The sequence below is a fragment of the Calliphora vicina genome, chromosome 2 (assembly GCF_958450345.1).
Source record: "Calliphora vicina chromosome 2, idCalVici1.1, whole genome shotgun sequence".
In the NCBI taxonomy this organism is placed as follows: domain Eukaryota; kingdom Metazoa; phylum Arthropoda; class Insecta; order Diptera; family Calliphoridae; genus Calliphora; species Calliphora vicina.
The window spans coordinates 2,256,927-2,329,015 of record NC_088781.1 but is presented as its reverse complement, the minus strand read 5'-3'; the positions used below and the strand labels follow the sequence as shown (position 1 = coordinate 2,329,015).

General features: G+C 29.4%; 1 protein-coding gene across 2 annotated transcripts; it reads left to right on the top strand.

Moving 5' to 3' along the window:
- The first annotated feature begins 16,277 nt into the window (after window positions 1-16,277).
- On the top strand, window positions 16,278-44,493 carry LOC135952019 (T-box protein H15-like). 2 transcript variants are annotated; one of them, XM_065501791.1, is made up of 6 exons: window positions 16,278-16,478; window positions 26,470-26,765; window positions 26,845-26,975; window positions 39,424-39,709; window positions 40,656-40,900; window positions 43,131-44,493. In XM_065501791.1, the coding sequence occupies exons 1-6, from the start codon at window positions 16,427-16,429 to the stop codon at window positions 43,645-43,647; spliced, it is 1,527 nt and encodes a 508-aa protein (XP_065357863.1). In that variant the 5' UTR covers window positions 16,278-16,426; the 3' UTR covers window positions 43,648-44,493. The 2 variants fall into 2 exon arrangements, with proteins under 2 accessions (XP_065357863.1, XP_065357862.1); XM_065501790.1 differs by having other exon boundaries at window positions 26,470-26,777.
- The last annotated feature ends 27,596 nt before the right edge of the window (window positions 44,494-72,089 follow it).

Here is a 72,089-nt window from a genome sequence, read left to right as displayed (position 1 = left end):
AATCATTAATAATTTGGTAAATAAGCGTACAATCGAGAAAAGGGGCTCGATCTCTCATCACTCATATTAGAGACAAAAAACTGATTCTTTTAAATTATCTAAACTCGCTTATAACTATTTAAATAAGCGTTTAATCAAGAAAAGGAGCTCGATCTGTAATCACTCATATTTCAGACCAAAAACCGATATTTTACATAAAAACTCAAAATATCTAAAATCACTTATAATTTGGTAAATAAGCGTCCAATCGAGAAAAGGTGTTCGATCTGTTATCACTCATATTGAGACCAAAACCTTATTTTTTTATATAAAAACTCAAAATATCTAAAATCGCTTATAACTTGGTAAATAAGCATTCAATCGGGAAAAGTGGCTTGATCTGTGATCACTCATATTTCAGACCAAAACCGTATATAACAACGGTATATAACAACTCAAAATATCTAAAATCACTTATAATTTGGTAAATAAGCGTTTAATCGAGAAAAGGGGCTCGATCTATGATCCCTCATATTTCGGAACAAAAACCTATTTTTTATATAGAAACTCAAAATATTTAAAATCGGTTATAACTTGGTAAATAAGCATTCAATCAAAAAAAGAAGTTCGATCTGTGATCACTCATATTTGAGACCAAAAACTGATTTTTTTATATAAAAACTCAAAATATCTAAATACGCTAATAACTTGGCCAATAAACGTTTAATCAAGAAAAGGAGCTCGATCTGTGATCACTCATATTTGAGACCAAAAACCGATTTTTTATATAAAAACTCAAAATATCTAAAATCGCTTATAACTTGGTAAATAAGACCATATTGAGACCAAAACCTTATTTTTTTTATATAAAAACTCAAAATATCTAAAATCGCTTATAACTTGGTAAATAAGCGTTCAATCCAGAAAAGGGGGCTCGATCTGTGATCACTCATATTTCGGACCAAAAACCGATTTTTTATATAAAAACTCAAAATATCTAAAATTGCTTATAACTTGGTAAATAAGCGTCCAATCGAGAAAAGGGGCTCGATCTGTGATCACTCATATTTCGGACCAAAAACCGATTTTTTATATAAAAACTCAAAATATCTAAAATCGCTTATAACTTGGTAAATAAGCGTCCAATCGAGAAAAGGAGTTCGATCTGTTATCGCTCATATTGAGACCAAAACCTTATTTTTTTTATATAAAAACTCAAAATATCTAAAATCGCTTATAACTTGGTAAATAAGCATTCAATCGGGAAAAGTGGCTTGATCTGTGATCACTCACAGACCAAAACCGTATATAACAACGGTATATAACAACTCAAAATATCTAAAATCGCTTATAACTTGGTAAATAAGCGTCCAATCGAGAAAAGAGGCTCGATCTGTGATCACTCATATTTTGGACCAAAAACCGATTTTTTTATATAAAAACTCAAAATATCTAAAATCGCTTATAACTTGGTAAATAAGCGTTCAATCCAGAAAAGGGGCTCGATCTGTGATCACTCATATTTCGGACCAAAAACCGATTTTTTATATAAAAACTCAAAATATCTAAAATCGCTTATAACTTGGTAAATAAGCGTTCAATCGAAAAAAGGAGTTCGATCTGTTATCGCTCATAATTATCGCTTATAATTTGGTAAAAACAAAACAAAAATCGATTTTTTTATAAAATCTCAAAAAATCTTAAATCGTTAATAACTTGGTAAATAAGCGTTTAATCGAGAAAAGGCCCTCGATCTGTGATCACACTATTGAGACCAAAAACTATTATTATTATAAAAATTCTGGTAGTTATTTAATTTGTTAAGGTTAAGGAAAAATAAATTAAATTATTTAAAAAAAAAACGTTTTATGTGTTTTTTGATTATCTTGCCTGGTGATTTAAAAACCAGTTCATTTTTTATATAAAAGCTATAGAAAGATCCTTTGTGATAAGTTCGGACATATTATTGAATATATTGTTAACTGGATAGACAATAAAGAAAAAAATGTATAAAAAATATGACGATATATAGTTTCTACAGACAATATATAGTTTTACATTCGTTATTGCTTATCCAAATATTTATGAATGTTTTCAAATTTAGTTGACTTTAGAAATGTTGTTGCGATTTGTGACCATTATCCATGAACTGCCTTAATATTTTATTAATTATACAATCGATCATTTTACAAGTAAATACACAAACACATAAATTCACTCATAGTGCATACAGAAAATCGAAAAATATAATTTCTAACAAGCTCTTGCTAACAACACATAATCAATTTGACATGCCAGTCAAGTCCAACAACGAATACAACAGAAAAATATTGAAACGTGTTTAATTTTCACAAAATATTCTAAAAAAAAAAACAGAACAACTCAAACGAAATTTTTATCTCAATACACAAATCGTGATCGTTAAAAGATTTTACAAGTGATCTTTTATTTCTCTAACCACAATAAAATCATAACAATACAAGACATTTTTATATTTATAAAACGAAATGTTTCGTATACATTTTCTTTTTTACAATTTTTCTCTTATTAATTCACATAAATTATGAAAGGGAATGAGAAAGAATTGAAAAAAAGATGAGAAAATTAAGAAAAAATATAATTAAAAGAAGTAAAGATCTTTATCCACACAAAATCATAAAGTCCCCAAAGTATTTAGAAAAAAATCACAGAAACACTAGGTGGCATTTTGTTGACCATAGATTTGTAACAGAAATATGAAATATTTATTAAAAAATATTTGGTAGACAAAAAGTAGTCATATTTAAATGAAAACTAATAATTCATATTTTTGTTTCTTAATATTTAAAACAGACCGCATGACGCCACCTCTTTGGTTTAAGAAGCAATACAGAACACATATAACTCATTAGTGATCATTAAAGAAAATTTAAGATAAAATTTGTGTTTTTTCGCTTTTTGTTTTTGCAAAATTCTATACAGGTGTAGGGAACGATTAAGATTCCTTAAAACAAAAACCTTCCTTTGGAGATTTGTTTCTGAATGTTTTTTGTTTTAAGCGTTCAATTAATTGTGAAAGTAGGCGTGCCACAGCGATCAGCATCTTCATCGCTCAGACCTCATCATTATCAAAGGTGTTGTTATCCCCAACATCTCGCAGTATTAAGCTCTTAAGATCAGTGTAAAACTAAAAAAAAACTAAGCAAAAATGCCGACATCACCTTATTTAAACACATAACGAAAGAAAACGGCTTGCAGAGTTTACAAAGAAGGAATTGGAAAATGGTGATTTTGAACTGAGACTGAACTAGATAGTCTTGTGTTTTTATCAATCCATATATGCACTTCACAATGAAGAGCTTTCCAATGTTTATATATGTATGTTCCTTTCACTCCTCGAGGGCCATATCAAGGTGATTCCAATAATCTCGATCGTCGGCTCGATGTTTGATTTCGTTCCACTTCATCCGCAATCCCAGATATGAGCTGGTCTCCCAAATCGTTTGCTTCCCTGCGGTTTCCAGTCTAAGCATATTGTTACAGGCCAGAAAATCCGTAAGATCTTGCGGAGGCATTTGTTGAGAAAAACTTGAAGACATTATGTATCATGTGATGCCATGTCCAGGTCACATATCCATACAACAGAGTAGATATGTTGGAGATAAATAGTTGGATCTTGGTTCGTTTCGATTTTACCAAAGGGTTAAATGAAATTACACCAATAATTGGCAGTTTTATAATAATAAAATAATTAGTACCAAAAAAAAAGGTTTTCTCCTCTGAAGAGTATAAAAACCGTATTCGCCTAGTAAAGATTTCTTTTACTGCAAATATGTTCCGAAATCCATCATAAAACCCTTTCGGTCGGCAATGCAAGAAATCTTTCGTAAGCAATGCCGGTTTTTGATACACCAGATGAGAAAACCATTGCACACGGCTAAAGGCCGGCAATGTAACCAAAGCCGCTTGACACATTCGAAAGGCGAAAACATTTGAGCCCTAAAACGGTGGTTTATTTCCTCTAAATAAATTGGATACTTTTGATTGCAAATAAAAGCCGTTTAGTAGTTAAAAAAAACAACTACATATTTATTAAAATTTACACAACAACATGGGGCATTTCATGTCAAGTGAACCAACTTTTGAAATCGATGTCTTCCGATCGCGACCAAGGTTTGTTCTATTGGATAGTACTCACACACAATTTTTCAACAAGATCTGTCGACAACTCTCTGAGTTAGAGGGGGTCAAAGTTTGACATTTTGGTCAAGCAGGTGTTTTTTCTTATCCATGTATCTTATTACCTATTGTTCTTAGCAAAATGTGTCCCAAATAGTTTAGATAGCTCTATCTTCAATCTTTCGAAAAAAATATTTAAAAAAAAAAAAAAGATGTTTAATATTTTTTTTTCCGAAATCAAAAACTTTTTTGACTTTTTTTTAAAATGGGTCCTTTTTTTTCTTAAAATAAAGCTTAGATATTTTCCTTGAATACCTATTTGGTCGGTTAGTGGGATGCGAGTGGGTTATCTATCAAAATAAATATTTTGTAACTCAAAACATAAAATTTTTGACTTTTTTTGCAAAATCAAAAACTTTGTTGACTTTTTTTTCAAAATGGACCCTTTGTTAATTTTTTTTATCTCAAACAGAAGCTTATATATTTTCCTTGAAGACCCTTTTGGTCGCTTAGTGGGATGCGAGTGGTATATCTATCAAAATAAATATTTTTTAACTCAAGACTTACAATTTTTGACTTTTTTTTGCAAATTCGGTTTTTTTTTTAAATGGGCCCTTTTTTAATTTTTTTTTTTTAAGTCAAAAAAAAGCTTAGGTCCATTCCTTTAAGATATTTTTAGTCCCTTGGTGGAATGCGAGTGGGATATCTATCAAAATAAATATTTTATAACTCAAGAAATAAAATTTTTGAATTTTTTTTGCAAAATCGAAATTTTTTCCAATATGGGCCCTTTTTTATTTTTTGCTCAAAAGAAAGCCTAGGTCCATTCCTTTAAGATATTTTTGGTCGCTTAGTGGGATGCGAGTGGGATATCTATCAGTTTAGTAACTAAACTGACTGCCGACTGCAACCTCTGCTACTATTTATTTATACATAGCGGCGCAATCTTCATTCCAGTAGATTCATGAATGATCTTAACGGTCAAAACTAGAATGTTCGAATTCGAGAGCTTTTTGCAGTTTCAATGCTAATGTTAGCAGTTTAAACATTTAGTGTTACAAACAATGCTACACTATTTGTAAAAGACCAAGAAAGCGATTGCTTTTATTGGCCAGGATATTCGAAATTTCTTAAAGAATTGAGTTTTTAAAATGTCTGAATAATAAGGAAGCTTTTCTACACTCTGTTTGTATGTGAAACGCCGACATTATGCCGACAAAAACAGTTTTCAACGCCGTTTCCACAAGTTTTTTTAACATTACTCCACATAAAAGCAAGAAAATATAAAAAGCAAGCATTTGTAAAGTCTGCTGGATCAGCAGCGAAGGCGTTTACAAGTTTTTTTTTTTAAATAAAAAGTGAAATATAGCAAACAGTTCGATTGCTTGTGCTTCACTTAATATTTATAGATCTCTTAAACAAAACACAAAAAAAAATACAAATCAAAGTGATCTTTACAATCTGGATTCGATTAATTTTCGCATTAAGGAAACTTTTTAACAAATGTTCTTTGAGATATGAATACAAGCCAGGAAAGAGGAAGAAGGAATAATAATCGCTATCACATACATAACTCCTCCTTTTGTGGCATTGTTAATGCTTGCGCTAGTTGTTGGGCTGACTGACGACGATGATCATCATCATTAAGATGATCATGGGGATGGATGGTGATGGTGCGGCTGATGTTTAATACCATGTACGACCATGCAAAACCAAAACTTCTTGAGGAAGGTATGAATATTTTTGTGGGCGCGGTAATGAAATCAAATTAAGCAAGTGCATGTTACAACCTACAAAAGTTTATTTTTCATTTCATCTTTTAATTTTTTTTATTTTTTTGGTTATTCATTTTAGCCGCTTGTAGATAATTTGTTGAATGTGGAACAGGATTAGAGATTGTGTAATCAGTGATCAATATTTAATATAAATTTCATAGAGATTAAGAGCAACAATTGTTTGAAAAACAAGAGGCTTTTTAAAGAAAACATGGGAAAATACTTATTTTATATTTAGTAGAAGATTATAATGGAAAGAGTATCCTTAATAATCATATATAATTAGATATTTGCAATTATATAGGAATTAGAAACCATTGAAATTATATATTGTTGCAAATATTGTTAGTTGTACATAACACAGAGGAGTTTTGCTCAAAAGAGTGGCAATAAATATAAAACGTCCTGCTCCATTATGTGTAAAACTTGAGTGGATAAAATTATTGATTTTAATTCATGTTATTATCATTAAACAAACATAAAACAAAAATCATAAATTTATTCATTAAATCAATTAAAAATTTGAGACTTGAAAATCAATATTTTGAGTAAAGAGGATTTATGAATGGTCTTATCTTAAGCCTGCCCTTATGCAAAAATTCAATATATAACTCATGTGCGCCATAATAGTTTTGTTTTTTACCAAAATTTCTCTGAAATAAAATATGTATATGCAAATATTTCATTTTTTTTCCAAAAAAAAAAAAATTAAAAAAAGGTGAAACTATACAAAATTAAATGTTTGTGTATACTCGAGTATTTACTTATATTTGTGTACCATCTGCAACAAATGGATATATGCCACATTGATGGCAACATTTTGTTGTAACAGCCAACAATAACAATGACACAATACGCATACATAAGTAATAAATATGTTAAAATCAACTGCAGAATTTTGGAAAAATATTTACGAAAAAATATAAACAAAAAATGTGGCATAGTTTTGTTATTTTTTTTTTTGGAGGAATAGAGTCAATTTAGTGTAAAAAATAGAACAAAACAAATAAATAAAATTAAATTGCACAAGGATTTTGAAAAACAAAAAAGCTCTTCTATTTAATCCTGTCAAACCGTGGCAGAAAATCTAACATAAACATATTGTACGCTGGAGTAGAAAAAAACAAATACATCATCAATGACGGCTGTCAAAGTTACAAATATATATAATAACAACAAAATAACAAATCCTTTCAACTAAATTGACAACATTTTAGGTTTTTCCGAATCCGATAAAAAACCAACATGCAAAAAAAAGAGAGGAATTTTAAATTGAATATTGAAAACTATATACATACATATTTAGATTATTCCAAATGAAGAGTAAAAAAACCAAATGTTAAATTCATTTTTACAACATATAAATAAATATTGGAGATCTGAAGAGTCCAACCAAAAATCGACCTAATATCAGTATCAAAATTTTGCTCTACTGCAAAAGCAATCAGAAACCCCGTTTTCTAATTTTAAATAAGATAAAAACTAATGATTAATCGAGTAAATAATGTAAAGTGTGTGCTGCAGGACACTTAAAAATTACCTGAAATGTGGTCTAAAATTATGATAATTAAATTACTTCGCCCTAATATTAGGCCTGGCAAATCGTTTTCGGTCGGATTCTAGAGATCTGGTGGTCTCTTTAGTTTTTGGGACTTTTTCAGTTACGTTTTATAAAACACCAGACATTTCATTATAAATTAATGTCATACTCATTTGCGGTATGCAGAATCTTCTGGAAATGGTCTAGCATCATTGCAAATGCAAAATTGTATAGGTTTTTGTTTGTATTTTGTTATTGGATTGGATGCTAGACCATTTCCACAAGATAGTGGTGAATACCGTTATTGCGTATTCATTAATGTCATACTATTTCAAAATGTTCCATTAAAATTCAAAACTTCATTACTATGTTACTTCATTACCAAAATCTTCATGAAAAATATTACACAATATTTTGCATGAATATTAACGTTGTTTAAAAAAAAGTATGACTTTAATAACAAATCTATAAACACATTGCCCATTATTTACATGCACATATTTACAAACGTCTATAAAATCCATTCCTTATGATATAATATTGCAATTATTTTAATGCCGTGTTAGTATCAGTTAATTAACTATTGAATCCATAGATGAAAATAATGTGAATAAATGTCAATATGAAAAAGGTTTGTATTTTAAAACTAATCAATCGTTTTATAATCTCAAATCACTTTTAAAAACAATAATTTTTTTTCAAATATTTTACTGGTTTTAATTTAGCATGACAAAATTTTTCACATAAATCAAAATTTAAATTCAGGAACTCACATTTTTTTTGTTAAATGTAAAAAAGAAACATAAAAAATGACATTTAAAAAATTGTCAATATGCAAATAAAGTTATAAAAATGAAAACAAACAAAAAACCAACCAAAAAAAAAATGGAGAAAAAATTGTATGATACGTTCTGAAACCTCATTTACATACAATCACATAAACTGTCAATGCGACATAACAAATTTATTACATGCCATCGTAAACTCCTCTCATATTAATTCAACCACAATCAATGCCAGCATAAAAATACAAACACATACATACACCGACACAGAGTAACTTAAAACCATATTGAATTGTGCCCTCTCCTTATGGACTCCCTCCCCACAATTACAACAATAAATAAAAATGTAAAAACCAACAACATGCAAAACCATCCATAAAAAAAAAACACAAAAATAAACATTATATGACAGCAACAAGAAGACAATTTAAACACTCACTCATACACACATACTTTCATAAATGCGACTACACATACATACACTGTAACAACAACATTATTTACATGTATCCTTTGCAAGTCGCTGCTGTTTCCTCTACTGACACACACACACATACATACAATCACACAGCTTTTAAACATAAACAATATTTTTCCAATTTTCTGATATTTTTCCAAATTCAATTAAAATAAACGATGAAAACAAACCAAAAACAACACAAATATAACTGTAAACCAACAACAAAATATGTGGAAAAACAACAACGCAAATAATAAAAAAGAAAAGTGTCTCAATTGACGAAAAACAAATACAATTACAACATAATGATTAAGGCGTGTGCACAACCACAAACATTAATATCACCACCACTACACCATCACCACACGCACATACATACATACAGACATTCACTCGGAAACATACACTTTCCATACAACACCACCACCATCCATCCAACTTTTTATTTCAAGAAGAGCAACTACATACATTGATGACGACGACGACGACAACAACATCGACTGCTGCAACAATACAATGACATTCAACCACTATCAAACACATAAAACCACCAACCATCCTTATTCGAGGTAATTTTTTTGTTATTGCTGCTGCTATTATTTGTCTCCGTATTCCAAATTCCAACACTGTGCAAAGTTTCACTAGGGGCACCAAGGAAAATATCCTTATTCCTTAAAAATATTCTTATCAAATTAAGACTCTTGTCAATAGTCTAAACCACTGAAAAATGTGATCGACCCGAACCTAACTGAGTTAGTTTTCTAGGCAATTAGATACTAATTAACCTTGCTGAATTATTTGGGTCTAAACCCATATACATATAAAGATGTGAACCTCGATAAAAGCCAAATCAAGGCGAATTTAAAATGTCTGAGAAACTTTACACTTTGTATGACCGATGCCTTGTCGAAATTTTTTGTTTACATTCTAGAACTAAATAATTATATTTATAAACATAACATGGTCACAAATGTAGCTACAATAGATTCTAAATCAACATATATGATTGAGCTGGAATCATAATATGATTGACCTCAACCTTAATATGATTGTGCTGTTGCAGCAATATGATCATATCATCATATCAGCTAGAATGTCTTTACATAACCCTATTATGGTTGAGGTGGAATCATAATATAATAACACGTGATTATGGTGATTAAATTATTTATGATTCTAAAAAACACTAATAATAGGTCATATACAAACCATAATATAATTTGACAGCTACCATAAAATTCAAGCTTAATATGACGCTATTCGAACCATATTTTAGGATATTGTGGTCATATGAGGAACGTTAGCAACATTGTGCGAAGTTATATTGCGTCACCCCCTTTTAGGATCAAGTCCTGACATACTCTGAAAAACCATATTTTCGGTTCCTAGCATGAAAATCATAATAGGTATGTAGCAGTTAAAATGTGTTTTAATTTGGTTCTACTTCGTGTTTATAAAAAACCGGTTTGTCGGTTAACCGAAAATTTGCCTTTTTTAAAAAACCGGTTTTTCGGTTAACCGACATCGAAAAAACCGGTTAAACCGATTAACCGTCATATATGTGTAGAAAACATAAAATGTCCAATAAAGTATATACAGTTCTAAAATTTGTAGTTTTTAGTAACTATAAATATACAAAAGTGCTAAGTCCATTTTATTTTGTAAAAATTTCAACATTATTATCTCAGTCAAATGGAATTGAGTATAAATATGTTAATAAATATATAATACTTGTTATAATTATTGGTTTATTTATTTATTAAATTTCAACCAAAAAATGTAAAAAGGACCTATAAGATGCAAACGCACTTCTTCTTAGCTGTGATTATTTGTCATTATAAATCATACCAAATAATTAATAAAACTCCATTATCAGAATTCAAAAATATTTCAAATCATGGATTTTAGAAAGTTTTTTGTCTCTCCTGTAATATTTCTGAAAAGCTAACGAAATGATTAATAAATTAAAATTTTAAGAACAAAACACACTAATGAAGTCAAATTTATTGAAAGAAGGTATGTACATCGAATTCAACTTAACGTTTGTTAAATTCATCACTAAGTTTTTAATGAGATTTAACCTAAGCTTATAGAATTATGCGGAATTTAATTTTTAATAGTTTCATTATATGCAATTTATTCTGAAAAATTGTTTAAGAAAACTCATTTTAATAGTTTCATTATATGCAATTTATTCTGAAAACAATTTTTAAGAAAACTCATCGTCCTCTACTATTTAGAATCATTGTAATTCTTAAAAATATTAATCTGAAGAGGTTTGTATTGTAAATCAGCAGTTTAGGTTTCAAATCAGACCAATAATGTGTATACAATGAATATTAAAAATGCTTAAAAACATGAGATTTATAAATTTTAGTCCCAAATATTAAAAACCGGTTAACCAAGTGATAAAAACCGGATAAATCGATTAACCGAAAATCTACATTTTAAATTAACAGGTTCGCAAAAAACCGAGATTTCGAAGAAAACCCGTTTTTTCGGTTAACCGAAACACTAGTTCTACTTCGGAAAGTGTGGATTTTTTGTACAAGCTCCTTTAAACAAACATTCCGCACTGTATTTAAATAAAAAAAAACTGTATGCAAATGTCTACAATAGAAGTAAGTTGTATTCAAAATATGTGTCTGAGCGAGTCTTTGTATATACTATATTTAAATTATTGTTGTATCACAGGAATACACAAACAAAAAAACAATAAATTGGTAAGGTAGTGAACGTTGTCACAATGGCGTGTGAAAGGAAACCAATTAAAAAAGGAAGTGAGTGAATTGCTGTGAAATATATTCAACCATGTTTGTTGAAAATAAACCAACAAAAGACAAAAAATTAAATAAAATGTAGAGAAAATCGAAAAATAAAGAACTCATACGGGTATTATATGATGGGGTCTGATGTCACTTCATCAGCTGTGTTTCGGTTGAAATGTCATTTCTGATTTTCCTTTAAATTATTTCTCTTAAATGTTGCATGATAGTTTTTATTTATATGTTTTTTTTAAGTATAAGTATATATAATTAAATGTATTTAATATACATAGAATTACTTTTTCCTATTTTCAAATTGAAGGACTTCTTCCTATTTGTTTTTGGCTTTCGTGTTATTTTCTATGAGAGTAAATTTTGTGCTTGAAAGATTTATTGCTTAATTTACATTTGATCTAGTGGTTTATATTTTTTTATTACATCTAATAAAAAATGCTGACAACGACATAAAAGTAAGAATTACAAATTTTTTTATATTTTTGGTACCTTATAACTTATATATTTTTAGACTTTTGCTGTGGCTCATATTCATAATAAATTTTTAAATTTATCAAAAGTTCATAAAACAAAATTTCCATCTAAAATTTGTATTATAAACCTTTTAAAAATTGGATATGAATATAAGGCCTATATTAACTTATCCTTCAAATAGTATTATGAAAATTAGGCACCAATGTTTTATACAAATATTTTCTTTCTCTCTCCACACGATCGTGTGACCAGTGACCTTTACTTTCTCATCTTATTATTACACCTTTCAAAAATGTCATCAAATAAACAATATTTGGAGAGTCCTTGTATTTTGCAGCATGTCTTGTTAAAGCAAAACAATGAGCGTAAATAATTTGACCAATGTCATAAGCACAAGGTTGATAGTGATCATTAATGACATTTCCTTTTGTTTTAGAAAAAAGGACACATTAAGTTATGAAAACAAAAGTAGCAGAGGGACATTCTGTGACACACTTACGACATGATGCTGAAGTAGAAAATAAAATGTTTTTATTAATAAAATCAAGGCTAAAAACAAGGTTTTTTGCGATATATGTACATATTTGTAAACACGTGTAAATAAATAAACAAAATGAGTAATAGATACCAAATAAAAGAAAAGTGGCAGGAGTTCTCTATTTATAAAATAATGTTGTAAGACATTCTACCGACAAAATCATTAAATTGTAAGACAAATATCAGTAAATTTTTACTCAATTCGTAGTAAATACAATATCGGCCATAACTAAGATGAATTTTTTTCATATAATTTTTTTTTTATAAAAACAATGTTTTATATTTTTGTTATGTGTTATTTCCATTTGTTAATATATTTATTATTAATAAAAAAATACTTTTAAAGTCAATCATTCTATAAGAGGTCAAAAATCAAAAAAATATGTAAAGCAAGAAAATAAAACGGACAAAACTAAAGACAAAACTTAATATTTTGTTGCAAATCCTTTGTTTTGGATGACACAAGCACATATTTTAGGAATAGAAGATATTAATTTAGTTATAGTGTCATACGATATTCCTTGAAATAGATCATCCTTATTTTAGCAATTTTCACGATTTATTTTCATATTAACAATCTCTCACAAGATCTCAATAGGATTGAGATCGGGAGCTTGAGCAGGTCGATGAATCTTATTGCTTTGACATATTTTATAAAAACGTATCGAATTATAATGTATTTATTAATAAATTTTGAAGAAAATTAAAAAAAAAATATATACCTATACCTCTGAAGCTAAAACTGTGTTCAAAATTAACAAAATTACTCTGATTAAAATGTTTGGAAAACGGACTTTAGACATTTTTATAGGTTTTTTAAATTAATAATTTAATTGAGTTGAGGTAAAAATATGTTTGTGGGTAATTTTGTTGTCAAGAGTAAAAAATTATTAATTTCCTATTCCATTTTCTAATCAAGTGCAAAGCTTTTCTGAAGATTCATCAATATCCTCAGTGACGCAGTACGATAGTTCGTTGTTCATAGTCGTTCAGCATATCATTAAATAGAGAAGATGTATGTATTTTTACAAATCCTTGAGAAATATTTCGTTTAAAAATTCTCTTTGAAAGGTTCGCATTTTAATTGTTGTACATTTTAACAACGAAATGGTTTCTTTCTTCTTCTCTATATGCTCTTTTTTTTGTGTAGTAAAAATAATTAAAAATCATCACACAATTCAACAGATCATTATTAAATTTATACAAATCCGAAAAAAATCTAACTGCGTTTCTCATTTCCACAAAAAATATCCTTTTAACACCCTAAAAAAAACCCTCAGCAACTCAAAGGAACGTGGTGAGTTAACAAACGAAAGCACAGGAACTCCATGAAATTGAAACAATCTTCGGTTTATTTGTTTTTACTGTAGGAAAATCAAACAAAGAAAATAACAAACACACAATAATAAAGTACTCAACTGTCAGCACAAAAACAAAATGACGAATTTATGAAACCTGCGAAGTTTTCACTGCCTTTGAACGAGAAAAAAAATCAAGCAGTAATAGAAAGAGACAACTACAGTTCAAATGAATAGAGCGAGTAGCTGTTGTTAAGACGACATTTTTAAATTTTCAAATTGGATTTTTGTGGCATAAGAGTAAAAACTCAATCAGTTGGAATGACTCAATAGAAAGAGAGAAATAGATAAAAAAGAAAACTATGCACCTCTCCTTTTATCTTATGGTAAAGGAGAGTAATTGTATTTATATGCTCTCTGTTTTTATTTCGAAAGAGTGAGTTTTAATTTGTTTGAGTTTGGAGTGTGTGAATATGACAGCAATATAGTTTTTTTTCTTTTTGGTTGTTTGCATAATGTTGTTGTTTTTAGTTTTTGTGGTTTACCTCTTAATATCAATGTTCTCATATTATTATTGTTGTATTGTTTGGCCATTGTATTGTATGGCTTGTTTTAAACCGTTTATCATTCGCTAACAACGCCACCACCTTACAGCGATTTCTGTAAAGCATCTTGAAGCTCCAAAAACAGCAACAACATATTCTTGTGTGTAATTTTTGTTTTAATTTATCATTGAAATTACTTTGATGTGTTTACACTGCAAGAGTCTGGTGTATGAAGTATTTTTGTTTATTGATGGATGTTTTCGTTTTTCTTTCTTTTTTTTGGTTTTTCTTTGATAAGCTCCCTCGCGCTCCTTTACTTTTGTGTTATTTTTTATTAATTTAGTGTTATAGTGCTTTTGCTCTCTCTCACTTTTGCTCACCTTACGTCACTTTAGCAATACATTTACTTTGCTGGGTGTATGTATATGTGTGTATACCTACTTGAGCTTGTTAAAAAAAAGTTGTTGTTTGTTGGCTAAACAGTGGGGCAGACAGAGCAGCAGCAAGAGCCAGCCGCAAGTGCTACACAACTTTCGCTATAGCCATCACATGGATGGATGGAACATGTTTTTATATTGTTTCATGCTTTTTTCCTACAGTCAGTTTTAAATGTGCTTGTTGCGGACGTGTTGTCGTTACAACAAATGAAAATCATTGAAACGGATGCCTCTAAATTTTAGCCGTAACTTGAACAAAAGTGCCTTAAACAAATAAAAAAAATTACTCGACAAAATCAAAAAAAACATATTTTTTTAAATAAATTTTTGAAAATATTTAACAAAAGCAGTGAAATTTTTGAGTAAAAAATCAAACAATAAAGTTTGCTTGCGGCGGCTGTTGCGGTTTTAACGCTAACGTCTCGTACATTACGTCGTCGCCCAAGTCGTGTAGTACTCCGCTCTTCGTGCGTGGAGCAGAGTGTACAAGTGTATGTGTTGCAGTGTGTGTACTGGTTTGTGTTGATGAAGTGTTGAAAAGACGGATTTCTTTTGTAAGCACAATGAGTGCGAATGTCGTGTAGGCAATTGTCGACTTACATACATTTTACAACAACAACAAAAACTCTCAAATCAGCTGGCTGACCACTACCACATTTACATGTTCCTCATCTCATTGTTGTCGAAGTTGTTGTTGTTGCTTTTGCATGCGTAGATGCACCTCTGCGCATTCCATTACTGATGATTTTCAAGAGTATTCAAACGCCAACTACCTCCCCCAGAGAAACAAACAAACAAAACCGACAAATGTTTGCAAAAACAAAGAAAACTTGTATATAAAACAAAACGGTAGAATCGTAATTTGGGGATCTGCTACATCAGACAAACAACAAACAAATCCAACATCATATGCTGGCTGGCTGACTGACTAAATGACGGACTGACTGTGTATTTTGAGCATGAGATGGTAGTTGGCAACTTTACGCGTTCAATGGGCGCCACCTGACATTTCGATAACTGCCGTCGCTTAGCATCTTCATTCAATGGTCAGCGCGACAATGGATCGGTTGTCCTCATAACGGAACAAATATATATTTACTCCATATAAATAAAAATCAAATCAAAATATAACGAAACAAACTAAACAAAAGTTTACGTCATTTATTTTTAGCAAAATCAATTTTTAAAAAATAAACAAATACCTATGAGAAAAAATTTAAAATAATTGAAAATAAAAATGTGTTCTTATTTTTAAACTGCTAAAAATCAAAAAAACATACAAATTTATATCCCTGAAAATCCTTTTTAAAAAATCTAAATAAATTTTTCTGCGTTATAAAATGCTTTTTAGTAATTTAACACAAAATCCGGATATAACTGCAATTAATAATAATAATAATATAACACCAACTACAATTCAAACCGTTAAGCAAGATAAAGTTAAACTGTGTAATAATAAAGTCAACAATAACTTACAACAACCATTAAATAATACTACAACTGCTGAAATTTTAGCTAAAATTCCCCTAAAAAACTGCTTAAATACAGCAACTAAATCAACAACAACAACAAAAGCAAAAATAATCAAAAATAATAGTAAAATTTATAAGACAAGTTCCTGTATCGGCGTCGCCACGGATTTCTCAATAGCAGCGATAATGGCAAGAGGCGGAAATGCCTCCAGCCGTGAACCATCGGAAAGGAGTTTGAGTGAGTAATGTGATGTGTACTTTATCGTTCTTCACACGTTATCAAAAATAAAAACACACCAAAAGTACCAAATACACACTTGTAAATACAAAACAAATTTATACAGTTAGAGGCACATATTTACACATAGATACATAAATACATACATACATATATAATAAAACACACGCACTCACTACCGCCCTCTTTTCGTGCTTAAAAACACTTAAACCTCTTTAAACAAGTTTAGGAATCAAAAGGAAGTTATTTAAGCTAAATCAAAGAACAGGAGGTTTTGAGCAAAGGCACACATTAGTTACGATATTTGTCCTTTGTGAAACCTAGATACTTGCTTCACATTAAAATTATAAGGCCAGTCAGTAGCTTACTTTGTCAAGCTGTGTGTCCAAGTTTGTGAGTAGGATATTGTAATAACAAAATATGTACTATAATTTATGATTTAATCAAATATATTTAGAAAACAGTAACTCTGTTTAATTCCTGTTAGAAAACTTATAATTATCTAACAATGCTGAGCGTAGGGTGACTCTTCAAATACATATGTTTCTAATCATTTGAATTGCACGTTACTTGAGAATGGTTCTATTTAAGTCTTTTACTTAAACTGCCTCATTTGCCAGCTAAGTTGTTGGTTAGGTCCTTTTCGATGCTATAAAGATTTTCCCCGTCATCTAAAACTAAATGATGAAAATTTTACCAAAATACGCTAACCCATATTCTATTTGAAGTTTCGAGTTGGGCCAAAGTAGCGAAGTAAAATCTAAAATAAACTTAAATTTAGAAGTGCTTTTTTCTTTCTGTGTATTTCGTTACGAAAGCGAACTTGTTGTAATCTAATCTTGTTCTAGTATTATTGTCATAATTTTCTCTAAAGGTGATTCCTCAGAAGTTTTCATGTTAAGATATTAATAATTTCTTAAAAAACTTAAAATTTTAAATTATATTAAAAGATAATTTTTCCATTTGTTTTGGTTTTTGTTACACAGAGAAAATGATTTTGATTGAGATAACCGAATTTATTGCTTCAAATGATTCAGTCTAAATGACCGATTTTTTATTTTGTGGCTGAACAATTTTAGTGGTGATGACAAATATATGTATGTGATTTAGAATTCTTAAAAAAATATTCTATTCATTATAGTTTTAGACATCAACCTTTATTACAAAATGAACAAAATTTATGTTTAACGAAAAAATGTAACTTAAAATTTAGTTTATTCGATTTATCGTTACATATTTAGATATTTTATTTTGGATATTTAGTCCAACTTTTGAGTTCACTGTAAAAATTTAGAATGTTGTTCGGTGAGAGTTTCAAATTCTTCCCTTAAGACAGTATGGAACCGCCGAAAAACCTCGTTCTATATGACCCAATCACAAAGCACATTCTTTTTAGAGTGCAACCGAATTATATCGTTGGCTCAACTTTGATCAAAACTGGACGTGCGTTACCCAATAAAAATAAACGGTTCAATCATATTTTTTAAAAGTGTTGTTTTTTACTATACTAAAATTTGTATCAATAATGTACATACTACTGATATTACAACTTTTGTACTATCGTCAACATTAAAAAATTAATTAGCACTGTGTAATACAAAACTGAACTGAAAAAGTATTAAGGGGCTGGCAATGACTTTAACGAGCATAAATCTTTTAAAAATGTTGGTATCCACATAAAATTCAACAGAAATAAATCATACGACATAATTTCATGGCGATCGTTCCATAATTGCTCTTATCAAAGCCCACTTCCGAAAATCATTCAGAAAATAAATTAATGAAATTTAAAAAGAAGACAGTTTTTGCTCATTTACTCAGTGTAGAATATTATATGATCGGGCATGACCGACCATTCTTTCTTCATTCTTTCTTCATTTTTTTAATTGATTTTTTATTTACTTACTTCAGCATGCTTTTACAATAAAATGAGTCTTTAAGCGTGAAGAAAATTAATTTTTTTGCTACATTAAACGACCGTAACGTATCCTATCCTACCGATTTTCAAAAATTCTATTCTGTTTGAAAGCTAAAACATATATATTTTAAATAAAAAAAAACTATTTTATAATCAATTCAAAACAACATACTTATGACTTATTGAAGTTAAAATTTAAGAATATCGTTGTTTCATTATATTTGCTCCTAAAAGAGTACAGAATTGCTACATGATAACTCCATCATATTTTTGGTATAGCATAGTGTTATTATCAAAATTTGTTTTTATGATCTTCTATATTCAAGCTTTTACGGCGAGTTACAAGTGTCTCTTATATTGTATCTTTTCTTTATTTTACATTCACTCCACACGATTTACATTCATAAAATATACATAGAACATTTTATTTCTTCGTTTTCTTATTTATTTCTAACTAAAAAAGCGTATACATACAAATCTACTGCATACACACTCAAAATCATAAAGTGTGTAGTCCTTAAAGCAAAGCAAAATATAACACACACAAAAAAGGCAGGATATTTTTGTTGAGGGAGTTGCGTTTCATATATTTAAAAGAATTTATGTCTACAGAGGCTTTGAAAAGGTTATTCACCATTATCTATGAATAGATTATCAGCCAAGTTGAAATGCGTAGAGAAATGATGACCGATTAAAACACTATTTGAATTTATATTTATTCTCTTAAGAATTGTGTTTATATGTTAAAAATGTTTATATAAAACAATAAAGCAGTAAGTTATTGACTGACATAGCTAAAGTAGATGCGAAATATCTCAATACAAAAAATTGTTTTTGTATTTTTTAATTTCAATTATTGCAAGCGCCACATTATTGTATAAGAAGACTAGTATAACAAGTTGGTATCGTAAGCGGCATAATTAATGCAAAATAGAAATATTAGCTTTGAATAGGTCTTATTTTATTAATTTCTATATGAAACTTCCTAATACAAGATTTGAGACCAATCGGATAACTCGAGAACACATACCGGAAATAAATTGAAAAATTCTTATATTTTATAGAAAACTAGCTGTCCCGGCAAACGTTGTTCTGCCATAGCCCACACAAAGTTTGAAGACTCCCGCTATAATAGCACTCCAGATATGCAACAATAAATTTTTACTTTGTATGGGAGGTTCCATGCCCATTGTACCTATATAGGTCAATTGTGAATCTAAACCATCCAGGGACCACTCAAACACACACAACAAATTTCATCGAAATCGGCCCAGCCGTTAAGGAGGAGTTCAGTTACTAACACACATAGAGAAGAATTATATATCGCACTCGTTCAACAATACTGTATTAACTCAAAATTTTTAAAAATTCACTTTTTGCAAGTAATCAACTAACAACATCAATATCTATCTACTGTAAAAATTTCAACGTATTCCGATTACTCTTTCAACTCGAAAACCACATTTGAGACCATTTTCGTGATAATTAGTGACTACCTTGTATCAACAAAAAGGTATTATTTTGAGTTAATACAAAAATTTAAATAGAAATACATCGTATATTTTCATAAAAAAATTTATTATTTTGAATTGAGCCTTTATTCAAGTTAAAAATAATCCAATTGTTTTATTTAAATTTGGTTGCATTTTGAGTTGATACTGCTTTGTTGATAAAATAATACAAAAGAATATCGAGAAGTTTCAGAAAACTGGTATTAACTCAAAAAATAGATTTATTTAGCAATAATTGCAAAAATTTTAAAGAAAAACAATGTAAATATATTTTCAAATGGAATTTGCTTAATATGATGTATTCGGATTTTCAAATTCTCTTAAAATGTAATCACAAACAGTTTTTGGCCTCTACTGAACATTTTAAAATTTTGAGTTAATACAGTATTGTTGAATGAGTGCGATATATAAAGATTATATTTGTTTCGAAAATTTCGGATATTTCTTTGCAAGTTTACCTCTTAAAGTTACAGAGCATAATTTCTGCACAGATAAACCATATCCGCTGTGATTTGTTGCCAAATCGAAAAATGTTTCTTGAAACAATGAAAATTTAATTTTCTAGTTCTAAGGGTATTAAAATATTAGGAAAATACGACAAAAAGTTCTCTTTCAAAACGAACTACGCATATCTACCAGAATTAACATAAAAGTTGTTTATTTCCAATTTCATCGCGATATTATTATAAGACAATTATACATTTTCAAGTAATTTTCCGAGGAGGACCTTGTATGGGTACTAGGGACAAATGTTGTCCGTTTTGCGCCATATTTTACAGTATAATTTCAGAGTACTTAGAACTGATTTGTGCAGAATTTAATCAGGATTAACGCATAATCATAATATTTATGACTGCTCAAACAGTATTCCGTGGGTACATTTCCATTGGGGCCGATATTGCCCAATTGCAACAGAGTATTTGTGAAAAATTTCAGGCTGACAGACGGACATAGCTAAGCTAGATCGTCTTAGAATCTTACGAGGACTCAGAATATATATACTAAAGTGGGTCTGCGACAAACATTTTGATGTGTTACGAACGGAGTGGGTTTAAAAATTACCGGGAATGGAAAAGTCCGGAAAATTAGGAAAATAAAATTTCTAAAATTTAAGTGATTTACAAACCAACTATTTAAACATAGATTAAATATATTTTGACTTTATCTAAAAAATAAAGCTTTCCTTTCATCTAACAGTCTGCTAACGTTGGGTGGAATGTAAAACTTTAGAAGATTAAAACGTAAGGGAATTTTTTATTTCTAGTCTAGGTGTAGACGATATAATTAGTGACATTTTATGGCATAACTTAATATTAACGGTTTTATGAAAACTTACCTCAAATAAATCTGTAGAACAATCTGAAAAAGAAATAAAAAATAATTATTATAAAAAGTAATCGAAAATTAAAAGCAAGAACATATAAAACAAATCATTAAAACTAATAGTTATTATGAGTGATTAGACACATAGGTAGATATATAAATATCGGCTAAAATTGGTTCCAGAAATGAAACATTTATACAAATATAGTTAGTTGTTTTGTTCACTTTAAAATTTCATCACTCCTTGGGAGGCTACGATGAAGCAATCAGTAAATTCACATCAGCCTAAAATGTTTTACATTGAAATGATTAATGCAGTAATTGAATCTTTTCCCGGGTTATCTTTTAAATCCATATCTTGTTATAATAAGTTGCGAGACATTATTGCCCAAAATCGGGACTATCACCCAAGAAAAATAACCCTTTTAATTAACAGAACTATTATTTTTACCACGGTTTTTGGTAATATCAATCAATTATAACTCGGAGTAATGTAAAAATAAATAACATGACTTACTGATAAATTACTTGGGAATTCAGTTTTGAACTCAAATCTGGTAGATAAGGCGTAAATAATAATGACTTATGTTGAAATACCAGCGAAGGTAAACAGTTATTTTATTTCGCAAATTCACACATAAAAAACATAAGCATAAGATAAGCCCTTATTCGATGTGTTTTAAAGTATTTTTTAATCTAAACAAACTATAATGAGTGGAAATTTAGCTTTAAAGTTACTTTCTCGGTTACTAGCTTTTACACAGGATAGGACAAATTCGGATATCGGAAAGTATCCTGAAAGATTTTTTATAAAGAAAAATATAGTTTGTGGAATTTTAAAATAGAAACATATTTAGGACTGATATGTTATTTTAAAACATTTAAAAAAACAGCTATTAGAAAACAAATTTTATTCAAGATGAAACTGCATAATGGCATTGAGAAAAATACCACTATGTAAAGTGGGTGATACAGGGCACCTAAAATATTATCTAAAACTTTTTCAAACATACATAAATTAATTAATTTTCGTAAATAATTAGAACATTAAAAAAGTTTATGTTTGTTTCGGATTAGGGCGAATATTGAGATATTTTATTGTTAGTTAATATTAACTTAATAACATATTTTTTATTCCGGGATATAAATTGATACTATCTATATGGATTTCAGTAAGGTATTCGATAAGGTGAATCATGACATTCTAAATACTGTATAAATTAGACATCAATGTGTTTTGTTCAGAGATTATAAATCGAAAACTATTGCAGTTGTATCTCGAGTCCCTCCAGGCAGCTATTTGGGTCCGTCTTATTTATAATATTCATTAATGATCTACCATCTTGCATTAAGAATTCCAAAATATTTATGTATGTCGTTGACGCTTAGCTCTTTAATCTACCACCATATGAAAGTCGGTTAACACTTACTAATTCCCTGCTCTAAAAAGTAGGAGAATATATATAAACATCTTATTCATGATTAATTTAACGAATTGTGCAAATAATTCGGAATTCTTACTTCGCAAAATCGAATTCATAGTTCCAAATCGTCCAATAGGAAATTATATTTCTCTAAAGCTGCAATATTTCCATTCAAATTTAACAATTTATATAATTTTATTGATTTTTGACTGATCCTAGTATGATAAAAGAGAATATACATACTCCATTTATGAAACCAATAACTAGCGGATTACAATAACATTATTGAGTAAATGTTAATACTTTTATTATTAACATTATTATAATCCACTAATAGAGATTTGATTAGTGAATAATTATTAATTTTTTATAAATTTTATAGGAAAATATAAATAAACGAGAAACCAGGGATTGGATGTAGGAGAGATATTTGGGAATAAATTATTTCTTAGGAAACACGAGAAACCAGGGATAAATAGTTACTTAGGAAAAACGGATGGGGCTTGTTATGTTATTTAACAAGGATTTTATTAGATTTCTGAGATGAGATTAGACTTCTGGTTAAGAAGTCCGGGCGTGTTCAACTTCTAATCAGTAATTCTAATAATAACATAACTTATTTCATTTGGAAGTTCTCAACCAAAAAACTCGTTTAAATATAATACAAAATTAATTTTACATTGTGGAATATGAATACAAAAAGAAATCAAATTAATTCACAATAATCCCAAGGCTGGGAGTAATATATAATTTTATAATATAAATTTAAAAGTCAGACACACTAGAAAGCTGTGAGAAATACAAAATTTCATTACCAACCTGTATAAAAATAAGTAACTACTCTACTAAATTAAATAATGTGCACATTACATAGTAAAACAAAGAAAATTTGCATCTGCGGATCACTGATAACTCACATATCATGCAGTATTTAAGTCCAATTTTCTGAATTCGTTCTGATGGATTTTCAGAATGGCTTCGTCGCTCAGAATAAATGTTGACCGAAATTGCCAAAATCACTAACGAACAAAATGTTCCTTAATCCTTTCGTGATTTATTAATTATTAATCTAAATAAAAAATAGTTAAAAAATTTAAGTCATGTTGTTAATTTTCTGGTTGCCTGACTTCCCCTGTCAAATTTCTACTAAATATAAACAAATTTAGCGAATAAATTTTAAATAAAAAACTCAAATAAATAAATAAGTATGTATATAATTTGCAAATCATAAATATTTATAAATACTCAAAAGTGTTGTTCGAAAAAAACATGACAATTACATGAATAAGTTAAGACAATTTATAATTTATAAATTATTTATACAGCTATTATATAAAATTAAATAAAATGCAGCAATTTGAAGTTAATAAAAATTATTACAGCTTTTTTTCTCTTTTTTGTTAATCATAAAAAAACAACATTAACAAATTAAAAACATAAAATAATAATGGTGTAGAAAAAAACAAACAGAATATAACGCCAATTAATACATATTTGAAATGCATTAACTGTGATTTATTTTTTTTTTTTTAAATATATTATGATTTTATTAATAATAAAATGATTTTATTATCTTTTCACATTTTACTAACAATTGTTACACCCAAAACCATCAACATGGTTACTACTACATTACACTTGCATGGTTTAAATACAGCCCTAACTAAAGCTTAAAACACTGAGCACTCGATTATCGGTGCACCGTGGATCCACCTCAGATATAAATAGTCGTAATAAACTCAAACATGAGTCCTTAAAAATGTTACAATATTGTATGAGCATTTAATTATGGGGCGTTAAAGTAGAGACATCAACTTTGATAGAGCAATATTTGTAAAATTTGAAAGATTTTGTCGACATAAAATCGAATTTTAAACGGTTTAATAAGTTCTAAGTGTGATTCTTATTATTTTTGAAATTAATAAACATGTTGTTTATTTTCTCTTGTTATTGTTTCTGTTGCTATTGTTGTAAATATTATTTATTATTGTAGATTATAATTTGCATATTAACGCAATTAATTTTAAAATGTTGAAAGTTTTAAAATCATTTTAACAAACATGTTGCATGTTGATTTAATTTTCTATCTTCTCCTCCTTCTGGTATTATTTATAAATGTTATTGTTGCTATTTCTGTTGCCGCTTTAATGATTTTGTGATTGAAATTCTCAATGATTTTTTTTTTCTGTTAAAATTTTTGATCGAAATCATTTAAACACGAATTTCTACATCTCATCGAAAGAAAAAATAAAAAAAAATAAAAACTGACAGTTACATTTTCATAATGATCACTAATATTTGTTTCTTGCCCAGTTGGAAATTTTAATGCTGAAGTTTTTATATAGAAACCAAACTAACTTCTCATTCATTCCAATTAATGTCAGAAAGTTAGAATGCGATCGATGTATTAACAGTTGTAATTACAATGTCATGATATTTCCTTATGTCACTCTTTATATTGAGATATTGAGGATAGAAAGCACAACACACTGTGTCAACTGCTGTCAATGTGCTGAAAAGTCGTCAGGCCAAACTTAATTTGGTGCAGACTTTATTTCCAACTGGTTAAGATTGTTTATTTATATTCGTTTTTCAAAAGATAAAAAAACTAGATTGTTAATAACGTTAAACTAATGATTTGATGTTTAATATTTGTAAGAGTATGAGCGTACATGTTTGTCCGTCAATCTCTCCGTTCGTTTATTATTTGAACAATTTCTTCTTAAACATTTTCAAAGTAATAAAACAAAATTTATCATACAAATACAAAACATGCAAAAAATCACTCATGTTGAACAGAAATATAAAAAAATACGAAAAAAATATGCTTTTGCACGATGATCACAAACTGCAAAAAAGGGGGAGAACATTAGAAGCAATTAAATAAAATATTCACACTTCAAAAAAATAAAAAAAAACAACTCAAAAGTGAATTCAAATTTTTTAAAAACTACAACGGAGTCGATTAATTTTGATATGATTTTAAATGAAAAAACATTTTAGGATTCACTGCACTTTGTATTGCACATATTATAAATGGATTATGAAAAACATGATATAGCTGACTTAATGAAAATAACTAAAATTATAACTTTCTTTAAAATATATAAATTTACTTCATTTTGAGCAGCAGCAATATGTGTTTGTAAACATGTGGAAGCAACAAATTTTTTAACGTTTCTTAATCTGCAGACTGCAGCAATATTTTCTATTCTGTAATTTCAATGATTTTAGGCTTTATCCATAATAATATCAAAGGACTATAAAACAAAATATATTTTTTGTGTGCTTAAGCCCCACCTCAGACAGACATATGGATCTCGAAACTTTTAGTAATGGGAGAGCATAATCATATGTATCTATCACAATTGTTGCACTATTACAATGTGAATAGTAAAAATTATTATATTACATCAATGATATACATCATGTTTATCATAATTGTATCTAATGAATTTAAAATGTCTTTTAGCTGAAATCACAATGTGATTGGGATATACCATAATATGATTGAGCTACAACCATAATATGATCATACCGCCTATCGTGTTATAATATAAAAGTATTATTTTGGTAAAATATTTTTACACAAATTGGTTGTACTCCAAAATAATTCCATGATTGAGCTGGAATTATAATATGGTTTCGCTCAAACATACATAACCATATCATGTTTGGATGGAACTATAATTGCCAATATAATATGATCGTTGAACTGCATTACTTTCTAAAGTGTTATATCGTTCATATATTCGATATGTTTACTAAGTACTATTCCAAATATGTAATTACACCCATTTTATTCTCACGTACAGGTCCCTTGTCACTCGAACGATTTCCCGATGCCGACGACGAGGGCGATGTCGATGTAGTCGATTGCAGTGATACCGAATCAGCCTCCGCCATACGTCTCACACGATACAATCCCCAACAGCATCCTCATCATGGTCACAAAAGTTTATACAAGCATAGAATTAATCACAGTAACGACAGTGGCAATTGCAGCAGTAGTAATCACAATAATAATAGTTCAAGTAGTAGCAGGGGGAGAGCTTCGCCACAGAGTCCCAGCAATACCGAAGACGATCGTTTATCCCCAGAGCCAGCGAAGGTAAAACGAAAAGTTAGCAAAGCTCTTGATTTGACATTAATAATAAAAAAATATTAACTGACTGTTTTTTTTTTAACAGCCATCTCCGAAAATTGTGGGTTCCTGTAATTGTGATGACTTGCAGCCGATACAGTGTCATTTGGAGACCAAAGAATTGTGGGATAAATTTCATGAACTGGGCACAGAGATGATAATTACGAAGACCGGAAGGTAATTAAGCTTAAAATTTTAGCATGAATAACTGTTTATAAAACGAATTTAAATTTATTTGCTTAATTAAAACTAACATGAGTTAATATACAATGTATATAAAATTATTTTTTATAAATATGTATTTTTTAAATACTAGGATCGCCTGGTGGCCGAAATTCGAAAACTTTTAAAACGATTTTTACCACTTTTATGGAAAGAATTTTAATTTTTTTATATTGAGCACATCTAGAGAAAAAACCCTTTAAACCATTATTTTAATTCATCAATATTGGTGGACAAAAACATACTTAAAAGTGTACCACAAAAAAACGTAATTTATAAAAATAATTTAAATTAAACCAAAAATAAAAACATGTTCACTGTTTCTTCAACATGTTGCCAAACATATTCCTCAACATATCCCTAGCATAAAATGTTGCCTGAAATTAAAGAATCCAACATATAAACCTAACACGAAATCAATAAATATTTCTGTCATAAAGAAAACAAGAATAACTTTCAAGGTATAAAATGAAATAATAAAACATCAAAAAAAGAAGAAGAAAACAATTCTTTAACAAGTTCATAAAACCTTAAGCAAACAAAGGCGTGTTGCACACTCTTCACTTGCATAAAAACATATTTGAACATCCACTGACACTCGTACCATTCATTGTACTCCCTCCCAAACGTTGTTTGGTAATTAAAACCATTTCATATTTTTCATGTCATTTTTGTCTTGAAAATTTATGATGACTCCAACGCTTTAACACATGAATGTTGTTGGCCTGTCACCACAAAACGAAAAGTAACCGAACAACAACAATCACCAGCAACAGCAACAGCAGCAACACAACAAAACGTAACGACCAAATTGAAATAAAAATGTTTTCACTGTTTATAACTCACAATAAATGAGTGCATGAATGAAAGAATGATGGAAGGAAGGAAGAAATGGTTGGAAGAGTGGATGAATAGTTAGATGGATGGCTGGTTGTTTAGTTTGGGGAGTAGAAAGGAACTACAGTGAGTTTGTGCCTGAATATCACTATGGTATGCAGTCCACAATTAGCACTATTGTACTAAACATTTAACTGATATCAATGTTATTCTTATAAATACACTAAGTATAAAGGGTGTTTCAACAATTGTTGTTATTTGATCACAGGTTCTATTGAATGAAAATACAAATGTTAAAAGCTTGATTCACAAACTCGACCGGTACTAAACTATTTTAAAATTTTCATTGTAAATTACGGCCTAAATTTATATGTTTTTTAATATTTTTTAATTCAGATTAGAAGTATGGATTTTACTTAAAAAAATTATTTCAGTTAAATTATACATGAAGTTTCCATTTGAAAATTCGAACCATAATCATTTGAAACGGAAATAAGTGTTATCTAATATAAACTCTTTCTGAAAAACCCTGTATGCATTTTCTATAACATAAGAAGAAATAAATTCAAAGAGAAAAAGCCATCTGCACTTATTTTGCTAAATACACCAGGCTCCAAAGAGTTTGTTTTTTACACATTATTATTATTGTTATTAACCTGCATAAGGACTGAGATCGTAAAATTCTTAACACACGTTTTTCATTTAAACTTTTAACCCAAGTATTATTTGATTTTTTTTGATCAAGTTACCTTTGTAAAGCATGTCAGTTATTATGTTTAATGTTAATTATGTTATCTGATTAAAATGAGTGACCAGAAAAAAGTGCGTTATAAAATTATTAAATATTTTCAACAAAACCCAACTTGGTCCTAAAAAAGGTGGCCAAACAATCAAAGGTCTGCTATCAAACTGTTTCCAATGTTATTAAACAGTACGGGGAGAACTTGTCCGTTGATATAAAACCTGGTTCAGGTAAAAGGAATAGTCCACATGATGTTTCTAAAGCCAAAAAAATAGAAAGCATTTTCAAAAGAGCTCCCAACACCTCCGGTAGGAAAGCAGTCCGCTTAGGTCAGTACTCGGACTATTTGGTACGAAAAGTTAAAGCCAATGCAAGGCTCAAAAAGTTCCTGACAGGAACTCTGCTAAAAATTTAGAGGCCAAAGACAGAACACGGAAATTGAAATCAAATTTTATACAAAAAAATATACCTGCTGCATAATGGATGACGAAATGTACGTATGGAATTTTTTTATGTTGCAGATGCTCAAGGGAATGTTGAAGAAAAGTTTAGGACCCAAAAGCAGACAAAATTTCCCAAAAAGTTCTTGGTATGGCAAGCAATATGTAGTTGCGGCAAAAAGCCAAATATTTGTTACAAAGGGCTCTATAAATACCGAAATTTACATCAAGGAATGTTTACAAAAAAAGGATATTTCCATTCATTAAACTTCTTAATGTGTCCACTTATTTTTGGCCTGATTTGGCATCTGGCACTATGGTAAGAAAGGTCTTGAGTGGTACAAGATCAATAATGTGGTATTTGTACCAAGAGAGGCAATTATTCCAAACTGCCTGGAGCTGAGGCCAGTGGAGAAATATTGCGCTCGTGTTAAAAGAGAATTGAAGAGCACAAAAAAGGTGTCCAAATTGTGGTAGATTTTAAACGGAGATGGACAACCTATTCGAACAAAGTGACATAAAGCACTATAAAACCATAATGGAGGGGTTTTCGAAGAAGGTTCAAAATTTCATCATTATTGATTATAACTGTAAAAATATTTTTTGTTTATAAATTGTAACAATAATGAGACCATTCCGATCAAGGAACGCATTATTATATTAGAATAGGCGAACCAACTTGTATTTTTTGAACCAGCCAGGTGCAGAAGAAGGACACTGAAATCCATTTTAAAGATGATTATAATATGTACAAGTGCTTAAGTATTTTTTAATATCTTTCGCTGTGAAATCATCCAAACTCCTTGTTTCGAATTACATAAGCAATCAATATGAACAGTTTTGAGACTACATATTTAGTAGAACCTTTGCAGAAATTTTCAGAATAGAGCAGATATTAAATTTTATTTTAATTTCAAATTAAATATTCACTGTTTATATATTTTTAAATAAATATTTAATTTTATAGTTGCTTTTGTTATTATTTTTCACTAAACAAGACTTTTTCACCATTAATTACTAATAAAAAAATAAACTTGGTATTTCTTGGTGCAAAACTGAACAAAGTGTACAAATAGAGGAGCTGAAGCAAAAATACGCAATCAAATTCGTGCTAAAGACCATTTTTCAAAACGATTGCAAGTGTAGCACATACTCGCAAACAAACTCACTCTAAAATATGAAATAAAAAAAAAAAATGAATGAATGAATGTTCCAATAAATGAAATGAACGTTTTTTCGTGAAAAAAAATATGTAATTCTCGTGTTTTAGGTTTGTGCTCCAAATGTTGCTTGCAACTAACTACATACAACAAGCTAAAGTTATTTGTTGTTGAGTTATCATGTTGAGTTATTAGCCATGTATATTTGTTCAAATTAAAATTCATCCAAATAATCATACTCACACGTACATTGGTTAAAACGTTACAAGAAAATATTATTTATTTGTTTGTTCGTCGTTACTCTTGGAACAGCGCACGCATCTTGTGTCAAGGTGAAAAACAAATTACTTAAAGAAACTGTATAATGCTGCCAGAAATTTGAATACAATTTCAATTAAACGAAGGCAACATAGTGTTATGTACTTAAAAGGGGACAAGTTTAAAGGTTAGGTTTTGCCAGTACCGTTAAGGCACGATAACATTGGCCAACATTTATTTATTCGCCACCCATCTGAAAAAAATGATAATATAAAAGAATAAAATAAGTAGATTCTGATAGAGAACTCAGACAAAAATTGGCCAAACACCGAATCGAAACTTTTATAAACACAAAACATAGATTATGGAATTTTGAAGCAGAAAAATGTTTACAATATTATAACTCAAATCTGAGCACTTGTATGCAATTTTAAAAGTCTGTGATAAATATATTAAAGAACCATTCAGTAAATATGTTCCGTCAAAAAGGCCATTTCTGCATGTAAATAATGCTTTGTTTCAGATTTGGTCGAATATTGGGAGTATAAGGTTCGATTTCTGCCTAAAAAAAGGTTACAAATATATTATGTAATAAGCGAGACGACAACGTTCGGCAAATGTTTACATAATTTTACATTTGTTTTGTATTCGGTTTCTGATTGGGCCAAAAATCGTTCTAATACGGGACTTGACATTCATTCAGTTTATTTTGCCATGGACGGATATAGCGTTCAATAACTCGTACACTATATGGGTGTTCTGTTCTGTGAGGCCCATTTCTGGATGAATGGGTTCGTCAAAAAACAAAATTGCTGAATTTGGGACGATACCAATCTACGCAAAATCCAAGAGCGTCCAATGCATCCCGAAAAAGTCACTGTTTGGTGTGGATTCTGGGCAGGCAGCGTCATCCGTCCATATTTCTTCCCACAATGACGAGCGCTATAGGTCGGTGATTACCAACTTCTTTTGATCTGAATTGAATGGTATAGACACCAACGACATGTGGTTTCAATAGGACGGCGCTACGTTCCACACAGCTCATATCAAATTGGAGATTCTGCACATGCGATTTGAGGGCATGGTCATCTCACGTGGAGGTGATGTGAACTGTGCCACCGAGATAGTCCGATTTGACGTCACAGAGTGTTGTTGTCTTGTATGTGAATAAGCCACAAACCACAGCGTCCCCAAAGCCAACATATCCTATCCCATCGGTCAAATTCATACTGATTTATACCCAAACGTCGTGAGAAAATTGGACATTTCGAATGCGCGTTACCCATCGAAGCCGCGGCGGACATTTGCACGATGTTATATAACGTACATAATGGCATTGATAGGCGTTTCAAACGAATAAAAAATGTGGATGATATCTCACGTACACTTGGTCCCAATGCCGAAACCGAAACATTTATAAAGGAAAAAACAAGGATTATAGAATTTTAAGGGAGAAAGAAGGTTTAAAATGTATAAGCACCATGTAAAAACTCTTCCTTCATGAAACAAAAAAGATTAATCGACTGCGCCTACTAAATTTCATAGCGGAATAATTGTAAAAGATATAAAACATTTAAAAATTGACAAATCCGAAAATTTTATGAAATTGCTAAGGAACTTTTCCAAAAGCGGCAGTTATTTCAAGCTGAAAATTTCGGCACTAAAAAATTATTGGCGCCATCCGTTGGCACCTATCTCTGGTCCATAAACCTGAAACAGCCTCTAAAATGATAATAACTAAACTTTCATCTGAATAAGGTTCAAATTTGGTCAAATGTTTTCGGAATTGTCAACTTTCTTCTGTTTTTTATAAGAGAATAAATCAGCTGTTACCTGTCAAATTGAATGTGACAGAGAGAAATGCTGCCATCCTAATAGATTTACCTCCCTAATATTTCTAGTTAAAATTTAATATAGTGATAAAATAAGACACAAGTATGATACATACCATTAAAATGTTTTATTCCACATTAATATAAAACATTTTTTTGTTTGTGTGTCTTCCAAGTGATAAATAGCTATTTTTCATAAAATTTCAGCTGTTTTTAAATTCATTCATTCACCCTCCTGCCATACACTACATTTTTTTTGTTGGTTTGTAAAATATCCATAACTATGTCCGTCTGTCTGTTAGTTTATTGAATTATTCTTAATAAAATATTAATTAAGTTGTGAAGAAAATTAATATAAAAAAAATGTTGGTGCCGGCCATCCCGCAAGAGTTCACTTCATTTAATAACCCCGCGTTTGATTATGTTAATTTTAGTACGAGTTTTTTTTTATTACCTAAAGTAAAACGGCAATGAAAAGGAATTTTTATGTACAGGAATGTTAGGCAGCACTTCATTAAATTAATTAAAATAAAAACGAAGGCAGGAAAACTATATTTAATGGCAGATTAAACAAGAGGATTTGAACATTAAATGTTTAAATTAAACTAAATATTTAGTTAAAGGCACTTGCACTTGCCTGAAGAGTTTGTACAACTCTTCCTTCCGATAGGAAGGAAAAATTGGTGGTTAAATAGTTGGTGTTGTAGTTGATACTCGATTGTTGCTACCTTTCTATATCCTTAACCATTTGTGTAAATATGCTTTAGTGTGTTCATTTGTGAAATAGGTACAAATTTGTCTTGTGTTAACAATGATATCTCTTCCTTTTTTCTTTCTGTTAAAAGGATATGTATGCGTGTGTGTGTGTGAGAGAGTAAGTCTGCATTGTAGTCCTTTGTCTTTATGGTTGGGCATTGCAAACCATATTTGCGGTCATTGAAATAAAATATCACGTGGTCAACGATTTTGTTACGCTGTCAGTGAGAGAAACAACTTATATAGCACCGACTGACTGATTGTCTGTCAGAATGACCTGTAGTACAGAGGATGAGCTCGCAAAACGACTATGATTTTAAACGCTGTTGGGAAGTGGCAGTGTCTAAGAGAGTGTGAGAAATATTTCAGTTGTTTAAGTTAATTGATGTTGCTACGCTTAGCACGACTGTTTGCAAGCAGAAGCTGTAAATATTTGTCAACATTTGATGTTGGTTTCGATAACAAAACCACATGACAGGACAATTCTTAGAAATTACTAGTAAATGACTGAAAATAAAACAAAATCCCTGTTTAATAGAGAAGTTTAAAAATGTTTTTGTTTTATTTTTGGTAGCAAAAAGCGAGAAAATTCCAATTTTCATGCTTAACAAAACGGGGAGTTAGAAAATTTACCTTTTTTGACATTTGTATTAGTTAAGTTAGTCTGTTTGTGCCTCCCAAACTAGGCCTTTAGTGAATGTATGTATTATTTTTGTTTAATATTTTGTTACAAAATATGTTAATATGTTTTTCATATTTAATTAACATAATCTTCTTCCGTTTTGCTGTTAATATTTGACGTTGTATTATTTAGTTTTCTCAAATCAACACCATTTTTCGTCTGTTGGCGTTATAATTTTCTTTGAGTAATTTGCTTAATTTTCCCATAAACAAAAACATAAAATCCACACTTGCCTTTAATAGTTGCCAGTTTTTTGCTTTTCGTTTTTCTGTATTTTTTGTAGCAAAATTTTATTTTCCTGTCTGTACAATTTCGTTTGTTGGTAACCAGCCATCCCCAAGCGTAAAGATCTACTACTGAAACAGTGGAGAGGTAAAGTATAGCAGCCTATGATTAACATGGCTTAAGACTTTTCAACTTCTACACTTCAAGCAGTTCAGCATTTATTCCATTTATTTGGAACTGTCCCCAATTTATTGAGAATAGTGGTCAAGTATTGATGTTTGATCATGAAACATGATCAATATTTGGTCATGTTTTCCCAAAGTTTAAATAAACTTTGGAGGACAAGGTACCTATAGTACAGTTTTCGGATACAAAACTCAGAAAATGTCGGATCATACTATTGTTAACATTATCCACCGCTTATGGGTAACGGTGAAAGTTTTTTAATACCAGTAAGTCTGTTTACGTAAAATGTCATAACCTGAGGACTTGCGGTAAATATTCAGATCCTATTTTCAACTGGAAAATATATTTGTCTGTAAAACCAAAAATGTTTTGTTAAGTTCGGCTTATTTTATTAGCCACTGTACCAGCAATTTACATACAAACAAATTAACTCCATAGAAAATTAATGTTAACACGTTGAGCCAGGTGAGCGACTACTCAAAACATTAAAATGTTACACAAACAGTTGGCAATCATTGTAACAAAATTTTGTTGTTGTTGTTGTTGTCTAACCAAACGTCTTTAACCCACTCCCCACCACTACTGTGTACGACAACGACAGACTGTGTTGCTGCTGCAAAGTGTTAACTTGTCTAAAATATATTTTTTATGTTTATTTTTTTATATGAAGCAAATAACAAAACACTAGAAGTGTTAAACTAGAGAAATTTGAATAAATTCTATTACAACTGCAGGGGAAAATATCCATAAAACACAAAACAAAACAGTCATCAAGAAAACGAAGAAAAATGTGAAACAAATCCTACAACAAAAGCAGACGAAACGAACGCAATACAAAACGGAAGATCGTAAATCATATTTTCAGTAAATAATTTACATAAATACATATAAAATTATATTTTTATTACTAAACACCATCTCAACCCCTCCCCATCCATCAAATGGGCACTAAAACCACTAGAGCTCCGTCGAAGCATTAGAAAAAAGTCGTAAAATGTTTTGTTAGAAAGACAGAAGGGAGCGGAAAATGAGCATCGTAAGGATTTTAAAGCATAATAGTTAAGAGGTATATTTGTATTTATTTATAAAGTGTAATAAAATATATATAACAGTGTTTTAAAGGATTTCGAAAAGCCAAATTTTGAATATAATGCTATTTTTATATTGTTTGTCAGTTTTAATAAAACCAATTCAGGATAATATAACTCTATACTTAGGAAATATATACTACATATAATAAACCCTTAATACCACTATGTACAAAAGTCAAAAGTAGCCAAAATTTATGTTGGATTAATTATGATCCCAAGGGCATCAAAGGGTTAATTGTAACCAAAAATTGATCTTCCGACTTCGCGAATCTTTCCAATTTTATTTATAAATACTGACGTTACATCAAAATCCCCGAAACATGTTTGCGAACCTATCAAGTGTATATACATATTTTTGATTCTTATAGATACATCTGGAGAAGAATTTTTCACAAAGCAGAAAAGTGCGTATTTTAGGTTCAACTGTAAAATTTTTAAAAATTTACCACACAGAGAGAATTGAATTCCAGAATCAAGAAATGTTTTTCAAATTTCTCTGAAATAAAGGTTTAATAATCGCCACATAATCTAAAATACTGCCACACAAATTTCATCTCCGAAAGACAGCCCTTAATATGAAACAAATAATTAGTGTAAAAATAAATTATAAACAGATAAGGAAAACAAGTTTGGAATTTTCTACAACGTTATGGTCAGTCTTAAGTGGATGAGGGGGGGAGAGACATCATATAAACATATTGGACATGACATAAACTCAACTAAAGACATATTCATGGCACGATGGCATGTCGGTTGATTTGTAACGCGCTGATGAAAGTTGAATTCTTGTTTTCTTACAGTTTTCCTTCAATATATTTATATATATATTTTGTTGTTTCATAAAAACAAAACAACAAAATTTGCATATTTTATTTTGTTATTTATAACTTGTTACAAAAACTTAATTTACCATGAATGAAGAAAAAAAGGTGTTAAAAAAGGGAACTTTAAACAGAAAAAAAATAAATATATTAATTATTCAAAGCGAAATGCATGTTCTATGTGTATATAAAAAAGATATGAAAAATATTTATTGCGGCGCAGTGTAATATTCCTAATTAATGAAATGTTGATGTTGTGTTTTTCTTTTTTATTTATTTATTTTTTGTTAAGTACAATTTTCACTTAATTCAAACGTAATACTGGCGACATAATAATAAAAATTAATAATAAACAACAAAAAAAAAGCAAATAAAATGGCATAATCAAAATCATTAACAGAAACAGAAATAAAACAAATAGAAATAACAAAAAATAAATATTAAATGCAACTGCAGTAGGTTTTTTTTCAGTTTAAATGTATAAAAGTATACAAAACAACTGCAATTGTTGTTAATGATGAACAGAAAAAACAAAAAAAAAAAAACATTAAATTAAATGCAGCTACGACACAAAAACATAACATGGCAAACGAAGTGTTGACATAGATTGATATCGAAACGCAATGCTTTAGCGAATTGCATGTGACAAAAGACTCTGACTGAAACTCATTATAAATTTGCAGCAAAAAAAAAAAAGCACAGAAAATGAAATAAAAACTGCACTAAAGCCAAAGCCATAATTAAAGCGATCGACGGCAGACGACTGGGCAGAATATTTTCATTGATTTCTTTAATTCAATCCACACTGTAATTATTTTTTATTACATTCATCTTTTTCAAAAAACAAATAAAACATAATGAACATTTTAATACATTTTTAAAAATAACTAGCTATCCCGGCAAACGTTGTTCTGCCATAGCCCACACAAAGTCTGAAGACTCCCACTATAATAGTACTCCAGATATGCAATAATAAATTTTTACTTTGTATGGGAGGTGCCATGCCAATTGTGCCTATATAGGTCAATTGTGAATCTAAACCATCCAGGGATCCACTCAAACACACACAACAAATTTCATCGAAATCGGCCCAACCTTTAAGGAGGAGTTCAGTTACTAACACACGTACAGAAGAATTATATATATAAAGAAGATAACATATTTTGAAAAAATTTAAATTCTCGTTTGAAATTATGTTTGCCTATAAAATAGTCCTCTTTAACTTTTGTCGCCTATCGCAGCAATTGTAATTCTTATTAAACTTTTGCTACTATAGCCGCTGCTACCACCACCATTATCATCATCATTTTTGGCGGCATTTGTAGCGTTAATTACAGGGCAAAGGATATTTTATACGAATACTACATACATACATACATATGCATATGTATATTTATATTATTATGTTTTGTTTTAGTTGTACACACTTGTAGTTGTTGTACAACAACAGCAGCAAACAAATTGCATTCACATTTCAACCAGCCAACTAACTAACCAAGCGACTAACTAACATTTCAGAACAAAAAATACAGGACATTTTCACTTAAAAAAAAAAAACAGCAGTATCAGAAACAACAAACAGCAAAAGAATTTAACTACAATATAATATCACAACAGAGTAACTAAGATAGCGAAACAGTGCGGCCAGATGAAATTAAAATTTTATTGTTTGAATACATTTGATTTCAATAATAACATGATTACACCAAAAATGTTTTTGTTCATACATATTTAATAATTACATGATTGTCGTTATATGGTTGGCAATGTGATTGATTTTCAACGATGTCCTGTTTGTGAAAATTCTAACTAAATTATGATAATTATGAACAAATATTGTTATATTTATAATCATGACATCACAACCTTAATATTTATGGATTTAAAAATAATCAATCATATTATGATTGAGCTGGAACATAATTTGGTTGGGCTAAACCATAATATGATGTGCTGCAACCATAATATGATCATGCCAGCTATCATGTTATCATATTATGGTTGAGGTGGAATATGGTTGGACACAATTAAAAGTTGCCTGCAACATCTTGCTAGTTAAGTTTTATGATGTATGCAGTAAAATAAAACAAACACTTTTTGAATTTTCTATTTATTCTAAACTTGAAGTTTCATCTGGCATCACTTGCCGTATCATGGTCTAGTCAGTTGTGTTGTTTTTGTTCTTGTTGCTGTTACGTTAGCAAGGTAATCAGTTACAATTACAGAGCAATTTTTACATCGTTGTTGGTTTCTTGTTTTTTGTTCGCTCTTTTATTTTTTTAAAATAAAAACTAGTATTTTGTATTAAAAAAAACAACTATATAGCAACTTGCAACATGTATATGAAATTATTATTGTAGTTAAAAGAACTAATGATTAGTACTTGTTAATGGACTGCAACTGAGGTACAATGACCAGTTAATTGGAGGGGTTGGTTTTCCTTCTAGTTCTTTTTTTTTTTTGCTAAGCTTTTGTTGCAAGACATCTATTCCATCAGATTAAAAGTCAAAATGTAATTCTGGTTGTCATTTATTAAAAAAAATTATGTGTGCTTGTATGTGTTATTTTTTATGTTGAAAGAAAAGTGACTTTGAATTATTATTTGTAAGGAAACGTAGGGGACAATGAAGGAACAGATATTATATATTCGTAGTATATACTTTTGTGTAATCTAAAAATAGCAACAGAAATCTTAGATTTTTCAAGTCAAGTGAAATAATGATGCATTAAATAAATAAATGTAGCTAATTAATGGAAATTTATTTTACTTTCTAGCCTCTTAATATAAATAAATTCCTATATTAATGCATATCGATTTTGAAATGAATTCTTAGCATAATTTGTATATTGCATGTCTTGTACGATTCTAACACTGAATTCTCCACTAAATTCTCTTGTCACACAATCATATTAATAATAAAAATGCTGACAATTAATAAGCTTCCTGTTGCTAAAAATAACAAGATAAACTTATTTTTAGTACATTCACACACCCAAGTCCAGCCTGTAGGCATTAGTGGTAAACACTTATGGCCGTACGGACACATTCCTTGACGGAAATGTGTAATTGTTGCCAGGAACTCTATTACACTTAATATGCGTTAACATGATTTTTGGTAATTACAATTATGGCCGGCCAACTTTTAAGTTCTAAGAACATGTTAATGTGACGAAGTGAAAAAACCCATAAAATGTAATGAAAACGTGAGGACATTTCTACAATGGTAATAATTCAATGACCAAAAGGAAGAAAAAAATAAAAACACCAAAGTAAAAGAAATTAGTAACTAAGAACCTTAATAAGCCTCTTAACGAACATGAAATCAAAGGCAAGTGAAATTATTTCATATTTTGTTGTTTTACTCTATTGCAGGCGGATGTTTCCAACGGTGCGCGTTAGTTTTTCAGGTCCTTTGAGGCACATGCAACCACCAGATCGTTATGCAGTTTTAATTGACATCATACCCATGGATTCGAGACGTTATCGTTATGCCTACCATCGCAGCTCGTGGCTAGTGGCCGGCAAGGCTGATCCACCACCGCCAGCTAGACTTTATGCCCATCCCGATAGTCCCATTAGTGTGGATGCATTGAGAAAACAAGTGGTTTCATTTGAGAAGGTTAAGCTGACCAATAATGAAATGGATAAAAGTGGACAGGTAAATGGAAATTGCAGGGTCATTGAAATAAGGAGTTTTTAAGAAACATTTTTTTTTGTTGCATAACAGCTAAATAGCGGATTTGCAAAATTGTTTTTGAAACATGATTACATGATTAATATTAACAATTACAATTTTCTTTGTATAATCAATGTTGTTATCAAGATGTTGCTAAACTACAAAAACCCTTAATAATGCAAACAACATGTTAATGGATTAAATTAAATATTTTAATAAATTATTAAACATTTAAATATTAAAATTAAGAAGAATATTTGCTAAAATATATAACAGCAACATTAGGAGGTTTAACTTAGTAAATTGTGCATTAGTCTTTTACAAAAAGTGACTTCGATTCGGAAAGATATATAGCAAAAAATTTGTATTGACTTGCAATTACTGAGCAACTTACTTTTCAATGACTACCTCATACAATCTGCATTACTTAGAAGTAGTTTGGTAATAGCTGAAATATAATCTGATATACATATATGAACTTGTTTACGAAATTCAAAATTAATTCATAATAAAATTCATTCAATCTTTAAATTTTAATAGTAATAATAACATATATAGAATTAAAATGCCAATGAAGAGTAATTATGTTGGCACAATTTTGGTTGTACTTCATAGGAGACCATCGACATTTAGAAAATTAAACATCTCGGGTTCAGAACTTACGATATTTGGCGTTCTTTAGCTCAACATATATTCAAACTGTATTAACAAGTTTAATTTCCTAAAAGCTTTTGTCCTTTACAACTTTAGAATACTGTTTAGAAGATACATATTGATTACTATATTTTGGGATAGTTCCCACAGTAAAACATTTAAAGCTAAACTGTTGCAAAGACTAATCAAACATTTGGCAACTTTATATTTTAATTTAATTTCCTTTACTTATAACTTTTATTCTGCTTCATCTTTTTCTCCAACTTTCATATAGATTGTTTTAAACTCCATGCATCGCTATCAGCCACGTATACATTTGGTGCGCTTGTGTCATGGTCAGAGTATACCAAATACCCCCAAGGATTTACAGGAAATGGATCATAAAACTTTTGTATTTCCAGAGACTGTTTTCACGGCTGTAACGGCATATCAAAATCAATTGATTACCAAATTGAAAATCGATTCAAATCCGTTTGCCAAAGGTTTCCGTGATTCATCACGTTTGACTGATTTTGATAGGTAAGCGAAAAAATTTAAACAAAACTAATATAAACATAAAAAAAAATAGTTATAGTACCAGGATCAGCTAGAAAATGGCTATACAACTCATCATAAATGAAATAAAACAAAAAACACAAATATTTTCATCATGAACATTTTCGGTTAGAGTGGTGCAACGTAATTTGTATTTAATTGTTGTGGCATGCATGCCACATGACTGTTGCAACAGATTACCGATATTGCATTCATTATTAAAGAAAGTTGCAGTTCTCCGTTATGAATGTGTACGTGTATGTGATTGTGTTTTTTGTGTATTTCTTAATGAAGGGTTTAAAGCAAATAAATATTTGGCAAATACTCGTACTGCTGCAATTTAACCATCATTCAACAGTAAAAAATATAATTTTGTTGCCGTTTCTTTCGGTGCTCTTTTTATTGGCAACAATTATGTGTTGCTTTTTATTTTAATGGGCTGCCGAAAGTGTTGAATGTTCAATGGCAACAAAAAGTATAACAAATGCAACAACTTTGATTCATAAGCCACTGTTTGGTTTAATGATAAACTAAAGACATTATAAAACAAAATGAAGAGCTGAAAGAATATAGAAAAACATGAAACTGTGGCACAGTGGGTAATCACATGATAAATATGGATAAAGACTTTCAAGGCCATCCTAATGGCAGAAATTTACGCACACATTGCGCTAGAGGGTGCTTGAGGAGAGGATTAAGGGGTACAAATATTCCTGATATTTCGGAAATTCGTTTTTATACTTATCATCATAAGAGATATTACAAAGTTTAAGTAAATTTTATCAATTTGAAACCTGATTTGAGTTTCATTAATTCCATTTCAATGCGAACGATGACTCGACCGAAAAGTCGAATGAAAACTTAAAGGTTTTTAAAAAAAAATATTTTCTATTATTACAAAAGTCAAACTCAGTCACTTGTTCTCTTGTTTTCGAACTCAATCTCGATATAGAGAAATCCAATTTCAGACTACCTCGACTTTGCTTTTCGTTTGAGTCCTTAATGTCCTTAATTTATTCCTTAAATTAAAAGACTTTTTTCAATCATTATATAAAATTATAAAAAAATATGTAATTGTGAATGAATGCATAATTTAAAATGAGGACAAAAATCCTCAAATAGTCAATTGGCTATTTTGGACAAATTAAAATGGTGATAAATGGATGTGTCATATTGTCTCCAATATATTTTTTTAATCTTTCATCACAGATAATTTTGAGCTACTTGGAGAACTTAACAAAATATCCTTTTTGGGTGGTTGTGATTAGGACTTCTTTAATGTAATCAAATCTATATAGCTCTTTCCCAAATTGTTCAAGCTCCACTGTAAATGTTATTCTCAAATTGATAACAGAACAAAATTAATAACTAAAAAAACTATAAACACGCACCAAAAACATTTTTGAAAAGGCAACAAAATACTTATGTTTGCATTAATTTCTGTTTTAATATTGCCACCAGACTCAGACATATCGGCAGCAGCAACATCATAGTTCTGCATAAAAATACTCACTCTCGTATTAAAGACCAATGCAGGTGTAAAGTCAAATGAAAAGAACACAGAATCTAAGAGAATTTAACAAAAAAAAAAAAACCCAGGAGTTCTATACCCTTTTTCCCACCACTTAAACTCAGAGAATTAGACTAAAATGTTGCATGAATTTCTCTGGCTGCCAAAATATAAGAAAAGGCAACAAAAAAAATAAGAGATGGTGGTGGTGGTCGGCATTGGAAAGCGGCGGTAGTGTTTTAAGTAGAGTAAATTATAGGTCGGCATGTTTAACTTTGAAATAATATTCGTACATGAAAACACGTTAATAATGAGTAAATGTTCAAATAACTTTAACGTTTTCTGGTCATAATATTGTTGCTGTTGTTACTGTTTTTTTGTGTTGTTTTTGTTTTAAGTTTTCCATTGCAATTATTATTGTTATTGTTAAATATCAGACAAAGTAAGTATATAAAAATAAACTGAAATTTGTGTATACAAACACTTCACTGTATTATAATAGGAAACTAATTTGTTAGTGTTACTTAACCCATTGAGGGAATGTGAAAACAAAACTTCCCATTAGGAATCTTATATTAATTCCTACAAGAAATAGAACAGGTCAGAATAATGAAATACTTTTAGGAACATTTTAAAAACAGAGTTTTTAATATTTAACTCAAACGAAAACATTAATTTCTTTAATCAATCCTAATTTTTTTTCAGAGATCCCATGGATTCTTACTTATTTGAACAACACTTACGCTCTCCCTTGAGATTTTTCCCCGATCCTCTGATGCAACAACTATCACCTCAAGAAGCTGATGCCGCCTCCTTGGCCTTCATAGAAAAAGCCCGACAACATTTGCAAATGTTTGGTCGTTCACCATATACAGAAATGCTATTACCTCATCTCTATCAAAGACCACCATCGGCTGCAGCTATAAATGCCTTCAATATCGGTATGTGGCAACAGCAGTGGCCACAACTTACAGCCGGGTTCTTAGCGAACCATCAGGCAGCTGCTGCCCAAGCAGCGGCCAATGCTGCAGCCGCAGCAGCTGCGGCTTCTCGGACACCACCACCGCCGGGTCCCCCACCACCAGCAACAACACCCTCGTCATCGGGTTCTGCTTCACCGGACTTGAGGACAAAACATTTTCATCGTTTTAGTCCCTATCCGGTCCAACAACATCAGCAGCAGCAACAGCCACCTCCTCCCTCCCAAAGTCCCACAAATTGATAGAATTCCTAAAGAAATGATTCAAATACCCCAAAAAAAATTCCCCAATTTCCCTTCAAAAAAAGTGCAATCGTATTAAAAAATGTTTAATTTTATTTTAATATTTTTCCAAAAGAAAATCTAAACAAATTTTATTTATTATAAACTAAACAAAACAAACCCACTAGCACAGTATTAGTAAATAGTTAAAAACAAAACAAAAAATGTTTGTGATGTAAAAAACAAAATCAAATAAATTTAAACAAAAAATTAATAATAATTATGTAAATACAACAAAAACAAAATTAAAAAAAAAAATTCCGTAATTATAAATTAATCGAAACATTCTAACTGTAATCTGGCTTTAGTTTACAACCGAAGAGACAGACAAAAAAGTGTAAAAATTGTTAATTGGCTTTTTTCTCCTAATTTGAATATTATTATTTTAATTTTTTATCTATATTTATAATTGAAATTGTAACTGGAATGAATGAATGAATGTAAAATAGATTGTTCCTAATGTAAAACAACAATAATATTAATGGCAAAATAAAACTTTAGTTAACTAAATAAATAAATGTTTAAAATCAACCAACTTTAAGTTAAATGTAACAGAAAATAATGTAAAGGCAAACAATTATATTTATAATAAAATAAATCTAATAAAAGTTTCGTTAATGAACGCATTAACGCGGCTTTTATTGTATTTAAATAATATTTATGTTTTGTAACAATAATAAAATAAATACTTTATTAGACTTATGTTAAAAAAAGGAAAATATTTAAATAATAATTACATACAATTATTTAGTAATTTTAGCTTCAAGTGATGAATAAAATTATATAAAAATATTTAAAACAAACAAATTTCTTAGAAGTCTTATTTAGTTACGAGTATTGGTTACAAAGAAAGATCAAAAAATATAGACTGAAATAAATCTCTGTTTGAATCCACTATTTATACCCTACACCGACAGAGTGGTGAGGTTATAATGCGTTTGTGTAGATGTTTGTAACGCGCAAAAATATTAGTCTTGGGCGCAGGTGGGGAAGATTTAAAATATTAAGGAAATCAAACGATTTTTCTAACTTTCTCTTCCGATTGACATGAAATTTCACAAAGCAGTAGTAGAGTAGTATTCGAGTTTAAGTTGGATATTTTAGGGGTAATGGTAGTTTTGCGAGACAGATTCGAAACGATTAAAATGTAACGTTAAATACGATTATTTTTGGAATGGTATTTTAGATTTCTTCCAGCAACGGTATTTTAATGATCATTTCGGCTTGACTTTATTAATAACAATTTGAAATAAGTTGACAAGGGTGGTATTATGAACTTCTGTAGATTTAATATAAGGCTATAATAAGGATTATTGATCGCATAAAGTTATCTATATATATAAAAGTGAAATTTTTTAATATATTGCATTCTTTTCACTTCTCATTTTTCTTAATAAGAGAAATTTTTTGGAGAAACTTGAAGAACTAACATTAGTAAATAGCTACCGGGGAAAGTTGGTTGGGTACTATAACAAGGACACGAAACAGGTGATGTACTGGTTTAGTACATAGGAAATTGTGTTGATCATTTGTAAATTTAAGTTCCATACATTGCAATGGAATAGAGAATTGGATATTGTAATCGTATGATTGCATATTGTTAATAACAAAAAGCGTTATCTTGTGATGATCAACGTTTTCCCTGTCATTACTTTATATACATAAGCTGAATGTTGCAAATAATAGGCTATCTCTTTCTCACACAATGCCTAATAGAATCTGTCAATTTGGTCAAAATGTACCAAATTTTGTTTTCTTTTCTGCATCAAAGCCAAAAGCTATCATTTACAACAAATTCAAATAAAATTTTCCTAGAAGTCATAAATTCCTAATAATTGTCTTTTATTTTCCTTGCGTTTTCGCTACACTTGCTATTGGGAAATACATAAATATTTTTGGTTTTTCATCGTCTCACAGATTGATTTGTTTCCATCTTCATCCAGAGTTCCATCATCCATGTCTCATGCCAACATATATGATCACAAGGGATCAACTTATGATTAAGTACCATCATATTATCATATTTTAAGATGCTAGATATTTGTGATAATATGGTTGTATACGACCATAATGTAGTTTAGCAGGAACCATAAAATGCAATGATAATATGACGCTGTTGGAATATGGTAACCGCAACCATGTTTTTTCTTTCTAATACTCTATTAAAGAAGGGACCACAAGGCTTTCAATAACAAGAGAAATGGATTCACGCAAGCCGATTGGTAAAGAATGTAACAATGCTTTTGCATTTCTATTTAACAACACATCTTCAAATGATAAAAATTGTTTATATTTATCAAAATTATATCAATGAAATCAAATTTTTAATTTGAAAAAATATTAAATTAAATAAATAAATTTTAATTTTAAAAAAATAGTAAAAACTATTTTACATATTTTGTTTATAAATATTGCTTTAGCTAGTTTTGACAAACATCTGAACAATGTAAACGTATCATTGCAATAGCTAACTAGTTATTATCACAAATATTTAAATTTATAACCAATAGTTTTCCAAAAGTTTAAGGATTTTGTTGGACACGCAGACTATTAAAATTATATAATCAAATAAGTGTTACTTCTGCGACGTTAAGTCTGCAAATAAACATTAAAAAGAACATCATAATAACGGAAGGAAGGATGAACTATCTAATTGTTAACACATCTGATGCTTAAGCAATCGATTGTTCTGTTTGTAACTAGTATTTTCTACTTCCTTCATTTCCTTCCCACAAAAATAGTATTAACGCACGAAAGGGTTAGAATTCTAGATTCAGTACAAGACCAACTGCTTCGACCTCCATCATATCAATGGAGTTGATAAAGTAATTAATTAATGGAAAGATGTTTCAACCCTTTTGTACAAAAGAAATAAAAATTAATTGCTTACAATTCTTTAATGACAGTTATGGCTCATTGAGTTTGAGGCACTTTATTTAACGGTAATTTATGACAGTATCAATGAAAAGAAGACATCAAAAATATAAAAAAAAGTGAATATTTTCTAATGGCACTTTGACATGTGTTTGTCAACTCTTAGGAAAAAAACAAAATTGTGTTACAAAAAGAAGTCTAGAAAGAAATTATAGAAAGTATTTGCTAATTATACAAATTATACACATAAGAATCTAGATAAGTTAATGATATAAAAATGTCTGCTATTCTTTAAAATGAAACACATATTTTCCATTTGAATCATAATGTCTTTATTAATGTCCTCTAAAATGGCCATTGTATTAATTTGACTTATTTAACACATGTTCGTTTTAGTTATTTTAAAATTAAATCAATAATTTATTATTTGAAATGGAGTAATTAAACGGAAATTAAATCACTAAATACCTCACGAAACCTTTGTTGTTACAAAATCATAAGGACACACTTGAAAACCAATACTTATTTCCCACTTTTATTAAAAATCTATTACACAGTATGGAAATAAACTATGATGACTTAATTTCATTGTGTGTTACAAATAACAGAAAATCAAAAAGGACATTTTAAATCAAAAACGATTTTATTGGAAATTAGGACAGTTTTGAATTAAAAAATAACGCAACATATAATTAAAAAACATTTAAAGGACAATCTATTTTTTAAAACAAAGTCCTTACTCCAACATGTGAGACAATTCCCTGCTATGGGATAACAGAAATTACAAACTAGTTAAGATTGCTGGACATTGTCTTGTATAAGGCTAGTAATTAATTAATACTAAATTCAAATTAATAAATAAAGTTATTAAAAATACTTGTAAGTATATGTTTGTAATAGCAGGTTATTGCTTTTAGTAAATACCATTAATAACTAAAATATCAAGGACTTGGTTACTAATAAGAGACTTTTGTAGAAAAACGATAAAATTAATATCACTGGGAACTGTATTTCGAACACAATCCAAATGTCTTTTAAAGCCCATCATTATGAGCTAAATAAACAGGAAAATAAGAAAACTATGCCCCTCAAACACAATATTCCATGTTTAAATCATAAATAAACTTAAACCACAACCCTCCAATACAATTTTGACTAGTTTCGGAACTTTACGTTAAAAACACACTAAAGAAATTATTAATATTTTCAAAAAACTAGAGTAAATAATTCAAAGCTAAATTCTATAAAGAAACAATCGATCATATGTTTCTTATTATTTATTATTATTTTTATTTGTTTATCATAATAATTAGTAGTATTTAAAAATCTTTGGAATCTTAAATTGTTTATAACACAAACAAAAATATTTTCTCACGCAACTTTTTATAGCCTCCAGTTGAAAGCGATCGAATGAGAAAATACTCGTAAGTATAAATTATTAAATATTAATATTATAATAATTATATGGTTTTGAAATTTCAGCAAACACTTAACACACATTTTACAACTAAATACTACAACCAAAATAAAATAAAAAAAATAAAATAAAAGAAGACCTCCAATGTAACTTTGCCATAAAAAATACTCGTACAATAATTGTATGATAGAGGGGCTTAAAACATGGAACAACATCATTTTAAATAATAAATATTTAATAAAAGATTTATGACTTCATTGTAAAATTTGATTAATAAAATAAAAAAAAACATAAAACAGACACACAAAACACAAAACTATGACTGTAAATTGATCATTTAAAATCTCATATTTTCAATTTTAAACGATTTAGATTTATGGCAGTCTTATTTATAACTAAAAAAAACAACAACAAAAATTTCTCATACATATAAAACGAATGAATGAATTAAAACCTCCAAAAATTGTGTTCCCTTAAAAAACTGAAAAAAGTTTTGCTTTGTTTCTGATCTCATATTTTTCATTTAAAATATAAGACTTGTGAAGTTTTGTTAAAAATTTTAATAAAAATATTAAATTTAGTACACGTTAATTATTTTCCATTACCATGAACAATGAACTACATACAGCCATCCATAAATACACGTACAATGTACAATTTATACGTTTCGACTACAATACATTTTCGACACTAATTGCCGGTTTTATGACGAAAAGGAAACAGAATGAAAAAAAAAACTGAAATGAAAACAAGAAAATAACACAGAAAATTTATAAAAATTAAGATACAAAAGCCATCATCTGAAATAGACATACGGACATGTGCTTACTATATGTAGTTAAAGAAATAAGTACCAGTACATACTTACATGTTTAAATCATGGGTTATGGCAGATATTTAAAGTATTAATTCGCTATGAAATGGCCGACATGACATCTTGAATGGGAATGATACTGAACTTGTTTTCTCGAATTATACATATTGGTATTTATAAAATTATGGAAGATTATACTGTCTTTTATACAAAATACTAATATTTGGTTTTAATTATGAGTGTTCACAGACACGACATACATATTTCCTTGATTTAACGAGTATTAGACATTAAATCGATCAATCGTATATTTACAATTTATAAAAATATTGATTTCTGATCAGAAATTTACGTGGACACAGATTGAACAGTCATTGGAGATTTAACGTACTTTTACAAAATAATATACGAATTATAGTGTTTTATGTTTTTAATTTTTCATAAATCACACATCAATGTTATATGCTATTGATGATAATAGATTTTTTAAGTTTTTCTCATAAAATATTGAATTGTGGTCAGAAATATGAGCGATCACGGATCGAGCTCTTTTTCACAAATAAATATTTATTTCACCCAGAGAAAAAATATAGTTGTATATGGTTATTGTAACCATTTCAACATGTTTAAAAGTTTTTTGACAATATTATAGTTGCAGTAATTATTTATATGATTGTGGTATCCGTAATATGGTAAAGTTAAGATTCAAATTATTGTCGCAATCATGTATAGTTTGTGTACCAATCGAGTCAATTTTTTTTTGCTCGCACAAATTTACGACTAATAATTTTATAATTATTCTTACGTACAAAAATATTGAACAAAATGTCATTCAATTAATGACTAATCTTGATCGCCGTTTAACATGGTCCCACAATATTGAAGCCAAGGTTACGCAAATAAAATTAAAGTCAGTCCAACTGTACTGGTTAATTGGCCCACGGTCTGCTCTAGACTTGGAATACAAAGTGCTTTTGTACAAAACAATTATAAAACCGATATGGCTATACGGCATTCAGAAATGGGGAACAGCCTCGTCATCTAACGTTGAAAAATTGCAAAGAAAGCAGTCAGCACTGTTAAGGACAATAACAGGGGCCCCATGGTACATTCGCAATAGTAATATCCATAGGGATCTCAATGTCCCCATAATACGCGAGGAGATCAAACTCTCCAGTCTAAAATACATTTCAAAACTAATGGATCATCCAAACCCCCTCGCCAGGGAGTTGCTGTCATTTGAGGGTCATAGACGACTGAGGCGATTGGAAACACTGGATCTGGCCAGATAATCATTTAACGAGCACTCATGTTGGATATTGCAGCGGCAATAACAACTTTAGTTTTAGTTTAGGTTAAGATTTGAATACTTATTTGTAAATTTCTAATAAGAAAGATTCAATAAAGAAAAAAGAAACTGAAAAAAAAAATTAATGACTACAAAGAATTTATAAATAGCAGATGGCGAGAATTGAATTTCGTTATAACAAAAATCATACCAGTTGAATTTTTTATGCTCGGTACTGTATTTGTTAGGCTTAATTTATAAAATAATTTTATCTTGATTTTGTGATACCATAAAAGGTTTGATCTTTTATAAAATAAAACTCAAGAAAACTATTGTATATTCTTCAGTAAATAAGTTTTTGCATCACTGTTCACAGTGGTGTAATTATTTAGTTAAAAATCCAACAAAGTTATAAAAAACGACCTTTGGTCAGAAATATAAATGATCGAAGATCGAACTGCTTTTATCAAATTAACGATTATTTACTGTTATATAGATTTTTTGGTCAGAAATATAGTGATAATAGTTCGAGTTTTTTAGATCATATTTCCGGTTTACCTCTAATCACAGATTCAGTTTGTTTCTTCGATTTGACGAATATTTATAAAGTTATGGAAGATCAATGATTCTACATCCAATGATTATTTACATAATTATTCAAGTATTTTATCGATTTTAAGATTGAATTCTTTAACATCTTATATATTTTTTGATGTAGATATGTGTCGGTGTCATTGGGAGGTGTTTATTTGGTTGGGGGGTTTATTGTGCCCATGAATGACTGATAACAGACACTTTGTTCTTAGAGCTGCATTTAAGTTGTAAAATGCTCTTTTGAGTTTAATATTGTGGTTTATTTTCATTTATTCATTCTTGCATGATGGTGGATGGTTAATAATGATGAGCATTTCACATTTCTAAAAAAAATTTTACACTTAAAGCTGTTGGATTCTTAAAATTTTCTTACAAAGTTGCGAGTATTTGTCTAAAATTTTCAACAATTTTCACAAAATGCCTAGAAAGGCATTAAAGTTTTTTTGTTTTGTTGTAGATCTGTTTCCTTTTGGCTGTTTATTGCAATTACACTTCATTATACTTGCCAAAACATACATAAACAGCATATGTACATTTGTGTATGCATGGTTATACCTAAATATGTATGTGCAACATTTAATTCATCCAACAACAAAAAAAAGAAAACAAACGAAACCAAAGTACTGTACATAATGTTCTGTTGTATATTGAAACTTACTTCACTTGTAGTTGCGATGAAAACAAGTGAAGCCTACATTACACTTCAACACAATCAAGTATTTTTCATCGGCCACTTTGAAAATGTTGTGTAGTGCCTCTTTGGTAATTTCGTAATTTGAATGGTTGGTAGAAGGATGGGTTTTGGAAGGGAGGTTGGTTGGCTATGTAAGTTAAAAAGGGGTTAAATCCTTTTTTCCTTTTATTTTTTTGGTTTGTATACAATCAAATATTTTCACATGTTGTTTTATTAACATACATACCCATGCATATATGGTTTAGTAAATGTGTTTGCATTTCAAATACATATGTAAGTGTGCATAGTGTATGTGATTGTTCTTGTTGTTTCTAGAATATTGAAAATTTGCATGTTTTAAGGATATTCCATTTTGCATGCTTGTTCTACATATCCAAAGTATGTAAGTATTCGATGTATAATAACCGTATCCAAGTATAAATAATATTAACAAAATCTTTGTGTGCAGTTTGTGTTGTAGTTGATGGTGTTTTATGTAAAAGTACATCCTTTTTGCAAGAATTACGAGAACAACAATTACAATAATGTAACATGAACAGTGAGTGTGCTGCTTGCTTTAGCTTTAAATTAAACAAGAAAATTAATTACGGCAAGTTCTTTAGCTGCTAAAATAATCGAGATATACACGTTTAGTTATATTTGAGAAGGTTTTAAGTGGATACATTATTTCTTTGTGATTTAAATTTAGATTAGAAAACCATAAAATCTGGATATATGTAATTGGTAGTGTATTTGCTTTACTCTTGAATCCTATGTACAGGTCACTAAATCGTAGCATATGTGATTTAACAATACCAATTCTATGTATCTAGGAGACAATTCTTTGATCTTCAAGCATTACATTATCGTTGATCTTATTGTTGCATCGCGTTTGCTTTTAAAGTTTTGTTCGGCCAAGTAATGGTGTTTAAAAAAGGTGTGAAAGTACGCTTACCTGCGTATGTGATGATTCTGACAAAAATGTGTATTAAATATGAATTAAGAACACAAATAACCAAAATTACGCTGTAATAGTGCATTTACACCGAAGTGAATGAAATCTATTACAAATGAGATTTCGAGATATTTTGACGTGATTTCCCATACAAAATGAAATCTATTTCGTGATTAGATTTTGGTGAGATCTCCTCAAATCTACTTAGTACCAAGTGATGTAACCTTTCCATTATTTCTTAATAATGGACTAAAAAATACAGCACTGTACAAGTAAAATTTGACAGATACAAATAAAAAATAATATAAAAAGTGCGGAAAAAATTGAGTTTGACAAATATTTTCAGTGGATGCAAATATGAATGTGATACATACACACAGCCTCAAAAGTGAGTAAACACCAGCGAATTTTTTGATTTTTTTAAGATCATTAAAATCTAAGTCTGACTTAAATCTTTTTTTTTACAGCCGAATCTTTTATTCAACCCAATCTCCAACAAACCGAATCTTTAAAATTTTAATCGATGGATAAATTTTAGGATTTTCATTATATAAAAAAAAAATCAAATAATTTTAGGTGTATACTCACTTTTCAGGCTCACTGTATGAAAATACAAATTATAATACTAACAAGTAAGAAAGTATAGTCGGTCAAGCCCGACCATATGATACCCTACACCAATCTAATTATAGACCAATCGAAATAAAATTAGGTGCCATGACTTCTGTATATATGAAACCTATTTGTGTTGAATTTTATTAGAATTCCAACATTTTTAAAAAATCTACACACAACTATTTTCAGATAGGGCAATCGTATGGGGGCTAGGAGAAATAATGGACCGATTCTAACCGAATTCAATAGACTTCGTCCTTAGGGCAATAGACCAAATTGTACCAAATTTTGTGGAATTATCTTTCAAATTGCGACCTGTAGTCTGATTACAAGGTTTGCATGGACGGACATCGCTAAATCGACTCAGAAAGTGATCCTGAGCAGATTGGTATACTTTAAGGTGTGATGTTGGGACAATTTTTAGGCATGATACAAACATCAGCACTCACCCAATATACCCTCCCTACTATGGTGGTGTAGGGTATAAAAATGAACCTTTTTACAGCAAACGTAATGCACCTACAAGAAAAAAACTGCGGGTTTCTATAGCCAGCCGTTTTTGATATTAAATGAAATCTTGGTAAATGTGAGAAAACAGCGGTGTAAATGATATAGATTTTGACAAAGAATTCAATTGAAATCCGCTAGATTTCGCTTCGCTGTAAATGCACCATAAATAAAATTTAAACAATGAAAAGTTTAAATCAGATTTATTTATGTTGTATTATAAATTAATTCAAGTCAGAAAAAAATTAATTTTTGTGTCAAAATAAAGAAATTATTGATGAAGTTAAACTGTTAGAAGACACATAGCTTTTATTTATAAGAATTCTATTATTTTTTTTAAGAACTCAAAAATATTACAACAGGTTTATCTTTAATACATATATTGTCCCCTATCTTACCTTTAATTTAAAACATGTTCATGTAAAAAAATTATATCAGACATATCTATCTCACTATGTCTATAATTAAACCAAGAACTTTTCTTTAAATTTGTTTTTTCTCGTTCGCTTATTTATAATGATTTTTTAACATTTCTTTTGACTTGGTGGCAAATTATGCAAATGATATGGACAATTAAATGTAAACAAAAATTATAAAATATTAAAAAAAAACAAAAAAAAAATAAAAAAAAATGTGTGTTAGAGCACAGCCTTCATCCCCTCAGCACCCCTCCTCTAAAGCAAACGTATCCATTACATTAAACTGTATAATTGTACGAATTACGAATTACGAATCATCATCGCACTTGTCTATTACGGAAGGCAATGGACAAGGCAGGACACTGGAAAAAGATGTATAAAAAAGACAAGAAGACTTTTTAGATACAAATTACTTATCATGACCGTAAAACGCCTAATTTCAAACATAAATATCATGTTTTATCTCAAGTGACCGATCTAATTTGCCGCCACCTCACCAGTTGTAGTATGACGTTTGTTACTACTCGTACTACCACAAAATAAAAACAAAAACATCTACAAAATAAAAACCCTCAAAAAATTGTTAGTATGAGCTGCAACTTTGGTTCAACCATACGTACGTTTGTGTGGAACCAACCATCTAAGGGTGTGGGGTATACGAACTAATAATGGTCAAAGACTATGCTAACGTTCCGTTTTTTCTTTTTGGGAATGTGTATGTAGATGTTTTATGTTTCTAAAAACGGCTTCATTTTCATCATCACCAACAAAGGTACACACTCAACGACACACAAATTATGTTGCCGGCTACCTTTTTTTCGGCTCTTGTCTTATCTACACACAATTCGCAGTTAAGTGTGAGCATTTAAAATTTTTGTTGCCAGGAAGATGTTGTTGAAATACACTTTGAAGCCAAAGGAACAGACTAAATTTTTAAATTTGTTAGGAAAAAAGGTATCCTCTCCAAAAAAAAAATAAAAAAAATATGCGCGCGTTTATCTAAACAATAATTTGTTGGTTAGTTGGTTGTTGGCATTTAACAAATTATTTCACACCCTCTTGTGGCCAAATGAACAAAAGATGTAGTGAAAACAACAAAAAAAAAGGAAAATATCTAAAAAATAATGTTTATGCACATTTGGAGTATGATACACATTTTCAAAATTAAATTACAAATTATTGTTTGAATAATTTAGGCAAACAAACAAATGTTAAATGTGAAAAAAATGTTGCGAAATTGTGAAAATAGAAATTGACCTTTTTGCATTTAAGGAGAGTGTACTTTATGTGGTCCTTAAACTAGAAGTTCAAAAGGAACAATGACATTAATTTTTAAATTTAATTCAGTAAAAAGCTTAAAATTTTTCCATTTTGTATACATTTTATTATAAATGTAAAATCAAATATTTTAATTTGCTGTAATTTGGAAATCTAATTCCGAATCAAGTTCGCGAAATGGGCCGTTTAGTACAAAATTTAAAATTCCTTATCATTAAACTACACAAAATCCTATTCTGTCTTGTCTTATGACTCTCAAAAAATATCCATTATCATGAAGCTATCTTATTCAAAGATGTGGGTTAAAAAATATTTTTCCCGAAAATAAATCACTGGTAAGGCACATCTTTTATATAGATATTTTCCAGGTATCAGAGATATAAGCAAAGGTATGTCATCTAATTTGGGTAGTCGTGGTTTTTTGTTAACATCTCAGCCATTCATGGAAGGATTTTGTTGAGCAACTCAAAAATTCTAAAAATGGTTCCATATGATGTTTTCAGCATTTCAAGCAACACATGGACAGACATACAAGTTATATCGAATTCTCAACATATAAGAATCCAGAATATGCATACTAGGGCGGCATTTTCAACTTTTTAGATTGTTAAATGTCCTAAGGTCTGAAATTGTTAACAGTGATATAAAACTGAATGTTTAAAATTTGTGCAAAATCGTATAAAGTTTAGAGTTTGCACATTTTATTTGATGTTTCGATTTTTGGGTAAAAAGAGCAATATTTTGCAAAAAATTTAATGTTGAAAAAATATTCCAATGACATATAGCTTTTGTATTTCATTCACGTATAGATGTTTAAATATATAATAAAGAAAAATTTTTACATCAATAACCCATTTAAATTTGATATCAAAAATAATCATAATGAAATTTTATAGCAAATTTTTTGAAATTTATGGAATCCGAGAAAATTTAATTTTTGGTTAAAAAATTTGTTAAAACTATTTCTTTAGATGCTTTTTGAAGGCCATATTCTAATACATGTCTATTTAGTTTCAGTTGATTTCTTTTTTTTTTGCTAATTTTCGTGTTCGCAATTTTAAATTTCTAGGACATGGTTGACCCTTTTTTATCTGACGTCGAAACAGTCCAATACAGGAAAAATAGACCACTGCACAAAAATTATTAAAACTATAAAAAATATATGAAATCTGTTTGTTAATATAAATTTTGGTTTTCTATTGGACTGTGACTATCTCAAAAATAAAAGATCGCAAATAAATATGAGAAATTTCAAACACTCGTGGTTAAGGATAATACAAGAAATACAACTAAAATCCGGTGTCAATTTTATAATACACTCAGGTCTCGTTTTATGCGATAGATGCGTTCCAAAAAAAAATCTCATAAATTGAATTCGCATAAAACGATACTCTAGCTTCATATAAAAACTAATGATTCGTTCCAAAATTCTGAAAAACCGCATAAATTCAAATTTTAATTAAAAAATCAAAACAAAATCAACAAAAATATATTTATTTTATTTATATGAAAAATAAAAACAAAACACGTTTAAAAAAAAAATAAAAAAAAAATATAATATTAATTCATTAATTTCAGAGAAAACAGAAAATTATACAAAAAAATAAGCTAAAACATTTTTAAGGAAATTCTGTAAATACGTATGATTAATCTGAATCACTGAATAATTGTCTGCATCGTTTTGGAACTGGTTCAACGTCACTTTCTTCACTAGATGATATAATCATATTGTCATCATATGGTAAAATATCATTTTCATCACTAGAATTTAGTTCGTGAATAGGGGACAAGATCAAAGAATTTGTTTGACTTCAATTGTTTCTTTTCTTGTAAAATAATTTGTCATCCAACTTTGGGATTTGGAATTTTTAAGTTGCTTATGCAACTCTTGATAACCGGAAAACAGATCAGTCTGTCCGCGATGAAACTTTAATGCTCCTTCCGTATCTGGATCCACCTTAAGAATTTGATTTTGTAAAAAACTAACTATAACGATTATTTATACCAGTGATGTAGCTTGATTTAATTTAAAAACACTAAAAAAGGTTAAAAAAACATCTAAAATTTCAAAATCTTTTAAAATTCTAAAAAAAAAATTCATTTAAAAATCGCATAAATTTGAATCCGCATAAAACGAGACCTGAGTGTATTGCAATTTTTAGGACTTTTGATAAAAATATATCAAAATATGAAAACTTATTATTATATTAGACAGTTTTTTTTCCTGTTATATATATTTGACAATTTTTAATTTTTTAATAAAGATCTTTAAACTTGAAACTTTAAGTTCATATTAAATCTCTGACACACCCAGTACTTTCTGAGAACACCAAAAAGAACAAACAACACACTTTTTCTCAAAAAACACTTTTGACTTTAAGTCTTGGATAAATGTTTTAAATTAAATAAAATAAACAGAAACAGAAACAACTGACAACAACAAAGGCGGACAAGTGGGTGGGCCAGCAGTGGCACAACAACTAATATTTTGCATTGTCTATGATGTGGATGGTGATGCCTGTTCATGTATTTGAGTTTGTTCTTTATTTTCCAGTGTGTAGGATTGCATAGTCGCACCGCTTGGCTGGCTTTAAGTAACAAAAATACGAAAAAAATGTACCCGAGAAAAAAAAACTAACAGCAAAAGAAATGAACTACAAATTTCTCAAATGTCAACACTACAGCAACAAAGTGTCATTGTATGCAGCAAGAAGAGCAACATGACGCAGAAGAAGAAGTAAAAGCTGAATATCATACGTCGTTGTCTACAAGTCTTAATACTCTGCAGAATCCTGTTTTAAATTTAGAATTCATCATTGTAGGGTTTTAAGTCGCAATTAAATGGGGAAAGGATTTACAGGCAAACACACTTTAAATAATATAATTTGTATGTACATATTCCTAAAATATGCAATTTTTTGTTCCAAAACTAAATTGAATCTCCTTTCATTCCTCTAAAGGAAAGCTCTAGAAATTACATTCATCCCTATGTATGCGTGTCTCCTCATAATGTAAGTGTTTGTTTGGTACACAACAAAAACGTCCTACTTTTCACATTCATACAAATTTTCGTACTTATTTGTAGTATGTATCTGTATCTGTGTTTGTGTATGTTGCAACTCGCAAGTATGGAACATATTTGTTGTAAAATATTGTATTGTTGTTATTATGTATGTAGTTTGTATGTGTCTTTACAATAATGAAAATTCATGCTGGTTTTTCCTATTCTTATTCATGCATGTAACTGTAGTGGTACTTGCTGTTGCAAGTACATATATGTACATATAGATATGTTTTTTTTCTTTCTTTTAGACTCATCGCTTAAATAATTGCAATATGTTGCCACTTTTTCATCATGTCTGCAACAAAGTAACATTTGTCTTATTGTTTTGCTTTTTAATAATGAAATATGTTCGTTAAACGTACCGACTACTGGGGGAAAACTAAACTTAAACTCTTAAATTTTTCGAAATATTCAATTTTTTTTTTTTTTTGAAAAATTTAATTGATTTTGTACATTCATAAATACTCTCAGGAGGGACTTCCAAAAAAATTAGGATTTTGTTTATGTCAACTTTTTTCAGGAATGGTGAATTCACTTCCCGCTTTTCCTAATAGCTTTCTTCAGCATTTTTTTTTAATAAACTATAGTCAATAATATATTGGGTGTTTGGCTTAAAAATTAAGGATTTTTAAATATTTTTAGCTTTTATTAATTAAAATTTTTACCATATAAATTTGTTCAAAGTATTGGCGTTTGTCAGTTATGAACTTTTCCCATCTTTCTGGGAACATATGGATTCCGTGACAAAAGAACTGCTCATCTTTTGAACTATATAAAGTGGGTAAGACAGAACTTCCCAACCACTTCTAAATACTAGGGTATTCGAATTATTCGATTTTTCTCTTGTTCGAATAAAACGAATAATTCAAATAAGAGATTTTAATTGTTCGAATAATTCGATCACACATTTAAAATTAATCGAATTATTCGAATAATTTAAATTTTTTTAAAAAAGTAAAGAATGAAGTTTTGATGTAGGTTTTTTAATATTTTATTGCTAAAGGAAAACAAAAAGTAACGTTAAAAATTCGAGTATTGATAATGTTAAACAACATTCGAAGACAAAGTATATCAGAAATATCAGATACCCTTCCGAACAATCTACAAAACATTTGACTAGTAAAAGATCAGTCAGACAGTGCATGATTGACGCATTATTACCATGTTAGACACAGATGTCCAACGATGTTTAACATCACGTATAAGACGATTCGTCTATATCAACAAAATCATTGTAAATGTCATCCTCAATATCACTTAAGACGACCGTTTAAAAATCGCATTCGCCATCACTTTCAACACCACTTTAATCTAAGTTAATATTTTGATTATTAATTGCGATTCTTTTTTTACTAAATAGCTAATATTTTATTCCGTACCTTTTATTTTCATTGGTTCAAGTTCTAAATTAAACATTTTGAAAGAATTGTTTTTACAATTGTAACTTCTTGCAGTAATATTTACATATATATTTATATTTAGAAGGAGCTATCGGACCAATCATCTACAGTAATAGAACAATTTCCTTTGTCTTTAGTTATTTGTCGAATTTAAGAAACAATATAATTTTAGTAAGTCATTATTACTTATTTAAATTTTTAATTATGAAAAATTTAATCAATTTAATACATTTAAATGTATACATTGTATATTTATTCGTTTTATTCGATTATTCTACATAACATTGTTTGAATTATTTGTTATTCGAAAATGGTAATTTTTAAATTGTTCGAATTCGTATTCGAAGTATTCTTATGAAATTATTCGATTAATCGAACGATCATTACTCGAATGAATACCCTACTAAATTCTTTTTAACAGCTATTGCAACATATTACGGAGCGATATCATGAATCATGATGGAATATTACGGTTTCATGTCAGGCCGCATATTCTGGGCGTTGACGCTTCAAACGAATCAGTTGCATTCGGTACAGTGCCCTGTGAAGGTCTGGTCACGACCATCATGGATATTTGGCTTTGGTGTCGATTCGGCTTGTTGGCCGGGTTTCACATACGATCTCTTACGCCTCGGGTTATCGGAATGGATCCATTTTCTATCACAGGTAATGATTCGGTGCACAAATGATTTTCTTTTATAGCGTTCAAGCAGCATTTCAGACATATAAAATTTCAGACATACCAAAAAAGCTTTTAAACATAATTCTGTTATTTATGATATTTTTTTGTTTGTTTTTAAAACTAAATTAAGTTATCAACTCAATGTCGAGGAAATGATTTTTGAAAATTTTCCCAATTTAATAACAATAAAAATTCGGCCAATAAACAGATTAAAATATTTTCAACATGAATATTATTTATTTTTAAACAAATACAGCAATAAATCTCATAAATTTTCCGAAAAAAAAATTCACACATTTGATTAGACAAAGAAAATGTGACTGACGATTTGCAAATGCTTCCACCAGACACAATTTTATTAAATTTTTGTTTTTTGATTTAATTTATTCAAAGTGTGAAATACACGTTTAATTAACAAAATTTCAAAATATAACAGTTTTGCCATAAAATTGTGTGAATTACTTTTTTTTTGGTTGTTTTATTTCTTTTTAACTAAAAAGTTCAAATGATGTATGAAATGGCCATTAAATTTCGAATTTAATTACGTGTGAAAAAAATTTTAATGAGGTGTAAAAAAATTGAGGAAAAATTGCGTGGTTTTTTATTTTGATTGGAGTGTTTAATAATAAAAGTTTCAAAATATTTCCACCAGATATTTATTGTTGCCGTTAACACATTTGCTACCACTGCCAGGCGAATGTTGAATAAAAGAAAATTGGCAACAAAAACCCTCAGCAAATACTCAGAGGAGGAAAACAGCACAAACACAAATGAGAAATACAAAAACTCCAACTGCCACAATAAGCCGGTTTAAAAGTGGCTCAAATTTCTGGCTCAATTCTCTGGAATGAAAAATCAAGCAAAACAAAGTAGCAGCTCAACTACCAGCAGCCATTTTGGCAAAATGTTCATTTGACAAGGCGTGTTTAGAGTCTTGCCTGCTCTTACAGAAAAGTTCCCAACTATTTGGTCTCCTTGCGCACAGAGAATATTGATTTGTATTGCCACAAAACTAAATTTAGCAATTGAGTGCTTATTTTTACTCTTTGCTTAAAGTGCAGTTTAAATCTCAGTACATTTTTTTTTCTTGTCACAACAAACATTCTACATTAAATTAGCAATAAAGAAAAAAAAAGCTTTTAAATATAAAGAAAGAACAAAATTATTGAAATTATGCGTAGACTTGTATACGAGTAACAATTATTTAACAAAAGGCGTTACTTGCAACAATGGCTGACCAGAAGACTGAACATGTTTTGCTGTGCTGTGTTGCATATTCCTTTTTCTCGTTGCAGAAATGTTGAGGGAGAATGATGTTGAACGAAGACGTTGACGTTGAAAGCTTGAAGCTTTTCCTTTAGTGGTATCATTGGGTTCAAGTGAGTCTGGATGTGTTTGTTTTTGTGTTTGTAGTTGTTCTTGTTTATTTCACACTTTTATTGTATTAAATTGGCAACAAGTTTATTTAATTGGCAGCCAAAAGAAACAGAAAACGAAATATTGCAAGTTGTCCAAAGCTTGTTAACAATGGCTGCACCAAACATTTCACGTGTGTGCATGAAAAAATGTTGCAAATTGTATTTGAGAAGAAGTAAAATAAATGTAAGCGTTTGTAATACCTACAAATGTCTAGATGCTAGAAAGACAATAAAAAAATATGGAAATAAATTTCGTAAAAAATGTAATGGGGTGGTAACTATTTAGTTCGTTGAATCTTTATGAAAGTTGCCAAATAATGTATCATTAGTTGGTAAATAAAAAATTCTCAAGTAAAATTCTATATACTTAAAGAGTTCATGTAGACATATCACATCACTTTATAACACTTTTTGATCCATAACTTTTCTACTAAACCGATTTTGCTGATTTTGAATACCAAACTGCTTAGGGCAATAAGTACAAATATTTTGTGCGAAACTGATTAATTTGGTTTTGTATATCAGACGTATAATGTAATGCAAACGTGAAGCAATGTTTATAATGGTTTGAACAAATTTTCAATAAATTTTCGAAACATTTCACAAATTTAAAATAGTTTTTAATTTAATACATCATTAACCCCTGTTAACACGAAGTCTGGTTATGCCTTAACTAATAGTTATACTGTCGGTTAAAATAATTTTTGTATGAAAACTGTCAGTATAAGTATTAGTTAAAACATAACCAGACTTCGTGTTACTGGGGGTAAGTTTGTACTCTGTGATTACTAAGAACAACACTTCCTTCTACTTACATTCCTTGTTTGAATATATAATTTTTACATGATGAACATTGACTCAGTTCTGCACGAATGTTGAGCAAAATATTTATTCAGTAAAATTAAATTAGTTTACTCTGTATTAATCGTAAATACTGCACTTAAGCTGAAATATTTCACTTGAGGATTATACATATTTAATGTGTATAATTATTATGAATTCCATATGGGATCTATGGAAATATTGTCTACTATTTATAATGACCAACTCCAAATTTTGCAATTTTGATTCTTTTATTTAAAATTGTTGTCGTCGTCAATATCGATATTTCAGTACTGTGCCCGATTTATGGACATTTCTATTATTTAATGAAATGTTGAACATTATATTTGTCCTACGTAAAGGATTTCGTAGCACTAAACATTATTAAGAAATATTTAAATCGACTATTATTTACTTTACAATAGGAAAAAGGTAATGAGTCCTTTCGTTAAAATTTATTTAAAAAATTGTGGTACGGGTTAAATTTTTCGTATATTTTTATTGTTGCAAGAAACTAAACAGAAAAATTTCCCATTAAGAAAAACACTACTAATCTGTTCTACATCAAATTACAAGATTTACACATTTCCGAATGGGAAAAGGAAATTGATAATAAGGCTTGGTTCATTAATAGGTTTGCTGACGACCTGTTAAACCAGTTTTCGGTCGGAGTCCAATAAACATTATAATAAAATTATTGAATATACTTTTTATCATTTATCTAAATTATACATTAAGCATTTTGTTTTCAAATTTTAAAATAAACGGTGCCAAAGTGTTTTTAAAGGAACAAATAATTTGAAAGTCTAATGTTCAAAGTTCTTTTGTACTGGCCAAAAGTTTAATTTTCATTACATTGAATTATTTAAATTTAACACAAGAATTTGACAACAAACTACGGATATGTAAAGTTCTATTGAGATAAAATACGCCACTGATTCATATAATTTGGAATTTCGTAAATTGGCACTTTACGTTTAGCAACTTGGGTGGCATTCAAACACCTCATCACCAGTGTTTGTAAATAAATTTTGTACGATTTCGTGACATCCGTGTGTCAATGCTTTGTTTTGGTTCTTCTTTGATAAGCTGCCAAAACAAAGAAATTAAAAAAAAATAGAATTAAATAAAACAAACAAAAGATCTAAATCAACAACTAAGACATATGACGTAGATCTAAAACCAATACCATCGAATATTGAACATTGATTTTTTGTTTGATGTGATGGAAAGAAAAATTAAAGGCCTGTCAGAAAGTGAGATAAAATATTTCCAAAATTTTACAAAAAAAAAAAATATCCCGTTAACTTGTTTACAACAGAAATTATGACACAAGTAATATTTAAGTAAATGATAACAATACCGCTGATACTGTCACTGATTGCTGTTGACATTTCTGTCGCTCAAACATTCTGCATGCATCTGAAACAGCTACATTTTCAATTCATTTAGTCAATTATTAAAACCAAAATTTCTCCTCCACCATCCAACCACACCACCTTCTCTTTTAGAGTGCGAATCTTTCAACTTCAGTTACAGATTTACAGCGCTACAATTCAATTTCACTAATTTACAAGTGTAAAGCTGTACAGAGGCGCTAGGTATACTCAGTACCGAGCACTGAGTAGAACATAAAACCATGTGTCAGTGATTGTGTCAATTAAGTCTGTACGAATTAACATTGTGACATTTCACTTCTCAGCTAAAATCACAGCCATTCACATGCATACGAGTACTCGTACTCGTACAGCAAACACTGTGAGATTGAATGGATGATTTTCGTTTATCATCATTAAAAATGTTGCTTGAGCAGGGGGATGAGGTGTTGCGCGAGCTGTTTGATGGTGATGAACATGTTGTAATTACAACAAATATTTGCTTGAATGCGAGAGTTATGAATGTGCGAAAATTATGGATAAAATTAAACATTTTCTGAAGGAAAATGTATGTCGATATTGAGAGAATATTATTAAAGTTTGCATATTACATCCCGAAAATACTAGGGAGGATTCCAGAACATAACACATAAAGGCACTCCATATTCTATGTCAAAGCGTAAATCAGTTGGAATAGTTTTGTTCATTTCCAATTTCTATAAAGTTTATCACGAATTAAATGTATGTAAGTAAATTATCAAATCATAAACTTTGATAAAATATTTTGTTCGAACGAAAATTTGGCTAAAAAAACCATTAAAAATAAATATGTTATATTGATATAGACCAAAAATTGCACTAATACCAGTATTTGGGAAAAATTTGTCCAAATACCAAAACTGAAAATATTATAACGAAAAAACATAGATTATGAAATTTTAAAGGAGAAACAAATTTTGAACATAATAAATAGATTCCGATTGAATATTCGGATTATGGCAAAAATTTACCAATACCAGAATTTGAAGTTTTATAAGAAAAAGAAGGGTGAAACAAGTTTTGAATAAAATAATGAAAATCCAGGAACTATTTATATTTGATTGTCAAATACTAACAAACACTATTAGATATATAAAAAGCATTCAGAAATACTGTTTCCTCAAACGATTTTCTGTTCTAATAATAAATAAAATACATGGACTTAAAATGTATATATTTCATATTCATACAGGGTAACTGTTTCCTCAAACACTCTGTTCAAGATAAAAAAGAAGATGGAGATCAGTGTTGTCATTTTATAAAGCGCCATGTTTATAGTAAAAACGGGTAAAAAGCGCCAAGAGAAAAAAATAAAAGTTTTACAAAAATTTAAAAGTTTTACCGTTTAAAAAAGGGTAAAAAGGGTAAATTTGGCATTCAAAACAAGGATAAAAAAGCAAAAAACTTTAAATATAAAAAGCAAGTTAAAATTTAGGAGTAAATCATGACAGAACTAACAAAGTACAATTATTAGAAAGTATGTTCTCAATTATGCATTTCCTATAACGTCAAACAAAAGAAAATGTAAAAAATATAAAAAGGAAATGTCTAAAAAAATAATTGAATTTAAATTTTTATTACAAAAAATTCAATTCAATTGAGGGATTCAAACGGTCTGCTATTATGTCGTATTGTCATAATGTTGTAAAATATTTTTTTAGTTTAAACAAATTCTTGTTGTGTTGCAAACAAAAAAAGTGTTATTATATGACAAACTAATAAACATAGTTCAAAAAGTCTTATTAGTTCATAACTTTTTTGTTTGAAACCCAACAAAAATTTGTTTAAACTAAAAATGTATTTTATGACATTATGACAATACGACCTAATAGGAGACCGTTTGAATCCCCCAAATATATTTTTAAATAAGTGTATACTAACTTCGACAACAAATTAAAAAATGTATGTCATTAAATACATAGTTTGACGTTTTAGTGGTAAACACTGGAAACTCTCTCTAATTATTGTACATGGTAACTGATTGTACCATGAGAGTAAACAAAAACTTAATATTTAATAAAAAATAAAATAAGGATACCTTTTTAAAAGAAAACATAATCATTTTCAAATATGTACATCCGATTCATAATCATCAGCATCGTCGGGCCACAAAACATTTTTAATGAAATAGATACTAATCTAAAAAACTAAAGTTTGTTTTGTTTCAAAATCACATGGTTGTAACAAAAAGCACCAAAAGCGCCACAAAATATGGAAAGAGCGTCAAAAAATATCGTTTTTTTTAAAAAAGGGTATTTGGTAAAAATAAAAGGGTAACGACACCAAAAAAGCGTCATAAAATACCCGAAAAGCTTCATAATGGCAACACTGATGGAGATCACAATGTAAAGTAAAGCTCAGTACGGCATGAAAAAGCGGTTGTAGTCGGACTCTACAAATTTTAAATCATGGTACAATAAATATATGTTTATGACAATCATGTTAATGGTGAATAAACATAATCTTAGAAAAACATTAAAACTCATATCTATGATTGCTACAATCATGTCAAACGTATATTTAACATATTATGGTTGACGCAATCATATAAATAATTAATGTAACCATAATATTGTTCAAAAACTTGTCATAAGCTAGACTATGATCGCTCTTTCTTTCCCACATTCCCATTCATTTGTTAACCTTAGACCAACTTATTTTAGAAAAGCACACATCCAATTAAATAATCTTTAAAATAGGGTATTATGGTTTGATCATAGGGTTTGCAGATTTAAAGATGAGTACACAGACATACAGCGAACTTTAGACGTAATTATTTTAAATGGCCTAAATTAGCGTTCTCAGAATTCTGTAAAAATAGACCAATTTTACTTTCAGTAAAACATGTTGTACATATTAAGGTCAAGGCGAATTCCAATTCAATAACTATAAATCCAACCTTAAGTATCTTTTTTAAGAAACTAGATGAGAACTAAATCTATTCAAAGCTATAACTGGCAAGCAATATACATTTCTTACACCTTATTGAAATTATATATTTTTAACATTTCCGGAACGTTTAAAAGATTTAAACAAACATTTTCAACATGTAAGCGTTCTTCATAGGAAACATTTGCGATGTGTGGGCCACACATAGTGTGTGACATATACGGACGAAACTTCAGGGTGTTCCAAGAAGGGGGAGTGTTCCACATATTAATTATACTTATGTAGTTCAAAAGAATTATTTCTTTGTATTTTGCTTTAACAATTTTCGGGGAGTTTGGCGCCATTTAAATACACATACACACAGCTAAAAGAGAATGGAACCGAACACAGATTATACGAGTACGAGGAACAGAGAATTGAAAAACAGAACATAATTTATTAGTTGTCGCCGAAAATTTGACAATTTAATGTTTATGACACATGTCTGACACATATAGTTATTTTGTTTATGTGTTGCTACTTTTTTTTCTTAGTTTTTAGTGCTTTAGCAGGCAGATCTTTATTCAGATACTTGCTTGCGAGTTTCTTGATTTGGAGGAGTGAGAATTTTCTGCTTAACTGCAGAAATGTGTCAAAACTATAAACTATCACAATGTTTAAATATCATAAATTTCAACGCTCTCATTAAATGTGTTTTGTATTTATTTTGTTGTTTTGTTTTTACACAAAAAATCTTACGAATTAGGGATATAATGTCATTTATCAAAATATTTAAACATTTAAATTTTTAAGTAAGAATAAGAAAACACATACAAAAATAGAAAACTGAGGCCACCCATATGGTGGAGAACTCTTGGCAAATTTCATTCTTAAGAATCTGTTTGAAATTTGATCAGCTACTTTTAGACTACATTTACATATTTTTTACAGCTCTATAGAAATTTCATTAGTCTTGTTTATAAGTGATCTTGTGATCTTTCCCTATTGTTACACACAGCGAACAAACAGGTGCTCTTTTACTGTCATTCTTGCCTTTTAGTAGCAACAACAGTGGCCAACTATTTTTAATTTTTGAGGTCATTAATCAATTTGTCTTTGATAAACATAAACATTTATAAAAAATTAAAAACAAATATTTATTATTTATAATAATAAGCGTCTACTGGTGTTTTTAGTGGATTTTTATAGAAAAATCCACAAGGGGTCTTTCTATATGAAAAAAAAAGAAAATAAAAACAGGTGAAATTGTTTTTACAGCGAATTGGAGCAGTTTTATTTCGTAATGTTGTAAAACAAAAAGAATTCAATTAATTTAGTTGGAAAACAATATGAAAAATGTTCTTGTGCCAGGATCTTTTATTTTATTAACTGTAGAAGAAGAGTATTCTGACATTTGTTAAGCCATTTTCTAGCGTATGATAACAACACGTGTCCTTGTTTGATGGCTCTTCTCTGGGGCTTGTGCTGGTGAGCAGTGACACCCAAGCGTGCGTAATGCACTCAATGTCATGGCCCAAAATCGTACAGGTTCATTTTCAATGCTACCAACAATAATGTTCCAAAGACACGTGTCCTCATAATGTAACCATTATTTTTACAACTTTCATTGTTTTGGTAAGCGACTGACTGACTTGCTCATACTGGTTATCATTTACACAAAAATGTACAAATTGGTAAATTGAGTAGGCGTTTTTGTCTTTGGTCCTTTAACTGAATGAGCTGGGTTGCTTCTTCAATTTAATACTATTTTATTGGCATTTGGTTGTTTTTCCGGAGGATTAACTGAACGTTTGTTTGGATTTCCATGGATTTTGGCAAAAGCCAGCAATTAAGTGAATAGCCGTAAATAGGCATCAAGAATGCTGCTGCTACTCTTACAAAAGGCTTTTGTCATGATTGTCTTAGGTGTAATAAAAAAAACGTCTAATTTATTTAATTAAATTAAATTGAAATGCAATCTCTACCATATATAATATGATTTTTATGATACAATAATGCTACTCGTACATCCATCCACATACATTTATCTACGAGTATTAAGTACGAAATCACGGAATTGATGAAGAATTAGAGAAGAATAGAAAATAAGTGTAGCTTTTTCTGTTGTTGTTGTTTTTAATTGTTTTAATTCACGTAAGTTGTAAATGTAAAAGCTTCTTAATGATACAGTGCTGGCAAAAAGTACCTGCATGTCAATTTGTAATCAGCCGGTAATTGATTGTAATTATAGAGCGAATTTTTGGTGTGAAAACCAAAATTAAGTAATGAAGCTTTTGCTATTAGTTAAAAGTATAATATAGGAAAATTTTACATGTGACAGTGAAAATCTTAGTGTTAAAAGTTCTATATTTTCTAGTCGTAATTCTAAACAAAGTTCAAAATAATTTTGTCTCATAATGTAAACTTATAAGTTAGTAAAAGCAAAAAAGGTTTTTTACAATGTAAGATTAGTAGAATCTGATCGAATATTCAGTTTTGGTTTAGGATTAGACCAGAAATCGGCCTAATAAAAAATTTAGTCGAATACCGAAACTTTAATATAGGCAAAACAAAGATTATGGAATTTTGTAGGAGAATAATTGTAGGAGAATCAAAAAAAAAATCAGATTAATGAAGTTCACAATGTAAAAATGGGCCGAAACGTATTCTAAAATGAAAATAATTTGTTTCGGAATTTAATAATGAATTGGAAAAAGTGTCATTTTGTTCCAGATTAGGAATAATGATTTTTTGTGATCGTCAATTAAATTAAATTAATAAAATTTACAAACAGTTTAAAATAAGCTGTTTTATTACATTTTATCTTCTCTAGATTTCAATAACGGTAGATTAGCATTAACGCTCTTATACTGCGAGTGGTCTTCGAAAAATTCGATATGGGGATTCGTAAAGTTTTGATACTGTTGTCTTCTCGTTCGCCCTGCTATGAGCTCAAACTACACTATATACTTAACTCTACTTAATAGTCCGAGTTGTATTTGGAAAACTACAACAAAATATGGATCAGATGAGATTCGATAAATCGGTTTGAATCGATGAAAAGAGTCTGACTGCTGCTTGTAAACAAAATTCTTATCGGATAAAACGAATGTTGAAATTTGATAAAAGGCAACTGGAAATATTCATTGATCTTCTTAGTACAGGTCATAATATGGTAAGATTGAGTATAATTCATTTAGATGATGCAGGAAAACTGTCGAGGAGACATATCACATTTTATGAATGTGCACTGTACTATCAAATAGACGATTTCATATACTTAAATCTTAATTATTTCAGAACTGGGCAGATAACAGAAGATTAAACTTATACGAGTAGATACTACTGAAATTTATAAAGGCACCGAATTGGAATAAATAGAAAATAGTGAGTTATCGTAATGGACCGACTTTTGGTTAAGTCGGTTTCGGTTTTTTTGAAAAGCTCACATTTCGAATATCGAAGAAACCGGTTTTTTTCCTCGAATAGCCGGTTTTTCTCTAAGAGTGTGCTTTTATGAGTTTTATTGTATTAAATACCTTAACTTTAAAAAAATCGATATACTCCAAAGCATTTAAACTATGTTTTATTATTTTAGCCTTCATAATGGCTTAAAATTTACTGACGTTAACGATCTTCGTGTCAAATTTGACACAAATGGAAAATATATATGATTTTTGCCAATCTTTTTTTAAAACCTAATGTAGTTTTTGACATTTGAAATTAAATGAAAGTCATAAAATATCAAAAATATCAACAACTCACTTTTTGAAAAAATTCAAAATGGGTCAAATTTGACCCGAAGACCATATGAAGGATAAGAAAAAAATAGCAGTTCGCAGTTTTCATACAAGTATAATGTTCAGCAGGTATGATGAAAAGAGACAGATATACATATATTAGTGCTACCAATGTTCTGAAAACATTTAACTTAATTGTGCGTAACAACAAATTCAAGATTTTTGCTCCAGTTCAAATATGACCCAAAGACCTTAAGTGCAAAAAATTGTATATATAATTTTTTGCAAAGTCGAAGAATCGATTTTTTCAAAATCCCTAGTATCTATGGATGTGTTTTCGTAGTTGGTATGTATTTTAAGACCGGTATGGTGTACACATGGTATTTAAGAAACTAAATCGGATGATAATTCCAAATCCAATTACGATCAGTTATATGGATTTAGATTAATATCCTGTGGGAATTTTGTGTTAATTGTTTTAGACAAACTAGTCCGGTAAAATGTGAAATTGTGTCAAAAAGTATATGTATTTGTTTACAAAACATGTAAATTTCTGAAACAAATTTCAACATGTTTGCTGCTTAATCCAACTTAAATGAAAACTTTCCCTTAATGCACTGTAGTTTTAATTACCAACAATTTCTAATTGTTTTTCAATTAGCTTCACGAAACCAAAACTTCCGTGTAATTTTTGTGAGTTTTTCTTATTTAGCTGCTTCGTTTTCCTACAGCGATAAAGATCATGTACAAACAATAAAATTAACTAAAAGGTACAATTTTCCAAATACACACAGAAATACTTACGCATATTATCTAGATACAATTATGTACGAGTATTAACATTTACAAAATACATACAAATAACGATTAAATAACTAAGTGTAAGAGTTTGTTGTCTTAATTAGACGCCGAAAACCAAAAGAAGTCACAAAATTATATAAAACACCTGAAAATTACAAAAAAATAATATACATACATATAAAAACACTAGCATTTGGTAGGTGATATCCTGCTGGCGATAGGCCATCTAAAATAAACTCATATCCCAATAGTTTTGAATAAAAATAAAAAAAAAATAAGAAAATAAAGAGGCAGGGAGTCAGTCATAAGTTAAAGATATTGTTATTATTGCATTATTATTATTATTTAATAAGCTGGCTTTAATACAAAACCATCCATCAAATATTGGTAGGGGGAGATTTTAATCTAAACATTTTTGTGTTTTTTTTTTGTTTCTCTTTTGGTAAAAATTGTGTGTATAAATTTTGTTATTTCATTCATTTCATTCCTGTTACGACTGAAGAGTAGAAGTAGGTTTCGTCATTGACTTTTATTACTTTGTAATATATTTATAATTACTTGTGGTTTTTTATGTTGTTGTTGTATTGTAATGACTTGTAATTTGCTAATGACTTCTTTTTCGGGGATTTTAGTGAATCGTTTCTATATGTTTGTATGCTTCACCCAAAAGTTGGTAAAAGTTTAATCGAACCAAAGAAAATTAACTCTGCCAAAGTGAGAAAACTTGTACACACACAATTTTTACTCATAATAACTAAC

What these genes read in the sequence shown, in the direction of transcription:
- LOC135952019 (XM_065501790.1), top strand. Translation starts at nt 16,427, where the DNA reads ATGGCAAGAGGCGGAAATGCCTCCAGCCGTGAACCATCGGAAAGGAGT. An exon ending in CAGCGAAGGTAAAACGAAAA is followed by an intron (nt 26,778 to 26,844) that starts GTTAGCAAAGCT and finishes TTTTTTTAACAG; the next exon opens with CCATCTCCGAAAATTGTGGG. An exon ending in ATAATTACGAAGACCGGAAG is followed by an intron (nt 26,976 to 39,423) that starts GTAATTAAGCTT and finishes ACTCTATTGCAG; the next exon opens with GCGGATGTTTCCAACGGTGC.